Source organism: Topomyia yanbarensis, chromosome 3 (genome assembly GCF_030247195.1).
Source record: "Topomyia yanbarensis strain Yona2022 chromosome 3, ASM3024719v1, whole genome shotgun sequence".
NCBI lineage: Eukaryota > Metazoa > Arthropoda > Insecta > Diptera > Culicidae > Topomyia > Topomyia yanbarensis.
The window spans coordinates 255,386,015-255,448,678 of record NC_080672.1 but is presented as its reverse complement, the minus strand read 5'-3'; the positions used below and the strand labels follow the sequence as shown (position 1 = coordinate 255,448,678).

The 62,664-nt window shown below is 38.0% G+C and overlaps 2 protein-coding genes across 3 annotated transcripts; one reads left to right on the top strand and one right to left on the bottom strand.

The window, feature by feature from the left end:
• The first annotated feature begins 2,934 nt into the window (after nt 1–2,934).
• On the top strand, nt 2,935–19,764 carry LOC131687875 (uncharacterized). The gene is made up of 9 exons (XM_058971966.1): nt 2,935–3,578; nt 3,778–3,905; nt 3,966–4,102; nt 4,493–5,084; nt 5,143–5,421; nt 17,648–18,344; nt 18,400–18,527; nt 18,593–18,729; nt 18,807–19,764. Exons 1-9 carry the CDS (start codon nt 2,985–2,987, stop codon nt 19,679–19,681), a joined length of 3,567 nt encoding a protein of 1,188 aa, XP_058827949.1. The 5' UTR covers nt 2,935–2,984; the 3' UTR covers nt 19,682–19,764.
• A 7,328-nt stretch (nt 19,765–27,092) lies between these two features.
• On the bottom strand, nt 27,093–39,948 carry LOC131689887 (uncharacterized). Of its 2 annotated transcripts, none has more exons than XM_058975240.1 (4): nt 39,219–39,948; nt 28,658–28,778; nt 28,388–28,594; nt 27,093–28,329 (listed from the first exon to the last, which is right to left on the bottom strand). In XM_058975240.1, the coding sequence occupies exons 1-4, from the start codon at nt 39,250–39,252 to the stop codon at nt 27,375–27,377; spliced, it is 1,317 nt and encodes a 438-aa protein (XP_058831223.1). In that variant the 5' UTR covers nt 39,253–39,948; the 3' UTR covers nt 27,093–27,374. The 2 variants fall into 2 exon arrangements, with proteins under 2 accessions (XP_058831223.1, XP_058831224.1); XM_058975241.1 differs by lacking the exon at nt 39,219–39,948 and adding an exon at nt 38,914–39,167.
• Between the last annotated feature and the right edge of the window lie 22,716 nt (nt 39,949–62,664).

The following is a 62,664-nucleotide window of genomic DNA, read 5'->3' as shown; positions in this document are numbered from 1 at the left end:
TTGCTGTGATTTCTCATCACGTTACCGTGATATTTTATGCTTGATTTTGCTATCGCATTTTTCTGGCAGAGTAGCGTGATTTATGTTCATGATTACAGGCTCTTAGTCGCGATTTTAATAATTTCTGTTCACGTTATGGTTATATTTTAGTCATGAGTAGAGTGATTCATGTTCACGAATTCAGGACCTTAGTCACGATTTTTGATACTTTAATCACTAGTATTCTGATTTATATTCATGATTTCAGGATCTTCCTCATGATTTTTATAATTTCTATTCACGTTATCGTGATATGTTAGTCCCGTGTAGACCCAAGTAACCATAAGCATTAAGCCATTGCACTATATTGGCTATACATTTGCACTAATGTTGCATTGAAACTCTATTACAGCATTAACAACGCAATAAAACTCTATATTAGCATCAATAATGCATAGCTGCACAGCCAACATATAGCATTATAGCTTGCTCTATATGCGTATATAAAGCTGATATAACGCGTACATGCTTCAAGGATCTTTAAAGCATGTAAGTTTTACAAGTGCATTTAATGCCATTATAGAGCAAATAAAAAGCTGATATAATGCTATTGTAATGCTGTGGGTTTATTTGTTAAGCAACTCTTCTTGAAGATTATATTCGGCATATTTCATTTCAATTGAACATATGCAATATAGTCCAGGAAGCAAACGCAGCGCACTTACCGTGAAGGACGAGGCAAGGTACCTCAGTTCGAGACTTACTAAAGGTAATTTTCGTAAACATTCATATCATGTGAGAACGAAAACCCATTAAGGATATTCATTAAAATGTATTAGAACAGAGTCAATTACGGTTTTAAACAGAATATTTTATTTTAAAATTTTTCCTTTTTGCTCATCATACCGAAAGGAAACATAAGAAATGGTTTTAAAATCATGGCGGACAATGACAACCAACTGAAGCTTTTAATAGCATTAGTAGTGCCAATATAAGGCTTTCAAATTTGACATTTGTGCGCTTTTGCTATATAATAGCATTAGTACTGCAGAAACGAGCTGTCAATCTCTGCACAGTAATAGCACTATATTTCGCCTTTTCTGGCATAATATCAGCATTATATAAGTATTTAGGGCTTCACGGCTTTATAGGACAGCTTTATATGTGGATCTAAAGCAGATATTAGGCTACGTTATAATGCTTATTGGTTACTTGGGGAGTGCTTTATGTTAATGAATTCAGGATCATAGTCACGATTTAAATTCAAGATTGCAGGATCTTAGTTGCGATTTTCGTAATTTCTGTTCACGTTATTGAGATATTTAAATCACTAGTAGAGTGATCTATGTTCATGATTTAGTGATCTTGTGGTTAGTTGATTATGATACCCCTAATCTCCCTCCGCTTTATCGCGATGTTGTTTCTTGGTTATTACCGACTTTTTTATTCGGAGTAACTTAAGAATATGAACAGAAACAGAAACAGTATTTTTGGTGCTCAGCGCAGTGCTCTATTTCTATCACACTGAACCTTATCAAATGAATAACGATGTTCTAGGTCTTAATAGTTTGCTTATATCTGTTGCTCGTACTTCTCACTAGTCACTAGCAGCATGGCATTTCATAGAATAGTGCAAAGAACAAAAATAATTCTATGAATAATACTCCAAATATTCTGAAATATTTCGCCGTAGAATTTCCTGACAATGTTGCATGAAATAGAAAATGCTTCTAAATATAACAAGAACGCAAGATAGATCGTGAGTCATGTACTAGGAATCGTGAACTATTGTTCTAGGAATCATGAAGCAGTTCATAAATATATGAGTATCTTATGATTTCGTAAACTATTTCACAAGCATTAATGGTAAGTCATGACTATTATACTAGGGATCGTGAACCAGTTCACGAATACATGAATAATGTTCAATGATCTTGTGAACGATTGTTCGAGCACGGATATTGGATCGTGACTAAAATATTAGGGATCATGAATTAGTTTGTGAGGATTGGATGGATTAATTAATAAAATTCCGAGTTTCGTAATAAAGTTCGCGAGAAAGTATCCAGGGGTGGCATTGCGCATCTCGAAACGAAAGGCTTATTGTATGCAAGCTGGTATGAAAAAGTCGATTCGAATCGGTTCCGTATTGTCGCCCCAGACTGTTTTGATTTTGCGACTTAATATTCTCAAATCTACTAATAATATCTTGGTATTTTTTTGAGAATATAACAAGTGAATCGAAGAGGAAATTTTTTTTTGGTTCCATTATCCGGAGTAATTTTTTTCCAAACACTACGGATAAATTTTTTCCAAGCACTACGGATAGTCTGACTGATTATATTTATTCTCCGTTTTTGCTAAGGTGGTAATGCTAATATAACCGTGTTAAAATAATTACTCATGCGGGCCTGCAGTGCCTACAACCAACTCGATATCGCATCGAAGTCTCGTCCAAACATGATTATTAAACATTACGGGCAGTTTTATTATTGATTTATATATTTATGAGGAACTAACCGCCCTGATCGCACAAGTCAGGCCATTAAAGACGTGAGCTATATAAAAGATTCTCAACATTAAACGTGCGTTTTACTGACGTATACTAATAGTACCTATGTTCAAACTAGCTAAATCACTATTTATCTCGTTCGTCACATTCGTGGGAAAGTTTTGCATTTACTATCATAGTTCACAATGATCTAGAGCGGCGGTGTGCATTCAAATCGTTATTTTTGCCTGCTTATCTGAAAAAATATAAATAAACTAACACGTGTTCAACAGCACGAGTATCACTAAGAATAATATTTACAATTATTTTAAATGGTACAATCTGTAGTTTTACTACCACAATTGCACATTCCATGTAGCGGTTTCAATAATCGTTGACTAGAGCGCAGGGTTCATTTAATCGACCAATATAAAAAAAACTTAGAAACGATAGACAGTCATCACGTTTTGCACATCAGTGTAAGTCTAACTACCGGTAAACAAGGACTGCAAAGATGTTTATCGCAGCTGGAATTTTGATTACCGTGGCAAAAATTACATACGCATTTATCAAACATATTCTCGATAACTTTTTTATACGTTTTTGGCCAGGCATCGAAAGGCCGATCGTCGAAGTGCGCCAGGGTAAAGTGAAAGGTGTAACGGATAAACTTCCGAACGGAGGAAAATATCACTTCTTCAAAGGTATCCCCTATGCAAAGCCACCAGTTGGTGAGCTGCGCTTTCGATCACCTCAGGCACTGGAAAGATTTAATAAACCAGAGCTCAACTGTTGCTCAGATAAGGGTTTTATCAGGCAAAGTATGATCGTTACTGATTGGCCCGCCATCGGAACTGAAGATGGACTGTATCTCAACATTTATACACCTTCGCTGCCATCGGCTGAGCGAACCGTAAAATCCCCAGTTATGGTTTACATCCATGGTGGAGCTTTCCGATACGGTACCGCCAGTAGTGTGCTCTATGACCCGAAGCATCTTGTCCAGCAAGGCGTTGTCGTTGTGACAATGTTTTATCGCTTAGGCCCGCTAGGATTTCTTTGTTTGCCGAATGCCGGCATCAGTGGGAATGCTGGACTGAAAGATCAAGTAAGCTAAGAAAATTTTTTTTAATAAGCGATGTTTTCGTTTTTTCTGCGGTGCTACACTGCAGTGTAATAAGAGCTAGAAACACATTACATCTGAGATGAAATGTAGGCGGTGCTATATCGTTGTAGCTACTGTAGCTACTGAAAAAAAACGAAAACATCATAAGAAACATGTACATTACATTACAAACACCTTCCAGCGTCTAGCTCTGCAGTGGGTACACGAACAAATTCATCAATTTGGTGGAGACGCCGAAAACGTTACTCTCTTTGGCGAAAGCGCCGGCAGTTGGTCGACTTATCTGCATTATTTGTCGCCAAATTCAAGGTGCTTATCTGTCGATTGTTGTGAATTTCAAAGTGTTATCACAATTACTATGGCTTTCAGAAAATACTTCCACCGTGTGATTTGCCAAAGTGGGGATGCATGTACCGAGATGGCCTTCCAAGTCGATCCAGAAGAGAAAGCGAGAGGCCTTGCGCGAATCCTAGGATACAACGGCAACTCCGATCAAGAAGTGCTAGGTACAAGTTATACAGTTTTAATTCCACCTATAACTAGAAGTTTAAACTAAATTGGCAGCAATGTTCCAAAATATCAAATTCCGAATCGACTTTGATAATGAAAATAAGTCATCAAAAAGCTACGGAATAAGTTTGGATTCTTCCACGGCCCTGCTCATATATTGGTAAAGCATCAGCATTGTTACTGTTGTAGAGAGAGGCTCAAACAAAAGCGTTGCTTACCATATTGTAGCATGTTTTATTTGGAATCACCTCAATTCACTTGAAGTTAGAAGAAATTTGATTTACAATCATTCATATGTTTGCGTTCGTTGAATATTCCAGTAAATAATTATAGGCAGGAAAACGCCTGCCGAGTCAGTTAATTAAATATGTATTTTCTCATTACAGCCACTTTGATGAAAGCTACAGCTGGATCTTTATTAAACCATCAAAACGACGTCATCAGTCCCTCGGAACAGTCCTGTCCTCACCGATTTCTATTCAGACCGGTCATCGAGCGGCAGTTCTCTGAAGATAGTATCATAACGCAAACCCCGGAAGAGATACTAAAGAGGTATGACACGATTCGTATGCCCATTATATCCGGTTGTAACAGTGCAGAGGGTGCGTTGGCACTTTTTCTGAGCAAATGTCGCCTTAACGAATATAATCAACACCCGGAATGGCTTGTGCCACGCTTCATACGTACTCCCCAGGGTTGGGATCGTAGAAACCTAGGATTGCAAGTGAAACAATTTTATCTCGGAAAAAGAGATCTTGGTTGGGATACTACTAAAGAAACCTGTGACCTGATGTCCGATCTTACATATCTCACTAGTTCTAATTTGAGTTTGGAATGGATTGCGAAGTATCAACCGAATGCCCCTCACTATCATTACTTGTTTGATTACCGAGGCCGATTGAGCTACGTGGAGATGTCTCTGAAACTCGGTTTAGAAAATGGAGCCTATCATGGGGACGATGTTTTCTACATGTTCAGGTATCGTTTCAACGTATATTTTATTTTGTATGTTAACTAGAAAACTGTTTTTTTCCAGTCCCTCTTTGCTGCCCTTATTGCCTGCAAATAGTGATGAATGCAGAGTGCGAGATTTGTTTGTACGCTTTTTTACCAATTTCGCCAAATATGGCAACCCCACACCATACGAAAGTAGTCAAGGAGTAACATGGACTCCGGTACGACCGGTGGAGAGGAGTTCAGCTTCCTTCGATATAGACTGCCTGCACATTAACCAATCTCCTCAAATGATTCGAAATCATTACGGGGAAAGAAAGGAGTTTTGGAGAAGTTTAATAATAAACCATACAAACTTGTTGTAATTCTGAAAACACAACCAACTTCTTCACAGATGACATGTATTCTATCAGGTTCTCCGCTTAGCATCTCTTTGACTGATTTTTGTTTTGAGATACACGTTACATTTACATCACATTTCAATTTGTTGTTCTCAGTTTGTCTACTCATACACACTTGATACATTTGATGATCGAATATTGCATTCAGATTATCTCCGAGCTTTGCATGAGCCCAATATGCCAGAGATTCGCATTCAACGTGTTGTAATTCAAAGTGAGTCGGAATATTCTATGAATGAAATCATCTCCGAGAATTGGGGTATCGCCATTATTAGGATACAATAGAATGTAACCATCGTACAAACTTCCCGTAGCTCCATAAGTGGTCATTCGCTAATATCACTTTCTAATGCTCTGACCTCAGCTAACGAGTTGGCGCCTTTTCATTGCTTGGAATAGAGCAATACGCAGTTATTCAAACTAAGGTAATCTAGTAGGGTTTTAAGCTTTAAGAAAATGCTTTATCCATTCGACTATATGAGCTCGGGCTAAGTGTAAAACAAAAATCCGTGTCGCGAAATTATGGCATAATTTTAAATAATTGTTTTTGTAGGAGACAAACCACATAAGATCAGTACTTAGATCAATTATGGTATACCCCTTTCTTAATCTAAGTGGTCTACCTACTAAGACATAACACTATATGAATGAATAATTTCCTTTATTGGTATACACACACTGCATTAAGCTTAGACTATTTCAGAAAATGCAAATATTTGTATTACGGAATTTTCTATTCAGACATACGTACGTTAATTCTAGAAAACTCTGTCGGCCAGTGTCTTAATGGTATTTTTTATTAATCTTCTTTGCGTTAACTTACAGATGCCATTTTTGAATTTATTAAAACTAGGGGGCTACACATTAATTTTTTTTTGTTTTTATATAATGAAACTAAAGAAATTTTACAGCTAATTTATAAATATAATATTCTTAAGATTAGTGGGGCATTTTGTGTGTTTTTTGTATAATAATGCACTTTAGGATTTTTAGAAGGGAGATTATTGGAGCAAATAATTATTAACTAAGCGGAACATTTTACAAGCATATTAAAACTAGAAATAACGAGAGAGAGAGAGAGAGAGAGAGAGAGAGAGAGAGAGGTTCAATTTTATTATGATTAGGGGGGATTAATAAGGGCTATTTTTAAGTAGTGTTACTGTTGGTCTCGTCTTTGTTGGATCATTCGACAGAGATGTTTTGTGTCGTCTTGGAGTCGTATCAAACTATCGTTGGGGTACGGTAGGGGGAAGAGGGCACTTATGAGAATGATGAGAAAAATAATAGGACAATTAAATCTGAATATTGATGGTTTTTAAGATGTATCTGAGGGACATATAGAGGAGATCGTGACTTGCCAGAACATCTCGAACCGGAACATTGGGTGATCTTCCTCGGGCGCTAAGGGAATCCAATAGGTGAGATCTGGCAGAACAGTACTCTTCGCGTGCCCAGACAATATGTTCAATATCGTGATAACCGTTGCAACAGGTGCCGATACCGCTATTTGCGAGCCCAATACGTCGGAGATGAGTGTCCAGCGTGTAGTAATTGGAGATGAGCCGAGACATCACACGAATGAAATCCCGACCTACATCCATCCCTTTGAACCAAGCTTTCGTCAATACCTTAGGAATTATCGAATTTAGCCACCTTCCTAATTCATCATTGCTCCATGAAGTTTGCCAACTTTCGAGGGTTCTCTTATGAGTAATACTGAAAAATTCGCTGAAGCAAATTGGTCTTTTATATATATCACCTTCTAAAGCGCCCACCTTAGCTAAAGAGTTCGCTTTTTCATTACTTGGAATGAAGCAATGCGGGGGAACCCAAACTAAGGTAATCTTGTAGGATCTTACAGACAAACCATGCAGGCACTCCCAGATTTTCCCCAGAAAATATGGAATATGCTTTCTAGGTTTCATTGAACGGAGAGCTTCGGTTGAGCTGAGGCTATCCGAGACAATAAAGTAATGATCGGTGGGCAAAGTATCAATGATCCCAAGGGTATACTGAATAGCAGCAAGTTCTGCGACGTAAACTGAAGCAAGAACCTTGAGTTGAAATGAGGCGGTGAGGTTTTGATTGAATATACCGAAGCCAGTGGAGCCATTGAGGCTTGACCAGTCGGTGTAAAACATCTTGTTGCAATCGACTTCTCGAAATTTACTATGAAAGATGCTTGGGATCATTTGCGGACGTATGTGAATTTCGTCCTTCGTGGATATTCCGAAGAATACAGTTGAATCAGAAGCAGGGAGGAGATTGACACGGCTGGGATAATATGAAGAAGGATTGATATTTCGTGCCACGTAATCGAAGTACAAACACATAAATCGGGTATGAGAATTGAGCTCGATAAGCCTCGCGAAAAATTAACAATTACTAACGGGTTCAAGATATCGCATAGGATGAGTAATTGATATGAGAGGCCAAAAATCGATTTTTCAGCGGAAAAACACCCGTCAACACTTCTAGACTCATCGAATGTGTCGAGTGCATTCAACCCAAGGCAATATGCAAACAACAATATTGGATTCGCTCTAGTTTGATGAAATATATGTTTGCAACGGAGCGAAAACAGAAACTACCATACTCCATCACGGACAATATCGTTGTTTGGTACAGCTTGATCAGGTCTCTTGGGTGGGCACCCCTCCATGTTCCGGTTATTGTACGGAGAAAGTTGTTGGCACTTCTGTTTCAGATACCTAATGAGAGATCCCCAGGTTCCTTTAGAGTCGAACCAGACCCCGAGATATTTGAAAGTTGAAACCTGAGCATTAGTTTGACCCATTAAATGAAGCTGTAGTTGCGCTGGTTCACGCTTCCTTGAAAATACTACTAGCTCAGTTTTCTCCGTGGCGAATCCGATACCCAGCTGGAGGGCCCAAGCAGACAAATTGTCCAAGGTATCTTGCAATGGTCCTTGCAAATCGACGGGTTTGGGACCTGTAACAGAGATCACACCGTCATCTGCAAGCAGCCTTGGCGTGCAGGAATTGACAAGACATTCGTCAATGTCATTCACGTAAAAGTTATAGAGAAGGGGGCTTAGACGTGAACCCTGAAGAAGTCCCATGTAGCTAACTGGTGATGTCGATAAATCACCATGCGAAAAATGTATGTGTTTTTCAGACAGCAAGTTTAGCAAAAAGTTGTTTAGAGTCGGTGAAAGACCATGCTGGTGCAGCTTCTCAGAAATAATTTTGATAGAAACTGAATCAAAAGCCCCTTACTATCTAGGAAAACAAATGCCATCTGATCTTTTCTAGTATAAGCCTTTTGAATTTCTGTTGAGAGCAACGCAAGACAGTCGTTCGTTCCTTTGCCTTTGCGAAAACCAAATTGTGTATCTGACAGTAATCCATTTGCTTCAACCCAATTGTCGAGGTGAAACAAGATCATTTTCTCGAACAACAAGAAAGCCTGGAATCCGTACTCTTCCTCCAGAGGAAGCTCTTGAGTGGTCTCGATTTTGTCGGATATCGCGGACGCGTAACTCTACCAATCAATATTTCGTGTGAGGTCATTCGGATGACCTCACACGAAATATTGATTGGAAGATTGTATTCGGTGGCCCTGAACCGTTAGCAATATAAATTACAATTAGCAGATAGTTGCTACCGTGGGGATCAGAGACCACCTTCCACATGAAATGTAATCGCAGCGATATCAAGCAGAGGAACAGGTCTAAGGCGCTCGGACACGCTGGAGCGGCAGGAATCCGTGTCATTTCACCCGTGTTCAAAATGGTCATATTGAAGCTTGAGCTTTGCGACAGCTCATGGAGTAGATCGCTTATCGTTATGAAGGCAACCGCATGCCGTACCGTGCGAGTTGAAATCACCTTAAACTAGCCTCAGTGCGGGGAGGAGTTCCACAATATCCCCAAGCCGTCGGTTGCTAACTGAGACTCACGGGGGATGTAGGTGGAAGCAATTCAAAGGTTTAATTCTGGTTTGGCAAGCGACAACTTCAATTCCACAATGTCAGAGAAATTAATTAGACCAGTGCTGGTTTCTTTCTCTGGCTGAGATATGAGAACACTTGGGGTTTTTGATGTTCCTGGAAATGCTGGGAACTGCTTTTCTGAGCTCAGGTTTCTGAGGCCGGGACTTGCTTCGGTTTTGCACCAGTACTTCCTTGAGTAGTTATTTTAGGAGGGCCACGAAGAGACAGCTTCTGACCTGTACGACGAAGCTTGGGAGAGAAAATGTTCCTTCTTTTTCTATTGCTTCTAGGATCAGCAGAAGATGTTCCCGCTGGGGTTCATCACAGTGGCCTTCGTCAGTAGACAAGTTGGTATAGATGTTTGTAGAGACAGGTGGCGTAGCTGTCTTAAGCATTTCTGCAAAAAATCGCTTAGAGCGTCCCTGAAGGGAAGGCTTAAGATTCTCCTCGCGCTGTTTGTACGCGGGACATGCCGGGAGATCATGTGGGTTTCCCTCACAGTAAAGACACATTTCGACATCCCTTCTACAGGAATCATCCTCATTATTCCCTCCGCATTTCCCACAACTGGCCTTATTGATACAATGGGAGCCTGTGTGTCCCAATTGTTTGCAATTAGTACAGTTCATGACCCGTTGCACGAAGAGGCGAATAGGAAGACAAACCTTGTCAAAGAAGAGGTAGTTGAGTAGAGCAGAATCGGCGAAGGTCACCCGATAAAAGTCTGAGTTGATGCATGTTTTCTTCCCCCTCAGCTGCGACTGATGCTGAGTGCAAACGTTTGCACTCCAGTATCTTCACTGGCTTAACCATGGGGTCTTTGATACAGCCAGTCTCATATTTCAGCAGGTCCTCGCAACTCAGACTCAAATAGGACACGACCCAACAGACTGCAACCCTGTTAGATGGTACATACACCCTGTATTCCTTCGTGAAGGGCCCATAGCCAGCAATATCGTTTGCCTGAGTTCAACTGTTTACAACCACCCGAAGCTTATCAGGACGAATTTTCGATATTTCTGTCACGACCGAATACCGATCCGTCACAATTCGAGGACTCTGCAACAGATTGAAACACTTTTGTCTTTGGTCCGGAAGAAGATCACGCTGGACCCGGTGGCCGAGCTTGGCTATACTTTGAGCCGGGGAGCCAAGATGAACCGCCGTCAGAGGAAGTCATTTTTGCACGGGCCTATTGCCCAGTGCACGTTAGCAGGAGAACCAAGAAGGAGAAACGTAAAATAATACTTAACTTGTATATGTAACGGTATCCATACGGCTTACTAGAAGAACACTGCTTCACTGGTCACTGGCCGGCTAACGGTACTCAGAAACAGAAACACAAAAGAAGGGAAAAAATACTGAAACCTCGACGAGGCGGAGAGTGCGCAAGATAACCTTGAACGGATTAGCACTATTCTTTGTCGCTATACACTGCACGGACTGGCAACAAAACACTTGTGTCTCGACCTTGCGCTCGAAAACGAATGATCCCAATGGGATTTATTCCTGGTCCTGTAAGACCAGATACCGTCAAAGAGATCATTTTTGACCCATCTACGTAGAAAAATACTGAGCCTGGTAGAATAATGGCGCTAATTAGTAAGAACAGCAACTTTTAAAGTTTGAGATTAAATATCTTATTACTTATAAATGGTTGATACAATTCAGACAAAACAATTGATGCATCTATCTGTTGTGTATTAATCTTCCAAATATTACGAAGATCGGTTGACTGCATTGAGAGCTTTTACATTTGACATTTTTAGTAAACAAAAGTTGCACTCACACGTGTCATAGGTGTATTGATGACAAATGTTGTGTAACATGTCATAATTGTCTATGTAAAATTTTCGACACAAATAATCAATTATTAACTTTTATTCATATCTTCGGCCTAATTAAGTCCAGAAGCCGTCGGTAAAATACATTTTAAGTGAAATTGATCAAGCAATCTAGAAGAAATAGTATTTTTGGTTACAGTGTTGCTAAATACACAATATTTCCAGTTTAAAACAAAAACTGCACTTTGCTCACAATGCGTGTATTTTTCTTTTCATAACTATTATACCACTGCGTTTCTCAGACATTTTCACACAGAAAAAATGTTTTTAATCCACCTAACAGTGTGATGAGACATTTCTTATAACTCTTATCACTCTTCGGATATCATATCGTTTGAGAACATTTAGAACTTGATGCTTCGCGATGTTTTTGATAACACATACTACATGGGATAGTGGCAGGACTCAGAGAATAGCTCAAATCAGCATAGGACAACATCAGTGCTAGAAATCTCAAACCAAATCAATGGGAAAGCGAAAAAATTGCCCATAAAATAGACATACCAACGAATTATTGTTAATGCTGTGTTAATAAAATATCTAAATTGTGGTGGGAAAACTGAATTTTCCTAAAGGGGTAATATATTGTACTGAGCCAAAAAATGGAAATTTTTATTTTAATCAATTTGAAGTTTATACTTTACTCAAATTTCCAACGCGACTGAGAACTAAGAAATCAACGCATTCAAAGAAAATCAACAGTGAATATTTCCAGACTTGGTTTTATTTCCTATTCAAGAACTATTGTGTTTTTTTACATCCTAGATTGCATGATTCAGTGATCGAAACTCAAAACTTTGAAGTATTTGAAATTATTAAATTAAAATTTGTTTTTGCTATTGAAATTGACGAAATGATAGTATCGCCCCTTTGGCGATTGTTTACTTTTTCGGTCCCACCTATCAGCATTGAAGTATCGCCCTTACGTTTTTTACGTATTTACCGATTTCGTCCGTGTTTTTTCAATAGCGGTCATTGTTACTATTTACAGCTGGTATCAGCTTGATTATCCTAAAAAAAAATACGAAAATAACAGTTTCGCCTCTAAACTGCTAGCAAAAAAAAGTATCGCCCTGTTTGTTTGCATGGAGCGTGGAGGGCGAAACTTTAAATAAACAAACAAAAATACAGTTTCGCTCGTTGTATTTTTTGCTGTAGTTTAAGAAAGCAATATCGTAGAATCAGAATTTTTAGGTTAATTTGTTGCGTTTCAAAGCCCTTATTCGCATGTATGAAAAAACCCTATGTTTACATTTGTAAGTATCGCCCTTTTCACAAAAAAGGGTTGAAGTGAAATCGCAGCTCCTGATATCACACTATCTCTGAAGTGCATGCGTGCATAGTTTCAAATTTTACTTCGACATCGACTTTTTCTAAAGGCGACTTCCCAGTAGTATCCTTGATTTGAATTATTATCGCTAATCCTAATGCCAAAGAACAAATAAAAACCTCACGAAAACGAACCGTTTGGGAAAATCATCATCATTACTGGAATTTTCATTTTCACGAAACTTTTCGATAACCTTCCGTCACTTGCGTTAATGCACTGTGTGCACAGTGCTCTGAAAATCTAGCGAAATCGTCTTAGGGCACCAGCGGGTCTAATTCAGAGCTATCTGCGCGGCGAGTAAAGTAAAGAATACTAAAAATTAATTTCTATTCCATAATTTTCAGTTCAGCAATTCGAGAGATCGTGCTCACCGCAAGCCATGAAAAATAGACTACGTTGTGAAGCGATGGTCACTATTTATTAAAAAATCACGGTTAAATAAAAAAAATTATACTATTAAAAAATTTCAAATAGTTTATAATTTTCACAAACTTATTAAGAAAAATTGTTTAATAATCTTTAGTAATATTGTGTAAGAAAAAAGCTGAAAATTTCAGTATTTTCTCTATCTGTAACATATTAACCCTTAAGTATACCAATTAATTGGTATACGAATTGGAACAGGTTCGCCAAATTTTGGAAGAAGTCTATAAAAAAACCCCTTGAAAATAACCTAAAAATTGTTGTAGTTCGATACAATAAAAAATCCCCAAAAATGAAATGTACCTATTAATGTGAAACACAGTGAATAATACATACAATAAAGACCCATTTTTATCAGTCTCATGGCGTATTTTAGGCTGACAAAATGGGGACAATGACTAAATCGGGCAATTTTTTTTCTTTATAATAAACTGAAGCTGTTAAAATATTCTTCCCGTCCCCGATGAAGTCTGATAACTATTTCTGATTATGATGAACTTTTTATTTTTGCATATTTCCATCTTCATGATAAGGAAAACATGCTCAAGAAAAGATTTACTCGAATTCAGTCTTGTTCGTCTGCTAGAGCCCATCAAACATATGTTCATATTTGGCTGATAAAATCGGGGTTTCAATGTATTATAATAGATATTCAGCATTCGAAGAAGTTTCTTGTGAACGAGTGTAGAACGACTTTGTTTCTACTTACTTGAAATCAGCGGCGTAGCCAGAAATTCGGTTTGGTAGGGGTTTGGTGAAAATCGATCAAACTGTCCAAACGGCATAATTCCGAAACCGCAATTTATGCAGAATTAATTTTTCAGAAAATAGTAACAGAGTTCGTGTCTTTAGCGAATTTGTTGAGACTTTATTGTAGTCATGAATATTAACCTGAGAAAATTCACCATAAATACTTCTTGGACGATATGCCGTCAAAATTATTTTATCAAATGATGCGCTGTTTAACGTTTGTAAAACTCATCGAAGATACTAAACCTCCGAAATTGGCGGTTTCAAAATGATGTTATCTTGACCTTAAATTACTGTTTTTAAACATTTGACCTATACATATAATTGGTCATACGACAAAAATCAAATGCTCATCAAAATCGATCAGGACTTGCTAGAGTCGAATGGAAATCGTAATTTTTCATAAATTTCTCTCTACATTCGGAAAGTGTTATCCTCGTTATTAATCATATTACATTTTCGTCTCAACTCGACGCATTCCCAAAATAAAAACCTGTTTTAATCCACCTAGTACATTTTCGTCTCAACTCGACGCATTCCCAAAATAAAAACCTGTTTTAATCCACCTAGTGGTGCAATTGTGCTTGTCTCATTTGTCCAGACTACGATTCCATGGCTGGTTATATTCAATACAATGGTGGAAATGAATATTACATGTTCAGTACGATTTGCACATACATACAACGGATCGACAGCCACGATCTTGAGATACTATGTGATACTAAAACATCGCTTGAAACCAGCGGCGGATCATGGGGAAAGATCCGGGAGGTCCGCGTCCTGCCGAAAATTTTCAACTTGTTAAGAAATTTTTAATTAGTTTTAATTTTAAAGTAGCAACCCCTCACTGCATACTCCCTCCGGGCCGGTATGATTGACGATTTTTTGAGTGATTGCATAACCTTTCTATATGGGAAAGGCAAAAATGTACCAAAGTCCAAAGAAGTCAATTTTTGTCAAGCATCTCAATGTTTCATGCATTTTAAATTTTTCATTTGGCATCAAAAATACAAATTTGATTTTGAAAATTTTTCATTTCAGTTTATATGGGAATTTGCTGTGTGATTGCACTCTTCAACTCGTAACTCCGGAACCGGAAGTCCATAGCAGCCGATGGGAAGGTTGTACCTTTCATTTGAGACTAACTTTGTACAAATCGGTCCAGCCATCTCTGAGAAACAGAGGTCACATTTTTTCCACATACACACATACACACACATACATACACACAGACATTTTGCGATCTCGACGAACTCAGTCGATTGGCATATGACACTCGGCTCTCGGGTCGGGATTAGATTGACGAATTTGAGAGTGAATGAGAAAAGCAAAAACATTTTTAGCAAATGTTGCAAGTTATGCATTTTTTGGTGAGCAGTTCTATGTTTCATAGACATTAAATCAATTTTAACTTCGCTTCCTATTAAATAAAGACCCTTATTACAGTGCATTTCTACAAAAATGAGCTCAATTTGAAAATAAATCTGAGGATTATGATTGATTACAGAACTCTGGAATTTTCTATTGGAATGTTTTCAGGCAGGAATTTGATATTGATGCAATTAGACAACTGTGAAATCAAGACCAATAGATCAGTTACATATCAGGATCCCATTCCGACAATTTATCAAAAGTCCTCATGATGTTTACAACAACAGGTTATCAATCCACAGATCAGATAATTGTTATTGTAATATTGAATTAAATCAGTCTGCATCAATAAATTTTCAACTTCAATCCAATATTTTTTTTTGGGTGTGGTGATGAGGGGTTGTATGGTGTTAAACCCCAAAACCTTCTCTTAGCTACGCCGTTGCTTGGAGTTATTTATTTCGCTTTTCATTTTCCGATATGTTTCAGTTCGATCTGATGGTTATAAGTTAGAAAATTGCAGTCAGAAGGTTCGCACAAATGAACATTTTTGCACTGATAAGTTATCAAGTTTCTTCCAGACAACTTGGAAGTGTTCGGTGATTATTTCTAGCGGTTGTAGATAGTAAAATGAAATACAAAATTCGTTTTATCGAAATAATGTTTAGCTTATTTCAATGGATTATTACTATATTGAACAATAAATAGGCGACAAAGAGTAATCCACAAACAACAAGCCATAACTTTTAAAATATTCAAAATAGGTATTTAAAGCCTTCAGTAAAGTTATTCGCAAAAGTAAGAGCTACAAATTTGCTGAAGGCATCACTTCCAAGAAAATTTGTGAAAATATCTCACTGATAGGGGGATTAATGAGCAAAAGCACAATACCAAAAGAAAGGGCATATTGCCTCCATTAAATTCTCCAAAGATACTATTAACCTAAAATAAGCCGTTTTGGCGTTAATAATAGATTACATGTTTTTGGTCATATTTCTGGCAATGGGAAATGATAAAAATCTTTCGTCCGCATTTAATGTTAATTATCTCTTTTGATAATAGTCCGATTTCAACAATCTATAGCTTGTTCGAAAGGTATTCGTTAAAGCTGTCTAAAAACATATAAATTGTTAATCTATATTGTCAATTTCGGCAGATAATTTAAAAAAACTGCAAAAAACGCCATTTTTGCGCATTCAAACATTCATATCTTGAAAACTAAACATCAGAATCAAAAACAAATTAATAGCGTTCATACTGTTTTTTAGTTCTTTCATTTAAATATGGTTTGGATAAGATCGGTTCAGCCATTGCTGAGAAACACGAATGAGAATTTGTCCGTTACATACACACACACAGACATTGTCCCAAATCGTCGAGCTGAGCCGATTGGTATATAAGACTCGGCCCTCCGGGCCTCGGAAAAAATCTTGAAAGTTTGAGCGAATTCTATACATTTCTTTTATAAGAAATGTAAAACATCCTCAATAACCAAGCAGGATTCTCGAATTCTGGAAGCGCCATTTTGTAGAGAATTTTCAGTTAAGTAATTTGGCATATCAAACTCAGTTTACCCCAAATATGGCGTTTGTCATAAGTTAGCACTACAGCGACGAATTGTGTATTTTGCTAAGTGCCGATGCATCCTGTTTCTGTTCACTATGGTAATGAGGCGAATTAGGAGATGTTTCAAGAAAATCACCTTCTATTTTAATTAAAAGTTGTATTCAGGGGATTGTTCCAAATAAATATGTGCACAACAAATAAAGTGTATAACTTGAGCTTATTTATTTAAAACCGCCAGTTACTCCCTTCACTCTTTCATTAAAATGTAAACCATAAATAGTCATCTCAATTATTATTATTTTTCATAATGTTCAATCCCATTGCACTAGATGACTTTTTTATATTTGATAATACATAAAAATCATAAAATGCGTTTAAAACTGATTCTAATACACTAGAGACAAACAGAATTTTTTGACAATTTTGACAATTTTTCTTCTACTTTCTGAAAACAATATGCGGTCTCAGCACACTTAAGATATTTTTTGTCGAAAGGCGTTATGGACTACTCATAAATATTTGCCAATATTGTCCGATAGATTTGAATCATATCTCGCATATTCATTATATGACCTTTGGGTAGCCGTGCAAATGTAAAGTTTTGACAAGGTTCCTGAGCCCTTCGTGACCTTCAAGGCAGAACGTTGATACGAAAAAATAACATTGACAAGGCAGGCTATTAAAGCAGTTCAGTTTATCAACCTTGAGAACAAACCGGCTGATAATTAGTGTTGCATTCGGTGCAGTCTATTACATGTTACAACGTTTATCCTAAGTTAAGGTCAGACGAGTGTGTTCCCACGTGATCTCCGTAGTTAGAATTCAATCGAAACCAGTTCGTTCTTCGCCTATACCTCTACTCGCGCTATGACTAAAATCAGCTAATCTACCGCTCAGAGCTTGTAGCGGATACTAAAGTGCACGAGATTGATAACCCATTCGCTTTTTTCTGCTGATGTTGGAAATTAAATCGGACGCTTACGACGCTGATAAACACAACTCAGTCGAGAGCTACTGGTCGCAGTCGAAGGTCGCCTGCCGCCGCGCCGGTTCGAAAATTATGTTAAATTTAGTACTGCTACTTGTCAGGTTCGCCATTGCCTTGGTGCGAAAATATTTCGAAGATGTTTATATACAACATTGGCCTGGACTCGTGCGACCTATCGTTAAGGTCAGACAAGGAAAGCTACAAGGTGTTACTTCTAAACTGCCTAATGGAGCTCAATATCACTTCTTCAAAGGCATTCCATACGCCAAACCACCTACCGGTGAATTACGATTCTGCTCACCAGTGCCATTGGAGCGATTTACAAAGCCTGTGATAAAATGTCTAATTGATAAAAGTGAATTCATTCAACCGCACGAAATTTTTGGAAACTATTGGATTGTCGGGACCGAAGATGCGCTATATTTGAATGTCTACACACCAGAGCTACCGGCAGCAGAGATGAAAAAATACCCCGTCATGGTGTACATTCATGGCGGCGGATTGAAGCGTGGGACGGCAAGCAGTTTTATCTATGACCCACGATACTTTGTCCAGAAAGGAGTTATTGTAGTGGTAATGTCCTATAGGCTAGGACCCTTTGGATTCCTTAGCATACCAAGCGCGGGAGTTAGTGGAAACTTTGGACTGAAAGATCAAGTAAGTAAACGGACGACTTACTATAAATTTGTCTAATTTAGATTGAATCACTTAGCGGTTAGCGCTAAAATGGGTCCAAGAAAACATTGAATGCTTCGGAGGAAATCCAGAAAATGTTACACTTTTCGGCGAAAGTGCTGGTAGCTGGTCCACTTACTTACATTACCTTTCGGCAAACTCAAGGTAAGCAGTGATTTGGCATGCCTCCTGGCAATATTATTTCAATCAGGTTTCTTTATCAATCACAGGAAATACTTTCATCGTGTTATCTGCCAAAGTGGAGACTCCTGTACAGAGTCAGCTCTCCAGGTAGAACCGACTGAGAAAGCTCGTAGACTTGCACGTTACCTGGGATATAAAGGAGACTCCGATCAAGAAGCTTTGGGTGAGCGAACGATAAACGCATCAAAACTTCCTTATCAACTATGAAATCTTCTAAGAAACTATGCCCAACTATTTCAGACATTCTCAGAAGGGCACCAGCCCGACGATTGCTCAAATACCAGGACGCGGTTATCAGTGAACAAGAGAAGGGTCTACCTTTAAAATTTTTATTCCGACCAGTCATCGAACTGGAACTCGGCGAGGATACTATTCTGAGTCAATCGCCAGAGAGTACGTTGAAATCATTCGACACTATCCAGATGCCAATAATCCAGGGATACACAAGCGGCGAAGGAATCCTAGCGCTTTCTTTCAACAAATACAACTTAAAGCAATTCGACCTACATCCTGAGTGGCTTATCCCTCAGCACCTAGGTGACCCGGTTGACCTGAATAAAACTGCAACCGGCGAAAAAATCAAACAGTTCTACTGCAAAAGAAAACCAATAAGTTGGGAAGCAACCAATGAAATCAGGGATCTATTTTCAGATTTAACGTTCCTGACCACATCCAATTTAAGTGCGGAGTGGTTAGCTAAATTCCAACCGAATGCGACTCAGTATCACTATCTATTTTCGTACGATGGCAGATTAAGCCTGGTGAAGAGGCTTCTCAACATGAGCCACATCGAAGGAACTTCGCATGCTGACGATTGTTTGTACATGTTTAGTCCTCCATTTCTGCCAGCACTACCAGCGGACAGTGATGAGGTTCGAGTACGAGAAATCTTGGTGGAACTATGGACAAATTTTGCTAAGCACAATGACCCAACTCCTGAAACAAGTCGTTTAAGCTTCAAATGGTTACCTGTGACGAAGACAGATCCCAAAATGACGAGCTTCGATTTAGATTGTCTCGAAATAAACGTTAGACCTAGGATGGTGCGTAATCCATTCCCGGAACGAATTGAGTTCTGGAGAAATCTGATGAAGCGGTACACAAACTTAATCTAAATGTTAATAAGATAAACCAAAGATGATTCTATTGATGGTTGCTGTTGATGATTAATTGTTGAATACAGAACATATAATATGCACATGAGAAGTTTTTTTTGTTAATTCCAATCAAACCAAGGTAGGGTTGGACTAAGATCAAATTAAGGACATCCCGATCAAATCCATCCGGAACTTGAACCTGAATCAGTTGTGTCACATGAGATAGAATTCTGATAAAAACCAGTCGGAATTCCGGTTCATTTTCCAGGGGTTCGACTGGCACATTGAATCTCGATCAAGACAAGTTGGAATGGTGGAATGTTTAGTGCCAGTGCCGAACGAAGATGATCACTTTATGGTTAAACCTCATATTGAGCTATTCTAATAAATCAACTTTTGACTTCAAATAGTTCCATGGGAAAACGTGTAGAGGTGTGATATCTCACGATCTGGACGGCCAATTGACGAAACATGAAACGTTCACCGAATTTCTCACACAATAATTCAATTGTTACATTACTAGCGGTAAGCTTCAATCTAGTTGCCACCGTCACACGGTATTATCTTTGATTTTAGGACTAAGTTTTGTCCGGTTTAAGGCGTTAGTACCTATCATTGCAGAAATGGCTGCATCCTGAAGCCAAACGAAAACAGTGTAGAAGGCCGCCATGTTTATCTTACATACATCTCAATAATTTTAATCAACTTTTGGACCTTCATGTGCAACAATATGGCCCATATTGCACACAAACCATATGAGACCAAGTAAGCAAGTTTTATCCCGTACGAAAAATATATGTAATCGAGTTTTACGGCTTAAGTAACCTTTTTTAACCCTCCGGAAGTCGCGCAAATGGCCCACTGAATGAGCAGCCGCTGGTGCGCTAAGACGATTTCGCTAGATTTTCAGAGCAGCGTGTACTCAGTGCACTAGTGCGACTTCCGGAAGGTTAAGCATGTGTAAAAATTGAACGCTTGGTAGCATACGTAGGAAAAAATTATGTTCAGCTTTGATACCAGTTTATTCATATAAAATCTTTTCAAAACTCTGAAAGAAGAACATCAGTCGATTTATTAGATTATCACCTTCATATTTTTTACTGCCGAATCTCAGTTTTTCTCACATCTTTTGCCGAAATCTCAACAGCGGAGATCTCAGTAAGCAATTTTTTTGCTGAGATCTCAGTAAAAGTGACATTTATTAGCTGAGACTCGGAAAATACTTCACTCAAAATCAGCAAACAATTTTCACTTTACTGAGATATCAGTTTATAAATTGCTGACCACACAGGTGGTGGGAAATTGCCGAGCCGAATTAAGTGTGCATGATTCAAAGTATGCAAAATAGTTGGTGGAAAACAATAAACCAAGCGGAATGGTGCTTTTGAAAAAAAAAACTGTACCAACATCATCATGTCAAGTTACAGGTATTAAACAAATCTTTTTCGGGGATTGAAATATATTCGTAAAGAAAACGGCTTATTGCCGTTCAGATATTCTGTGCAGAAAAAATCAAAATGCGACTGAGTCTTACAAGGGTTTGCGGAAAATATTTCAAATCTGAAGAGTTATGTGCAACCGGCACGAAGTTACTTTTGGCGAAAGGATTGATATCAACGGGTTTTGAACGACTTAGTCTAGTGATTCATATGTTTATGCAGATAGAAAGCATGCAGATAGAAAGCATGGCGACTGTGCCTGACTAAATTTCATGTTTTTGCCTTTCTCAATAGAAAGGTATTGCAATTGCTCTGAAAACCGACTTTTTAACGGAGGCCCGGAGGGCCGAGTGACATATACCATTCGATTCAGTTCGTCGAGTTCGGCAAATGTCTGTTTGTGTATGTATGTGTGTGTGTATGTGTGTGTGTATGTGACCAAAAATGTCACTCATTTTTCTCAGAGATGGCTGAACCGATTTTGACAAACTTAGTCTCAAATGAAAGGTGCAACGTTCCCATAGGCTGTTATTGAATTTCTAATGGATCCGACTTCCGGTTCCGGAATTACAGGGTGATAAGTACGAACACGCAGAAAATGTCGATTTTAATAAATTCTGCAATGAATGTATAAAGGTGAAAAATTTTCCAAAATATGACCACAACTGCTTCGATTTGTAGTATTAGGTCACTAACATCCATTCAAAGTCTATTTGGCCACATTGGCCACCATCCTCGGTTCCGGAAGCCCCGGTGGAAGTATATAAATTCAGAATAACAGTCACATCGGTTTCTCGGAGATAGCTAGACCGATTCGACTAAACTTGGCCTCAAATGAAAGGTATTGCGTCCCCGTAAATGGCTATTTAATTTCATCCCGATCCGACTTCCGGTTCCGGAGTTACAGGTTGTGGCGTGCGATCACATAGCAAATTGTGATTCAAACCGATACTCCGATGAAAGCAAAAAAGGTAAAAATTTCGCTAAAATGTCTCTCAAACAACTTAAATTTGCTGTTCTAGGTCACCGACGGCCAACCAAACTTTCGTTGACTACATTGACCACCATAGACGGTTCCGGAGGTGCCCGGGAAAAGCGGCCATCTTTCAAAATTTACGAACTCACATCAGTTTCCCGGAAATGGTTGGGCCGATTTTCACAAACTTAGTCCCAAATGATAGCTATAATATCCCCATAGATGTCTATAAAATTTCGTACTGATCGCTTATATGGGTCCGGAAATATAGACTAAATCGTCCGGTCACATATGAAATTCCCATATAAGCCGGAACTCAATTTTTTTTTCAAATGGGGGACCTCATGAAATTTCAGAAATCGAATTCGTATTTTTGATGCCAAACATCTTTAAAATGCATGAAACGTCGAGATTTTATGTTATCTCGAAAAAAATTTTTTTATAAAAATCGACTTTTTGGGACTTTGCCGATTTCGCACCTTTTTTCAGTTCAATATTACCGTGGCTGTTTTTTCTTTTTCAAAATTTTAGAACTCGAATAATGATATTTTCCTGTATATAGTTGTCATGTCAGGGTTGTTAATGCGATACATTTTTCACGATAATTTATCGGCGTTACTCGTTAACGATAATGTATCGTCATCGGAAACTCCGTTAACGATAATGTATCGTCGCCTTCATCGTCATCGTCGATAATTGTATCGTCGTATTCATCGTCATCGTCGGTTCATCGGTTATCGCGATACATTTTGCGTTACTTTCCCGTTTATTGGAGTTGAAGTTGATGCGGTTAACTTTCAATTGTTTAGAAATAAATACCTATTGAAGGACATGTTGTTGGCAGTTGAAAATCAATAGTTTTGGACATTTTCTATGCACAGCGGGGGGGGGTCTGACGATGCGTCAAAATGAAAACTTTTCGGGAAAATGTATTATGTTGAAGGGAAAGTTGTTGGCAATTGAAAATCAATAATTTTGGACATCCGACGATGTGTCAAAATTGATTTTTTTCAACTTTTCGAGTAAGTTGGTGCACAGAAGAGTCCCAGGTGCACAGTGTTTCCAAGCGGCAAAAAGGTGATCAATATTGTTTTGACCATGAAGAAAACAAATTTTCAGCTATTGTGCAATTAGTAATTTTTAGCACGCAAAAACTTATATTCAAAAAACTACTAAACCACTATTATTAGGCCATTCACGAATTATACTACACATTTAAGTCGTGTGGTGATTAACAGATTTTATTATAATTTTAATTTAAACCAGAAGATTTCGGATTTTGAAAAGGAGAATATACATACATATTTCCAATGTTTGATTTCCTTTTCTAGTTAGGAAACTTTTAGCCCCCTCCTCCGTTTCTTCTCTCCACTATGTAACAAGATGCTTCATGCTTCCTTCTTTTACCCTTAAATATGTAGTGTAATTTATGTACGGCGTCATAATAGAGTTTTATTCGTTTTTTGAATTCAGTGAAGACCCATTTTTATCAGCCCCTTGGCGAATTATAGGCTGATAAAACGATGACATTGACAAAATCGGCACATATTTTTTCTGGTTCTGAAGAGACGAAGTCGAAACGCAAACACCTGCACTAACATATATTTTTTCTTTTTAATAAACCGGAGCGGTTTAAATGTTCTTCTTTAGTTCCTCGACAAAGCCGACAATAACCCGTTCTGATCATTTAGTAAAAAATTCCCTTAAGGAGGTCTTTCAGCACAGTATTATTATTTTTGTATATTTTGCATCTCTAAGATAAGAAAAATATGCTAAAGAAGGAATTTACTCGAATTTGACTTGAACGTAAGCTAGAACCCACCAAACGATTTTGATAGTGTTTGTTTTACAGATTCGTATTGGTAGTCGTCTGCGGAAATTTGCGGCTTCCGTACCAAAATATTGCTTTTTGGGCACTAAAACATTCGATAACTTCTAAGTTGTAAGAGATACAAATAAACTTACATTACAAAAATTCTGTATTTTCTTATGCTGAACAACATCTTGGAACATTTTGAAATTCTACAAAATTGCCAGGAAAAGTATTTTGAAAAAAGCAATTTTCAGGGGTATATCAAAAAAATCTCCACAAATGTAAATTAAAATCGACAGATAGACACATAGTCTCTTCAGCGAAGTTAATACTTAAGATATTCTCAACAACTTTGGCAAAGAATTTTTTTTTATTTTCATAAACATAAGGAAAAACTTTCTTCTCAGCTTTAGAGGGATTAATCACCCAACTAATACTTTTAAATGCAAAAAAATATAAATAAACTTTGCTGAAGACACTATAACTAAAAATGTTTTTCGTGGTTCAAAGAATTTCTTTCACCTTTTTGCCAATTTGGATCCTCGAGTGAATTGAAAATGTCCAAAACTATCGATTTTCAACTGCCAACAACCTACCCTTCAATATAAAAAGTTCGCGAAAAGTTGAAAAAGAAATTCTATTTTGATGCACCGACGGTACATTGAAAATGCCCAAAACTATTGACAAACCATTGACAAACCAATAACTTCTTCAATATAACAAACTTTCCTCAAAAGTTGAAAAAATCCATTTTGACACATCGTCGAACCCCCTGTGTATTGAAAATGTCCAAAACTATTGATTGTCAACTGCCAACAACTTTCCCTTCAATATAAAACTCTCCCGAAAAGTTGCCAAAAAATTCCATTTTGACACATCGTCGCCCCCCCCCCCCTGTGCATAGCAAATGTCCAAAACTATTGATTTTCAACTGCCAACAACATGTCCTTCAATAGTTATTTATTTCTAAACAATTGAAAGTTAACCGCATCAACTTCAACCCCAATAAACGGGAAAGTAACGCAAAATGTATCGCGATAACCGATGAACCGACGATGACGATGAAAACGACGATACAATTATCGACGATGACGATGAAGGCGACGATACATTATCGTTAATGGAGTTTCCGATGACGTTGACGGGTGGTTAACGTTATCGACGATGACGATTAATTATCGATTAACAACCCTGCATGTGATGTATAATAATAAAATGTAATATATGCATTTAAAAGTTTTTAATGAATATAAACAACGCACACATTCTCGTGATTCATGATTGAGAAAGGCACAATTGCACCGCTAGGTGGATTAAAATAGGTTTTTTTATGTTGGCCTAAAACGTCTTTCAAGGGGGTTTTCGGAGTCTGATTTTGATTCTGGAATTGTCAAATGAAAAATAGCGGGTCTAATATGGCGACTAGGTTAAGCTTCTGCAAATCTGATGATACAGATGTCAGGGGGTAAATTCTACTATCAATTCAGACGCCAGAAGTACTGTACAAAAGTGTTCGCTGCAATCTCTTATATAGGCGAAGAGACGGGGGCGCAACTGGTGGCAAATGTCGGAACTAAAGTACCGAGAGGCGCTGAAGTTCAAATTGTGCGATGTGTACCCCCGTGAATCGAGCTTTATACTGACTGTAACAAAATTTGCCAATTTCGTTAAAATTTAGTTGGCGCAATTTTGAATTTTCGAATTCTGACATCAAAATCATAATCAGCAACCCCAAAAACTCTCGTAATTCGAGATTTATTGTCATTGTAACAAAATGAGTAAATTTCGTGAAAACTGACTGCCACTGTGTAGCCGCCATTTTGAATTTTCAAATTCTGTTATCAGAATCGTAATCAGCGACCTCAAAAACCACATAATCTATTTTAATGCTAGTTGAGGAGTTATCCCGGTCTCTCAGAAACTTTTATAGACCAACATAATAATTAACTCCATTTTTGCATATTTTGATATATTTTTTTTTTTCAAAAAGACTTACCTACGATAAATTCTGCAAAAATCTATTATTGAGTTCAATGCTTGAGATACTTGCAAAAAATTAGATCTCTAGGATTCTAGTTCAGACACAGCTGCATTTATCGTAAAAAACCTGTTTTAATCCACTTTGCGGTGTAATTGTGCCGTTCTCATTTCTCTAAACTATGGCTCCATGGCTGGTAATGTTCAATATAATTGTGGAAATGTCTATTACATTCTTAGTACACTTTGCACTTACACACAATAGCTCGGCGGCCACGAACTTGATGAGCTATGTGTCGACAGTGAAACACTTGGAACAAAAAAAAATAATCTTGCAATAATTTGCACCCATTTTTGCATCATATTGATAGTGGTGATAGTGGTATGATAGTGGTACCAGTTTAAATGAGAGATAATATATATTAACTTTGTAGGTTTTCTTCGAAGAATTTTACAACATAAAACATTTAGTTCGAGACTTAATGTCTTCAATAAAGTTTTCGAGGGTGATATTACAAACAGCTTTGTTGAAGACATGAAAGCTCCATGTGTTCAGTATATCCAAATACATTACATTATTTGTGAAAGAAGAGGTTTAAAATGAGTTTTTCGGATATTACTGTATATGATAATTCTCTTCTGCTGTTTATAAACAATGAGATTCTCATTTTGTCCAAGCCATGAGTTGCTAAACAATAAAAGTTATTTTGAAACCAATTGCTTTAAGGAAATTTCGTGAATATTGTTTTATTACTCGATATGCTCCATACATGTAGCAGTCATACCTTCAATAAAGTTGTTTTAAATGACATTTGCATTAACTTTGTAAAAGACACGAAGTCTCTTATTGTTTTATTCTGAAGAGTTAATTCTCCATAATAACTTCTAAGAAAATGAACTACTAAAATTATTATAGCTATGTTAAAAAAAATCTTCGAAGCTTTTAAGGGGTCATAGAATGACAGATTAAGAAAATTTTTCGAATATTTATTTCATTTAAAAAGTGCATATTCTTTGACTTTATAGACATATTAAAAAAAGTCATCTAAAAGTTAAGAGATTTTTTGTCACTTACGCCGTCACCTATCAGAAATACATCGATGAACATATCTACCGCCACCTATTGCCGGGCTTCCCAACAATATTCTAGTTAAAGAGGTACTGGACTTAATATCTTTTCCTTCCGATCTGGGGCTTGTCAAATAGTAAGGACACACGATAGTGTAAAACTGTATCTTAATATTTATTTATTAATAAGCCGGTTCAACTTTTGAAATATTCACAGAATAGTCATTTCAATATCTAATTATCGCGGCTCACACCACGATTTAACAGTAGTTTCTCGAAGATATCATGAATATGAATCGTAACAATTAGACCTAAATATAAAGCCATTTATTATTGCTCTCCATCACAATTATATTGCTGTCATAAAATAGTTCATCACAATTTAGTTTGCTTGTAAAGCCTTCCATGTTGCAGATATTTTAAAGTTAACTACAATCATTAATATTTTGCGTGAGCCTTTCTAATACGATAAAGCATCAAACTAAGCATAGCTTCGTTGATAAAGTTTCCTATTTTTGAATAACAATTTTCCGACAGCCTACACTTAAATTTCAGGTATCCTAAATCCTGGTTCGATAAGTTCTTTAATTTTGAATCATTGAGGTGATTTTTCCATTCATCGTCGTTTTCGATTACCGTTATCACCACTTCTTCGTTGTGATTAAGTTGCAGCAGATTTGCTACAATCTGCTTCTTTTTTATGCCATCTTCATGCAGTTCACTGTAAACACCGGTGACAGTGCTAGAATCCAAGGTGTTTTGATTAACCTCACTAACTTCGGAAACCTTCTTCACCTCAAACAGTAATATTCTTTCGTCAAAAATAGCACCGTTCATGTATTCGTACCCTGCCTTACCAAGATTAAGCTGTTTCATCGACATCAACTCATCGTTGTTGTAGATTCTCCGACAAATAGTTTCTTTCTCCATATCGACACTGTACTGATACCCGGGAACACCGGCCACCCGTTTCACGAACCACATCATGCTGTCATAGGAATTGAACGGTGTAAATTCGCTCAGTCCTTCCACTACAGCCTTGACCATCGTTTTAAACAATGGTGGCTCGAACTGAAGCAGTGGCATAAAAATATACCTTAAGCACATCTGGCAAATCGTTTCCACAACCGCCAACTTGGGGAGACAAATGTTGTACTGATCCTGCACACCTAGCATTGCGCCAATGACAGCCCAAAAGTGCACCAATGCCTCACGATCCTCATCGTTATCGTACCTAATGCCAAGCAGATGGGGACGGATCAGCGCATAGCCCATGAATCCGAATGTGGTGAAAGCTATTTCCGTTTGCGTGATAAAACCGGTGCTATTCTGTTCGGACTTTTTCGAGGCATGCAGATGCATTTTGCGAACACGGTTCAACGATGACCACGATCTGGAAGTATAGAACGCGATTGCTACTAGTGGGCTAGCCTAATACAAAAATAGCCTACTTGGATCCCGGAGACAGGTCGATCTCGTACCAGGACATCATGTGTAGAATAGTGGAGATGTACCGCTTGCGAGCTGTTTCCGGCGTGCTCGACCGACCGGTATTGTTTAGAACAGTCAAGCCTTTGGGTTCGCAAAGCAGCGTAATCAAACCACAAAAGTTAGACTGCATCATACCGAAGCGGTTGTCGAAAAAGTACTTTTGCCCTCTGCAACATGGTCGACTGTTGTAGCTTTGAAAAATGCAATAGAAGTCGATGGTCCATATTTACCTTTTGAACTTGGCATCGTCGAACCACTGAGGTAATTTCAGTTCCAAATCGGCGCCACTGCCGATGTCGCATGGTTTTGTGCTGGCTTCGGTTACAAGCTTGGTAAAGAGAGATTTGGCGGCTGCAACGAGAAAAAAAATCGTATTATTTGTCTTGTGAAAGATTATTTTCAAACTAAACTAACTTTTGTCAAATGTTAATATCTATATAGTGGTAGATTCTGTCAGTATTTTTTGAACCTGTGTAGTTTCGGAATGGTTTATTGCCCACAGGTCCGTATATTTTTCTTTTAGAGTGTATTCAAATGTCAATTATGTACAAGGGAGAATCTTGAATGCGCGCTGATTAATTGCCATGTGATAATTGAGTTTGCAGTGGCCGGTTAAAGCCCTGGTCAGCGTGTCGCAGTGGAGTTTCAAAAAATGTAGGAGATCTTTCGAAATCGCTGGGCATAGTTGTTCTAGAAACGCTTTTGTTTGGCGACACGTTTGTAGATTTCTCCAATAATAACGATTCTATTAATTTTTGGATATGCGTATAATGGACCCGGGTCCATAATGCGTAAATTCGACCCTGTGTCCATAATAGGAAAATGGGTCCATTATAGGAATATGGATACCAGTTCGAATTATCGAATTTCACTAAGGAAATCAAGTTGAAATGCTTTAAATTGTCATTATTTTGTTTGAAAGACTTGGTATCATCAATTGATACAATATTACATTAAAAGTACTACTGGTTTAACCCAAATTCTTTGAAATTGTTAGCACCATCTACTGCGGGGTCCATTGCTAGCATATTAACCCTAATACATAACAAGAAAAAATAATGCGGGTGTTTCAGTTAGTTGAAAAACCCGCCGTGCCACCAAAACTCATCCTCCATACCGCGGATGACAATTCGCTTAAAACCATTCGCCCTGCTTCACAAGTTTCAAAGGCACTAGCATGCGAAACTTACCGGTAATAAAATAAATTTCACTACCACGCAAGAAATTGCATGCATATTCGCATAGATGATTATTGCCAACAATCGAGATGTTGCACGAAATATTGCATGCCATAATTGCGTTGGCACTCGAATCATGCGGGAACTTGATTCCATTTACTAATCTTAAATTCGTTAGTAATTTGAAAACGTTCTACGGTCTCTTATCAGTAAGATGGTTCTCCAGTATAATCAGTAATGATAACGCATTAACTAAATCTTCGATATGATACAATGATCTTTCATAGGAAACAACACAGCGATATGTATTTAGATACCAGGCACTCATACAGATGCGGTAATAGCGTGCATCGAAGCGGAAGTCCTAGAGTGTAGTTTGCTGTTATTGGAATAGCTAACCGCAACGCAAACCGTGTGCGGCCAAGTTCAAGGTGTGTAAATTCTAAGTCGGTTTAGTTGCGGTTAGCCTAGGCTACGGCAGGCATTTGGGATGCTGTGTAACTGAACCGGTTTTCATTCGTCTCCAGCGACACGACGTGACAAGGCGCGAAATTGTAGGTCAACGAAAGGGTAAATTACTGCACTAGAACGACGTTGCTGATAAGCGGGGGAAGCAGGAGGTGGGGAGCAGCACATTATACATATGTGGAAACACTTCCTGGTGCCATTAATAAAGGGTGTTTCTGAACGTTTTTTTTCAATTTGGATTATTTGACAACTGAGTTGAAATATGCTCGTGGTAAATTTTAATTATTTTCATTAGCTTTTCGCAATACCAAAATATACATACGCTTAAACAATGTCATTAAATTTGGGAAGTTTGCTGCCATGCTTTCGGTCACTTTTTTCGAGAGCGACTGGAGAAATGTCGTGAAAAAGGCATTCAGCGTTTACCTATAGGGTATCAGTTGTTTGCGGTGTTGTCGGCGTAAAGGACAGACTTAGGTAGCACCGTTAAAGAGTTTTTATATCTTTGGCTTTACCTGGCGAGCTCAGAAGCCTCTCAGGTGATAATGTGCCAGAGAAGCGCTAGCTAAGCTGGAATCAAAATTGTTGCGAGTACGCGAGGAAACTACAAGTGATTGACCTTCCCTACACGTGGTGCGGCTTCACTTTCTGCGAACACGCTGAGTCAGCATGAATAAACATATGTACAGTGGAAATAGAATTGAATACTATTTTTTATTCTATTTCTTCAGATTTATATCTCATTTCACTGATTTCGCTTTCTGCGTTCTTCTCTCTACCCTTTCAATAATGGTTATGTAATGATCCGTAAATCCGAGATAGTTAACATTGTATTCAAGAGGAGCACGGATGATCTCAGACGTTTCGCGCACAGGAATCATCTTAAGCAGATTATTATTTTCAAGAGAAAAGGCAATTTGAATTTAAACACTATCCTTCAAAATCATCATCTTCGGAATCCGGTTATTGGATTCAAATTTACTGCACCAAAGGCAAAATAATAACTGAAGGTCATTAAACATAAAGTTTTAGGTACATGCTTTACGTCACGTACGATCAGGTTATATGATAATCTATCCCATATATTATACATAGTAGAATATAAATTCTTTTTTAATAGCCGACCATATGTGCCGGTGCATAAAAAAATAACCGAATGAATTACACCCTTCCAGAAAATTTTTTCTTGGGAAGCCATTTCTCAAACCTCCACCACATCCATCACACGAATATCTTCCTTCAGTGAATTCGGTGATCGGTCACGAAGTCAACAGCCTCTAACAGGTAGTTTGCGGCATAGGGGTACTTCGGGTAAGATATATATATATATATATATATATATATATATATATATATATATATATATATATATATATATATATATATATATATATATATATATATATATATATATATATATATATATATATATATATATATATATATATATATATATATATATATATATATATATATATATATATATATATATATATATATATATATATATATATATATATATAAACAGGGTTGCTATGATTAATAATAAAATCCTTGTTTTGAAGTCATGCTGCTTCTTTAGTTAATAACTTTTCTCAGCGAATTTTCACAAACTTACAATGTTTCACAAATGTGTTCAGCGGAAGAATACCTTTAGAAATATATAGTGTTCTCATGAATTGATTGATGAGGTGATTTTTTAAGAATTTATTTTCAATTTTAACCGATTTTCCATACTAATTTCCATATAAACTTTGAAATTTTTGGAGGGTCCGTAGGCACAACCGATCGGTACCAAAATTTGCACAATTACTAAGGGCCATAAAAGGAATCCTGGAGCCTGGAGCCAATACAATTGAATTTTATATGATGAATGCCCAAAATAGCCAAGTGTCCGTCTTACCCCACCTGTCCGTCGTACCCACAGTTCTCCATCACCGTAGCTCGTTTGCTACTCAGCATTTGATCAAGCTAAGCTACAAATATGCATAGTCATCTGTAGTGTACTGTGTTTTCGCACTGATCCGATATTTGTGGAGGGACTGCGGCTTGGCCGGACACCCTATCACTTTTTCCAACAATCCAATTATGAATCAGGTAAAAATGACAGGATCATATTAGTAATATTATTTTGAGGATTTCGCGATGCATCAAGGTTATATGTATAGATACATCAAACGTCAAAAAATGAACAAAAAATGCAAAGGCAACATTAATATGTGATAGGATGTTATTATAGTAGGAATATTTTAACGCTTTCATGTCCATCTTTTTTCTAGTGTATATAGTGTTCCAAAACTATTTTTTCTTGAAAATAGTGGGATCAAGAAACACGATAAACCTTTTTCATAAAGATAGGAGCTTCCCTCGTAGTGCTAGAAGATACTCAAACCTTCCAAGTCTCAATTCAATTCTCCTAGAATACTTACAATAGTTCAATTACGTTGAAAACGTAGTTGAAGGCAATCTAAATCGATAGGTTTTATCAGATTTCAACAATATTGCAAATTAACGTAGATATATCAAAAGTAGATAGCACCCCTGAGTTCGATTCCCAACCCTGCACATACGGTTAAAGATTTTCTAAAAGTGATTTTTCTAACCGGAAAAGAGCCGAATTACCATAAGGTTAAAACCACTATAATAAAAAATTCTTCATCAATGTAAACTATCACTGAATTTCAACTCGAGATTAATTGTTATATTCAAATGAGAGATAATAGTCACATTTACTGGCCTTACTTGTTTTTGTGAACAAACCTTGTATAAACCACAGATAACAGATGTTTAGGCTCGATTTGAATCGTGTGTAAATACCCGCTACTGAGATTCCGAATAAATCAGACGTCTGAAACACGTTTGGCAAACGTTTGTAGATGGCGCAATGATCGATGCAATGCAGTTAGAGTGCAGCTGTCAAACACGTATAGCAAACAGTTGCGCAGATGGCAATAGTGAAACACGGATTTCCAATGTTTATCAATTTGAAAGTTTACACAGGTTTTTGAAGAAATTTGGTTCTAGCCTAAACGTCTGTTATCTGTGTATAAACCAAAAGTAACAGCTTTTTAAGAACGTTATTATTTATAAACAACATGGGCATTAAAGGGTTAAGATTTTCAAAGCACAAAAACTTTGAAAATCGCCAGTTTTTTGTTACACGTTCTCGTCTTCTCTCTAAATCATCGCTTGGGTGTGCTGAAGATAAGTTTGAGCAATTCGATATTACTTTATTTTTTTCCAAATGTCAGGTAATATCTAATTCAGTGGTTTTCAACCGGTGGTGAATTCACCGCCAGGGGTAAATTGGATGATTTGTGGGGGTGAATTATGCGGGACAAATTATAACTTGTTATCCAAACATTCCCGTCGGGTGTCTGTCTTTATATATTGTTTCAGTATGTCAAGAATTGAGATGCTTACTGAGAGTGCCCTGGAACAGGTTTCTTATTGTAAAATTGTGGCATTCATCCAATTGAAAATCTTTTTTTACAGGGTAAAGGGTAAGGTTTTCACCCAAAATTTTTTTACTGACCTGGGATAGTTTTTTATAGAATCACTTTGAACCTATCTGACCTATCTGCTGAGTTTAAATTAGACAAGTATAAACTCTTCCATTCTTTTTGTAACTCGGTCGAAGTATCAATCACCAAAATTGACTCACATTGACCGTTTGTTGTTTTGTTTTGGCAAAGCATGATGCACACCACTACTTTGAGCTTTTCTTATTAGCTGTAAATTTATCGCGTTTGTAAACCGTATTGTCCACATAGGTAGGTGTGAAATTTCACTTCCCTGGCTAACGACAAAAATCTAAAAGCACCGGCCAGTCACGCTGTGGAAAAGCAACCGAACAACCATTGCTCTCTGCCACAGCTACGCACCGTGAAGCAGCCATGAAATCGGTAGCATCTGTGCAGCATACTGTGGTGGCTTCCGAAATTTTTGCTGGACACAAAACATTCGGTTATTCATCATCACAATCGCTAGGAAACAAAGTAGCAAATCTTTTCTACCTGGCCAACAGTTAAGGTCCGCTTCTGGAGCAGTCAACATTATCACCGAAGGAACTCATTTGAACATATTGAGTTAAAATTATTCATCTTATCACTATACTCGGAGAAATAGATGCAAAACCCGGAGGCAATGAGATCATATCCGAAAACTGGAGTCTCCGGGTCAAACCCGGAGGGGTAGCAACCCTACAGGGTAATGATGGTAAACAATTTTCAGTAAGGGTACACCATATTCGGAAAGGGGTACATGGAACGAAAAAGGTTGAAAACCACTGATCTAATTGCTTAAACTACTCGCTGTTTAGATGGTAGGGTTCATCTTTGAATTAATACTAATGACTGGGAATGTTTGTGGTATTCAGTTGATTACTGTAACATAATATTGAAAATAGAAATACACGGAAACTCTTTTTTGGTATTTATTTCTTGTCAGTATTGTCCAAAACCATGAGTTGTCATAAGGGTTGCACATCGAAACGACAAACTGTCTCAAAAAAATCAAGTAAAACACGGGTGTGTACTTCATACTACCCTTTGAAGAATTTTGAACCGGAGCACTCAAATCTGAAATACGCGCACCGACACGCCAGCTATATGGATTTCGGTATAAATTAATGGCAAATAATTTGAATTAAATTAAGTTGGAACAGTTGCTCCATCTATGTGATGAGTTAGACATCATCCTGACTTCACATGTCAATCGTAAAAGAACACAAACATAAATCAGGTATCAGTAGGGACTGACTCAAATGGCACGTACCCCATGTTGATCGGAGATCTGTACCTTGCCGTGATTTGTCTTTTCATCAATTCCCTGGCGGGAAGGAACAGTGGTAAGGTTATGGAAAAGGAAAATAGCGACGCAGAGAACATAGACAATACTGAAATATTTTTCATTGTCAAGGGAATGAAGACACTTCTCGATGATCCGAGAGAATATTGAGATAACAGAACGAAAGCACCCCCAAAGAAATATTGTCATTCAAATACGGCTTAAGTTTGGAACAATAGCATATTATTGAGTTTCAGCTCTCCGTACTTTCATCTATGTACAGAGAAGAAAAGTCTAGATACGTAATAGCATTACTGCAAGGCAATTACATATCAAATGATTTGAAATTCTGCCATGTAATCGGATTCACAAAGATCACACGAATGATACTCAGCACGCCGAATAGTAGCCATGTGATAATTGAGTTTGCAATATCCAGTCAGTTTCCAGACTAGATTATTGCAATTATGCTTGGAAAAATGTAGCAAAATCTGCGACATTTTCGGACTCATATCCGGTAGAAAAGTCTTTGTTTGAACGTAAATTTGCAAATTTGGTTGGCATATTCGGATGCAGCTAATGGCGAATATTGTGCTTTACCCAACTTATCGACAGTGGTAGAACTGGTTCTGGACCAACGAAGTCAGTCGCAGTGCCCGCTCTAGCCAATTCGTCTGCCCATTCATTTCCAGTAATGCCGCAATGACTGGGTACCCATAGAAGGTAGATAGCCTTGAAAATGTTAAGTTCTTCGATTTGAGTTCGACATACGATTACTAATTTCGATCTCGAATCTGCCGAACCAAATGCTTTCAGGGCAGCCTGGCTGTCATAGTAAAAATAGACTGTTTTATCGCAAATTCTCAGTTGAAGTGCGTATTTTACGCCCCACACAGAATCGATTTCTGGTTAGAATACGGTACAATATCTACCAAGCGAATCAGATTGGTTTAATCTCATTTCAGGACAATAGATACAAGTTTATTTGTTTAAAGCATCAACAGGCATATCAAAGCCCCAATGATGCTGGCCTAAATACTAATCTTATTTCAGTACCGACTCGGCCCTCCAACAATTAACCGTTGATATAACAAACTACAAATTCTTTAAGTTGTCGCCCCATCCTGCCAGACAGTTATTCCTCACGAGGAGGAATTCTCACATTAAAAGTTTTTAAAGGAAAACTACATGTGAATGTAAGATCACTTGGAGCAAGTGTATACTAATGCCAAGTAACCATTTGTGGCCATGGTCTTGTGTGGCAAAAAAAGGCTGAGAAAAAGCATTTTTTGTTTTTTTCTAGCTGGAATGGTTTAAGGAATGACTCAAATGGTCGGGCGGAAATTGGAGCACTCGATTTAAGTTTTTACAATGCTCAATACTTATTATATTGGTTCTTAAGAACGAAGTAAAGATATTGCTATCAATTTGTAGGCATCCTATTGATAGAAGGCCGAGTAATTAACGAAATAGTGCGCCATCCTCCCTAATAGAGAAAAATAGGCATATTACCCTATCATTTTTATTCAGGCGAATGAGAGTAATAAAGCAACGTCAAACTGAGTAAATGACAATTAATTACTGTTTGATACTAGTATGACTGCAAAAACACTTCACACTCCACGTCACAGGTGAGGTTGAATATCTAATTTTAATTATTCGCTTGCAACAACGACGCGTCATCTAATAGGTAGGGGATCACGGGGCTAGTTGGCGGTTGCGGTAAGTTGGCGGAAAATTCAGTCATGTTGCCAACAGTATGCCCTTTCACGAAACGTGTTCTATCTTGCAAGATCTACTTAAATCAATGCGGTAAAATATAAAAATTGAAAACACCGCCAACTAACCCCTGCCTCCCCTACTGAAATTGGTTGGCAGGTACATGGTTTGCTTTTGATTACCTCTCATTATATACATATATCGAGTTTAATTCACAGTGAACTATTTCCTTCTCTGACAGCGCTGTTAATTGAATTATTAAATCTTAAGAAAATGCGAGTTATTCGCGGGAAAAAGACAATCTGACTGCTAAATATCAGATTTTTTTAAAAAACATCATAAGCTCAGCATAGCGATTATCGCTCACTAGCTCAACGTAGAAGTGATTGATTGTATTTATGTTTTGTAAATAAAAGAGTGGTTTTAAATATTGAATAGAAGGCCCACGAACAAAAGTGGAGGGGGGGGGGGAGTTGAAATTTGGGGTGGTACATAAGGTTCGTCTCTCCAGGCCTAGGAAAAAAAGTCTACAGTTTGAGGGTTTCTATAACTTGCTTTTATAAGACGAAAATTTTATTCGCACTGGCCTTTTCAATAGTTATTACTGCAGAGGTTAAAGCGTTCAAAAAATCCCCTTTGGTCGGAAGTCAGTAACTATAATCCCTTATATATGATTTATAAATAAACCTAAAGCAATTGAAGTGTTTGCTAACACCATGTAATTCGTGTAAATAAGAAAACTTCAATGATCGACTAGGAAGCACGTTTTGCCATTCAAGCGAACCCACGAGTATTCTTTTGCACAAATAAATGTATCAGCTGGATGCAGTGTGACTTTTTCACATAAAAAAACTTTTTCAAAACCACCATTCAACTATAGGCAAATTGTTTTCCAGCAACCTTTTCACACAATTTGAATCACGATTATCCCATAAACCGACTTATATTTTTCTACAAGAGTTTAATAGAGGAAATATGGTTGTCATTTCTTATAAAAGAAATGTATCGAATTTGCTCAAACTTTCAAAAAAGTCTCTTATATACCAATCGACTCAGCTCGACGATTTGGGACAATGCTTGCGTGTCTATTTGTGTGTGTATATTAGAGTGCCCAGAAAAATAAAGAATTTTTGAAAACTCACTCGGCCCACCACCGAGTCAATTCCTAGTCTCACCAGGAGTACTTGCTCCAAATTTGAAGCAAATCGGACAAGTCTAGCTACCGGACCAACGTGACTGAAGTTTGTATGGGATATTTCGACAATTTACATGGAGAAAACCCACTAGCTCGCATTTTCACCGCTAGGTGGCACTGTATGCATCGTATTATCACTGTAAGTGAAAATAAGAAAGATAATTTAATTGTCTACAACTTTGTCGAAGACTGCTAGTCAATCCGGCTTTGTTGAAAGAAGTTATTAAACTTTTAGCGAAGTGATGTCTGAGTCAGTTTTGCATGGGGCCTAGCACTAGGTTCTAACAAACTAAACATTTTTGTGGAATATGGTTAGATTTAGCTGAATAGTATGTGCTGAAGAATTGCAGTACATAATACGAATTATGTTTTGGTTAGAAAATTTTAGTTCCACCTGTGACCGCATAGATGGCGCCAACACTAACTTTTCAACGGAGAGAGATAAAATATCGAGATGTTTGGAAGAATTACTGCAAAAGGCTTGTTCTACAACTTTGTAGAAGACACCTAATTTCTATCTGAATGAAAATATGAATGAAAATGAAAATGAATGAAAATATGAATGAAAATCAGTATATATGGTCAAATTTGAATAGAAAATATTTTAAGTTTGAAACTAATATAAAATTCAAACTGATTTTAAATTTCTCAACAAGTTGAAAATTTTCGGGAGGGGTCCAGACCCCCAAGACCCTCCTCCTGGATCCGCCACTGGTGATGTTTAATTCTGCTATGAACTATTTCGTTCTCTAACTGCTCGGTTAATTGATTGTTTGAATTTCATCGAAAAATACTATTAAAAGTAAAACCAAGCTAGTCCAGCAAATGCATGTGTGTAAATTGTTCACAAAAAAGACAATCTAACAACCAACGCAAAATAAATTAAGTTAGAAGTACAATAAATAAGAACAGAAATCAGACAAAAATAATTAAAGAAAAATGGACAAGATTCAATAATCGAATAGAATAAATAAATCACCAAGCAGGACCTTTCAAATTAAATGTTCTTATTGATTATTTAAACTGAATTACAGCATTTCTGCTATCCAGAAAAAGTTTGTTCTTCGATTTAAAAACATGCAAATATCTCCGATACAGTCAACGCTTTGCAACACTAATAAATTATTACAGTACCTACATTAATTGTAAACGTCCTAGCCAAAATGCTATATAGATATAGGTTACATTTTAATACAAAACACATTTACACTAATTAAAACGTCGCCTATTTTGTACATTTGTAAATAATTTAGAAGGCCTTCGCTTGCTTTCATCCATCAGAAAAAAAACGCGGCAAGAACAGCTATCCAGTGCGCAGAATCCCGCTTTTGTTTTCTTATTTTTAGCACCGTATACATAACATGGAAAGAAAATTTTCCCAAATTTTCTTTGTTGTGAATTTCACCTACAAAATTAATTAATTTAATCCATTGTCTTAGATACCTTTCTCCACTTCCGTCAGTTGAATCGCCTCCATGGCGTACGTTGATCAGCAACCACACTTCACCATAAATTTTACTTTCTATAACTGCTTTGTTTTCAGTCCTTGCAACTATCAGCACTGCCCGGTTCGTGATAATTGCTCAGCCAAAACAAACGACGAGGCGCTTGCCCCCAGCACAGCTGCTAATGTTTATCAATAATCACCAACCAAATGAGCCTGAACGATGTAAATTCCGTGCTGTGCTTTCATCCGGAACTATCCGTACTGTGTTTTTGCAAACGCACCTCCGCCGCACTTGGAGGGTAAAGTCATTCTGAGTCGCTGATAGAACGCTCTGAAAACGGCAGGGAAAAAGCGCCGGCCGCCTCGAGCGAGAATGAAAAAGTAAACATGTGTATAAAAAACACAATCGTCTACGTCGCAGTTCTAACGAGAATCATCTCGCGAACGTACCGACTATCGACACATCTATCCAAGTACATACTCCTCAATTAAAACTCTTTTCGCTCGATGGATATCCACAGTGCACAAAAAAGGGTACACAGTATTAACCCTTTTATGCTGAATGTTTATCCATGAGAAGACGGAAATTCATAGTATAGAAGATGATGACAACAAAATTCATTTTTTCCATTCTCCTTTTTCGTTTTTCCTACTAACTTTTTAGATGTCTTTTAATCAGAAAGCCCTTTTCCTTACACTTCTTCCTCATTTAAAGTAGAACGTATTAGTTTCTCTTTTCTATTTCTATTTCCTCTTTTCCTTTTCTCTTTTCCTTTTCCCTTTTCCCTTTTCCCTTTCCCTTTTCCCTTTTCCCTTTTCCTTTTCCCTTTTCCTTTTCCCTTTTCCCTTTTCCCTTTTCCCTTTTCCCTTTTCCCTTTTCCCTTTTCCCTTTTCCCTTTTCCCTTTTCCCTTTTCCCTTTTCCCTTTTCCTTTTCCTTTTCCCTTTTCCCTTTTCCCTTTTCCTTTCCCTTTTCCCTTTTCCCTTTTCCCTTTTCCCTTTTCCCTTTTCCCTTTTCCCTTTTCCCTTTTCCCTTTTCCCTTTTCCCTTTTCCCTTTTCCCTTTTCCTTTCCCTTTTCCCTTTTCCCTTTTCCCTTTTCCCTTTCCCTTTTCCCTTTTCCCTTTTCCCTTTTCCCTTTTCCCTTTTCCCTTTTCCCTTTCCTTTTCCCTTTTCCCTTTTCCCTTTTCCCTTTTCCCTTTTCCCTTTTCCCTTTTCCCTTTTCCCTTTTCCCTTTTCCCTTTTCCCTTTTCCCTTTTCCCTTTTCCCTTTTCCCTTTTCCCTTTTTCCCTTTTCCTTTTCCCTTTTCCCTTTTCCCTTTTCCCTTTTCCCTTTTCCCTTTTCCCTTTTCCCTTTTCCCTTTTCCCTTTTCCTTTTCCCTTTCCCTTTTCCCTTTTCCCTTTTCCCTTTTCCCTTTTCCCTTTTCCCTTTTCCCTTTTCCCTTTTCCCTTTTCCCTTTTCTCCTTTTCCCTTTTCCCTTTTCCCTTTTCCCTTTTCCCTTTTCCCTTTTCCCTTTTCCCTTTTCCCTTTTCCCTTTTCCCTTTTCCCTTTTCCCTTTTCCCTTTTCCCTTTTCCCTTTTCCCTTTTCCCTTTTCCCTTTTCCCTTTTCCCTTTTCCCTTTTCCCTTTTCCCTTTTCCCTTTTCCCTTTTCCCCTTTTCCCTTTTCCCTTTTCCTTTTCCCTTTTCCCTTTTCCCTTTTCCTTTTCCCCTTTTCCCTTTTCCTTTTCCCTTTTCCCTTTTCCCTTTTCCCTTTCCCTTTTCCCTTTTCCCTTTTCCCTTTTCCCTTTTCCCTTTTCCCTTTTCCCTTTCCCTTTTCCCTTTTCCCTTTTCCCTTTTCCTTTTCCCTTTTCCCTTTTCCCTTTTCCCTTTTCCCTTTTCCCTTTTCCCTTTTCCCTTTTCCCTTTTCCCTTTTCCCTTTTCCCTTTTCCCTTTTCCCTTTTCCCTTTTCCCTTTTCCCTTTTCCCTTTCCCTTTCCCTTTTCCCTTTTCCCTTTTCCCTTTTCCCTTTCCCTTTTCCTTTTCCCTTTTCCCTTTTCCCTTTTCCCTTTTCCCTTTTCCCTTTTCCCTTTTCCTTTTCCCTTTTCCCTTTTCCCTTTTCCCTTTTCCCTTTTCCCTTTTCCCTTTTCCTTTTCCCTTTTCCCTTTTCCCTTTTCCCTTTTCCTTTTCCTTTCCCTTTTCCCTTTTCCTTTTCCCTTTCCCTTTCATTTTTCCCTTTTCCCCTTTCCCTTTTCCCTTTTCCCTTTTCCCTTTTCCTTTTTCCCTTTTCCCTTCTTCCTACTTTTTTCTTCCTTCCTAGTTCAATACATTGCAATTTCCAAATCGATTAACTGGAACGTAGAAAAAACTTTCACCGCGCAAAATTTTATTTTGCAAAGAGAATCAGTGGCGAAATCGGAATCTAGACAAAAGTTATTTTTCGTGCAGTTAGATTTGTCCAATTAATCGTCACTCTATACGTCTGAACCGTGCTAGCCTACGAGTTATATGAAATATAGATTTTTGAATCATTAAAATCTTACAAAATATGGTGTAACCACTCCTGCTTTGCCAGTAGGCTGGAGCCGCACATGGTTACATTTTCGGCCAGTTAAAGAACAATAAGATATTGGGCTATTATTTTTAGATATTATCTTTAAGTCTCTAAAGCATATTTCAGGCAAAAAATCGTTGTTTTTAAAAAAGCTACATTTCTGCGCAATGTTATTTTATGGACTTGTATTGACGGTATCTGAATTCATTAGGTCAGTAACTGAGCACAGAGAAATCATTTTAGTGAAAAAACAGTAGAGTAGAGTGGGGTCAAGTAGATTAGTTTTCTTTAGCGAGCTCGTGCTATGATATTTTTGCACTGATTTGGACAAATAAGCACACGTCTGGCAACGTTTTGGCGATATTTATGTACAGTAGGACTCCGTTTTTGGCAACAATATTTTTTTTTCAATTGCCAAAACTGGAACCGTGCCAAAAATGGAACCTTACCTTAAAAGCTTTTATTTTAAATTTGTGACATCATAAATGTTACAAGAACATTAATTATAAAAGAATATGTGAAATGGAATGAAATAATGGAAAAAATCAACAAATTTAACTTTATTCGCTATGCCCGCCCACATAAAATATAGCAAATATGACTCCTATGTTTGGAAATAAAGTCAAAAGCGATATCCATTATTGCAACAAAATGATTATTGAGTATTTTTCAAAAGATTTACTATGAACAAAGATAATGTTGCCAAAAACGGCACACATTTGTTGCCAAAACCGGAACTTTTTTGTTGCCAAAAATGGAGCATGCCAAAAACGGAACGTGCCAAAAACGGAATCTTACTGTATAGCCAAATATTTTTCAAGCTGAATGCAATAAGGCAAAAGTACTTTTTTTCGATGTTTTCATACGTACGATAGGTCACAATTTTCGAGGTTAAATATAACAATGTCAGAAGATCAATGGTTCAAGTTTTATTTGAATAGTATGAATACTGCAGATCATTTAAAAATAGTAGTACAAATAATAAATGCAATCCATTGACGTCATTCAGGTAGGAACATGAGGAAGTGGCAAATGGCAGTGGCATGAAACTGCGGAAAGAAATGTTGAAAAAACATGATTTTTCAGCAGCTGCGTCTGGTTTTGTACTTGTGAATGACTTGTTCGGTGTCCTCGTCGTCGCCACAGTGTGAAATTGAAATTGTGCATTCCGACTCACGTGGTTACATAGCTGTGTGTTGATCACGTTTGCGCTTCGGATTTTTTTTTGGATTCCTTTTCCTTCCCTTTTGCGATCATGTTTTTTTGCTTGTCTACTTCAACAACACCTTATATTATTATATTGTTAGCTCACGCGAAATATCTGACGCGCTTTCAATGATGACGAGCACTTTCCTTTCACACGAGCACGTCTTGCTTCAAAACCCCATACCAAAGGCGTTGTTTATGTTATAAAGGCTCGCATAGAGTGAAGCCAAATCTACCTATCGAACAGTCAGATGACTACCAATCGTGCAAAGTAAACAATCATTCTTCTTTCGGAGAACATGCAAGAAATGTATTAGTGTTCAGAAAAATAATATCATGGCGAAATATTTCAATCGCCTGAACATGATACTGCATTCGGTTTATTATACTTTTTTGTAACAATGTAAAATAAATTACATGGAAGAGTATTACGAATAAAACCACGAAATAGTAGGTTTTCAATTCACTCCACTGAACTCGGGTGACTTCAACCGTACTACGGGGCTCTATAATACCACAGACTCTACCCCATACCGTAATCAGCCCGGTTTACGGTATGGGGTAGAGTCTGTGGTATTATAGAGTCCCGTTGATCACTTTTTAAAGTAATCATTACATATTTTTAGACGCAACAATTTTTTCAAGTTTAATATTTTTAAACCATGTACTGATGTATGGAGAACAAGATTGGATGATTTTACCTAAAATTTTCCAGCTATTTTTCTAAAAATGATTTCAAGTTGAAGTCCATTTTCGTATTCCGGGGTGACTTTGATAACCTGCATGTTCACCCACATTAAGTAAATGTTTTTCATTCAAATGTTTGTTTAAACTAATTCTGGAAAGAAACTCATTGTTAAATAGATTTAAATTGGTATTATACAAAGTATTGCAATGTACTGTAAAATTCGAGTAACAAAAATTCGAATAATTTGTGTTCAACTAGAATAAAAGATTCTGAAAACCTTTAAAATTGCTAAAATTGGTTTATTTCATTGCTTTATGAATGTACAAAAAGTTTCATCCATTTTAACACGTTTGAATATTGAACAATAAAGAAAATGTTGCGAATTTTAGCTTAAAATAATTTGAAATAATTACCAACAAGTTTCACAAAAAATCATTTAAAATAAACAAACTCTTAAAACTAAATTTGGCACATCCCAATCTAAAGGTAAACTCGCTTGTAATTTATTACTCTTGTTCAAATCTGAGATTTATTTGTTTTATAAAAAATAAATTCTTTACGAAGCTTCGTAAAAATAAGGTTAAGTCAAATTTCAGTTTTTTGTAGTTATTGTACCCAAAAACCGAACAATATACTCAAAAAGTATAACAAATCAGTATTTTATAAGTTTAGAGAAAAAATCATTTCAAATTAAAATGATTCGATGATAGACTATTCTAGTTTAATATGCGATCTACGAAAAAGTTTCGAGTGATCAAGGTCACCGCGATGATCAAAGTCACCCCGGTTTACGGTATCTCTACTGTCAACATTTTCTTCGATCGGCGAATCACTTCATTTAACTAGCACTACAATGAAAAACAATGCAGTGAGTCATTCGTTCTATCAAATTAAAGCATGTTCTTGATGATTTGATGCCCACCAGCTGCTCTACGCTTTCACACTTCACCTTCGCCCTTGTTTCTGCTTCACTTCTGCACGAATCGCTCGGTGTTAATCGATGACAATAATTACATTAGTCACTCATTAGTCTCCATAGACAAAGAAAAAATTCTACGAATCAGATGTTTACTAGCTGATAGAAGCTAAACACAAAAACATATCAGCATTCGCAACAGTAGTGTAATTCCGGCAAATGTGTATCATGTTAGTATATAATAAACACTTATCATGATGCCGGTCCATCTCAATTCGAATTGGAATTGACGAATAAATGGTGTTATCCTGTATCGAATTTTGATCTGTTTATCCGTAACGATCACCATACGTAGAAGCTCCAAGCTCATTCACATTCTAGACCGCGACAAGTCCAAAGGTTTGTTGACTCTAATTTGTTTTGAATTTTTCGATTATTTCAACAGATAAAACCCGTTTTGAAGCGCCATTTCATTTTATTTACAATAACAGATGATTTACGCAGCATCGATATGGTTTCGAGCGACTGCTGATTGCGCACCATATCTAGTTTCATCAATGCAATAATATTCGAGAATGAGTGTCTAAACAGCTTTATCTTACGTTCTAACTTCGTATTTATCGAATTTGTGGCTCGTGATATTGAATTAGCGCATACTTGCTGAAATGCGTTCGAATCCCATTTAGTTTTGAGTCTCGGCCTATCTATCATTTCGTATTCGTCATTCAATTTTGTTTTTCGTGATAAGCCAGATTTTTTATTATTTCTGGATACGGAACACTATTGAGTAATATTATTTGGAAGGCGGCAGTATTACAATTTCCAGTTACTATCTGAATCGTGGGTTGAGTCATACGCATCTGACCGATCTGCGCATTTTGTTGTTTTGTACTGTGTAGTTCTATGCATTTCATTTTATCAGCAGAATATATTGGGAGAGCTAGACATATTCTATGCTCTGTGTATTGTGCGTGTATTTTAGTAGGAAAAACCTACTTAATCCACCTAGCAGTGAGATGAGACATTTCTTACACATGTCACTGTTGAAAAATTCATTAGTTTGCAGTTTCTCGTCCTGCACGAATAAAACCTCGAATAAACTGAATAAAATATAGAAAATCAATAAAACAAACAAAATAAAAAAATAAAGCAAAAAATGAAAAACATAACGTTTTTAAATTCAATAAATGAGTACAATGACTAATAAAATACATAAATCAAGTTAGCTCATTAAATAAAAATTAGACAATCTTTAAAAATAGTTATAAAATTAATTGAACAAATTAAATTGACAAACTAACAAATTGAATGAAATAAATAAGTGGAATGACTGATTATGAAATGAATAAAATTAAAGAAATGAACAAAATGATTAATCATATTAATCAAATTAATCAATTGAATCAAATGAATAAAATGAATCGATTGAGCCAAATAAATTCAAATGAATCAATTGAAACAAATGAATCAAATGGATAGAATGTATTTAATGAATCCAGTGAATACAATGAATCAAATGAATGGAATGGATTAAATGAATAAAATGAATAAAATGATTGGGATGAATGAAAAGAATAAATCTAATAAAAAATGAATTGAATAAAATGAATAATTAGAATAAACGAGTCAAATAAACAAAACGAGAAGATGCAAATTCCCAAGCGGGAAAATTTTGAACGATGCCAAATTTTTTTGTGCATAAGGACACAATACCTTGCATAGAGTATGGTTTTTGTTTCAGTGTTTTGGATTCTCCTCGTCAGTAACTAGCACCAACTGGGTGTCTAGTTGGACGATGTATCTAAACTAGTACCCAAATTAGCACTAGTTAGACACTAAAATCCAAAAAGTCACACGTCTTGCGTGAACACTAAACAACTGGCGTATATCGAGTGATGTCTCGATAGTAAGCACAGAAGTTCTGTTTGCCGACGAGGAATATGAACCGAAACTGTCTTTTGGTTTGAAGAACCAAACGCCTGTAACTATGCAAATTCCCAAGCGGGAAAATTTTGGACTATTCCAATTTTTTGTGTATAAGGACACAATACCTTACATAAGGTATGGTTTTTGTTTTAGTGTTTAGGATTCTGCTAGTCAGTAACTAGCACCAACTTGGTGTCGAATAGAATAGAATTGATAAAAGGAATAAAAACATGTATAAACTGGAAAAAACGAATAGAATGCATAGAAGGAAAACTATGAATAAAATAAGTTATATAAATAATATGAATAAATGTACGAGTGAATCCAAAGAATGATATAAAGAAAATAGATCAAATGAACCCAAATGAACAAAAAGAATGCTGAATGAAATAAATCATATACTCATCATATACTTAAAATTAGTCAAATATTCAAAATGAATAAAAATAAACAAGATGAATAAAATCCATGAAATGAAGAAGCTAAAAAAATTACTATTTAGAACGAAATTAAAAATCCTTCTTGAATAAAGTAAATGAATAAACTGGATTGTACGAATTTGAGAACTATTGTATCAGAAAGTTAAGAATTGATTTTGAAATTCTGAAAAATGGCGAATTAGTATGCAATAAACTTTCTAAAGTTTTCATTCTTTTTTGTTTTCACTTTTTCCTTTTCGTTGTTCTTTTCTTCGCGTTGTCGTTTAAGATTATCTGCTGTTTCTACTTTATTGATGGACCTTAATTAGTTATCAGAAACTTTGAACGTTCAATTTGTTTCGGAATTCAATATTGGATAGTAAAGTAAGACAAGATCACATGTGCTTTCATGCTCTTTAAACAGAGAGCGATAGACGGAGAATGCGATTTGTGAATGGGAAAGGTAGATATTTCAAAGTTTTCATTTGCATTGATGTAAATAGTGTGAAGCTATGCTATGTCGATAGCACAAAAGCCATTCAGTTGATTATAATGCAGTCATTCTTATAGCTTGTATATTGTTTCGTTCGGAATTTTCGTACAGGAAACATGGATAAATGAGTGCTATATAAACAAATACTACGAAAAAGAAATGGTTTAAATTGTCAGGATAAGTATTTAATTTGTTGGAAACGCAAGCGGCCAATGAAAATATCACTTGACATAATACTGCTCTTGATGGATAGACATGCTTGACATTACAAGTCTTAATTTCAGCGAATAAATATGTTTCTAGTTACATTGGTCATATAAAGGGTACCTTCGGGTTCATTTGTTGTTGCACAGTAATGTGTATGGCAAAAATGTAGTCCGATCAAACGTTTCCGTACACAGTACATCCAACGCTTCTCTACTAATTGTGACTGCCATTGAAACATCAATTAAATTGTACTTAGTATAGAGCAAAATGGACAACGATAAGTTAGAAGAAACATTGTACTTGGACCCCCATCGAGAATGGAGTCTTTGAGAAACTTATTTTCCCGGAGCCATTTCGTGGATATTTTTAGACATTGATCCGTTATTCTCCATAATAGTTCATACCAATACAATGAATATATATTTTCAATAATATCATCACAAAATAGATGTTCTTACGTTTCACATGACATATTTCAGCATATGATTCATTTAAAATTCAATTCAAATACGAAAAGTTTAAATAACGCATGTGGAATGTTTCTTCTCAAAATTTTCATCTTCAAACATCCATATTACCCAGTTAAGTTGAATATTTCTCTAGATAGCCATAAATTTCCTTAATTATAGTGTATAGTAGTTTTTGATTTTATGCCTGGCTTAGTATTTTTCAAGCTAAATCCAATAAAGCAAAGGTACATTGTTCGATGTTTTTAAAATCTGGGGGTACGATAGGTCACTATTCGAGGTAAAATAAAACAATGTACATGCCTAGAAAATCAGCGGTTCAACTTCTATTTGAAGAATATGAATACTGCAGAACTTAAAAATAATAATAACACAAACAATAAATGCAATCCATTGACGTCAATGAGGTAAGAAAATGAAGAAATGGCAAATGATGTGAAAAATCATGAGACCGCGGCAGGAAATGTTGAAAAATATGACTTTTCAGCAGCTGCCTCTGGCTTGGTACTTGCGAATGACTTCTTCAGTGTTCTCGTCGTCGCCAGAGTGTAGAATTGAAGTTGTGCATTCCGACTCATGTGGTTGCTTAGCTGTGCGACGATCACGTTTGCGTTTTGGAGCATTTTTTCGATTATCTACTATAACAATACCTTAAATTATTATATTTTTAACTCATGCTAAATATTCACATGAGCATGTAATGTTTTGAACGCTACCTTGAATTGTTTAGAAGCTGATCGAATGCTAATGCCATCTTTAACAAATGCAATTGTGTTCTTCATGGCCTCTTCATTCCGTTCTGGTGTTTTGCGCACCAAATTACGCACAATTTTCCTGTCAAAATAATTCAACTATAACTATTATTAAGAATATAGTAGTCCCCCCAAACAACTGACCTATCGTGCCCCTAAGCGTATCAGCTTCTGAAGCTTGCAGCGAAGTGACTATAATTCAAAATTAATTAAATGCTACCGGTTACGCAGTCTATTTTCAACCATCAAAGACAGCGGTCATGATACTCAGTGTGCTCCTGCTTCTGTCCGAGCCAGTGCAAACGAACGAAAAAAACGGTTACTTGTGTGCATTGTTTGGAGAACAAAGGATACCGTTATTTGTATTCATGGGTGATTTTTCAAGATGCCTGAGTCTCATCAACAAAACGTGATTATTCGGCCTAACACAGTGGCGATTGACTTCAGGTCTTTTCGCATAACACCAAGTATTCATGATGTGGAACATCTGCTGAAGGTGAAAATGCAGCTTCGGTTTTCGGAAGTCACCTCCATACAGCTTGAACACGTCAGGCATGCGGTGCTGATAACCTTCAACAAATTCGCCCAGGCGAAAAGATTTATTTCGCAGAACAACTTGAAACACGTGCTTGTTTGTGACAACGTTGAAATCAAGATCTTTATATACATGGATAATGGAAATATTGAAGTTGAATTACATGATTTATCTCCACTTACTTGCAAAGTGGCAAATAAAAAATTCATGTCGAATTTCGGAGCAGTGGAATTTATTACGGAGGACACACGGAGAAACTACTTTCCAGGTATTTCAAATGGTGTCTTTGTGTAGACCAACCCATTCCCTCCTACTTTACCCTGCAGTACAAAACAGAAGGGACAAGGACAAACGAATAAGTGCCAGTTCTGTAAACAAACGACACACTACGGACAACCCTGCCCAGAAACCGCTGAGGAAAGCTCACCTACAGAAAGAAATGCCAACACCCAAGCTCTAATATCTTCACCTGAACCGCAAACGGTTGCCAAATTTATCTTAGAGTGAACGAATAAAAATTACACAATTGACGAATTTCGCGCTAAATCGCATTCAGAGTTTGCAACACCTTCTCCGATTTTAATTAAACTTTGTCACAAAAAGCCACTTTGCATATTTTGTTTTCCAAAAATGATCTAGACTGTCTTTTGAAAAGGGCCAAACTTTTTTTACCAATATTTTTCAAATGGCGATAGTCTAAAAATGACAAATCCTACAAAAAAATTTGTAGGAGTGATTTTCACAAAACAAGTTAAATTTTTTAATAAAAATATTGAAAAAAAATCTTCGTCGACTCTTACACTGAAAAAAAAAACAATTTTGAAAAAAAGATGGGTGGGTAATGTCTAGGACAAAACCGAAGTGAAGTAGAATACACTTAGACTGTTAATTCGAATGCTGCAATTTTTTCTATCTTCTGCATGGTTGCATTAAAACCAGTTATTTTAGTATTTCTAGTAGAAATCCAAATATAATGGTACCCGTATATTGTTACTAGAAATATATCGCATGTTTGCATCACATTTTCATAAATCACATGCGATACGTGACAAATTTTAAATGTTAGGCTTGTTTCAAAGCTGCAACCCACTAGGTTATTTTCGAGTGGGTAGTACTATCTATGCTACCCACATTACCCATAGGCCCTGATTATTGAAATGAATGTGAAATTATAATATCAGCATCCAATAAGCCATCACCATCTCCTTCGCACAACGTAACCACAAAGGAATGGGCAAAGCCGATATTTTTTTCAAAATCGACCTTTTTGTCTCGAAACATCGATTTTTTTGCATCCGATCTTCTCGGCCCGATTGTTAATTTCAAAAAATCGATCTGGTAAAATCGATCTGGTAAAATCGATTTTTCTTTCAAAATTCCCATGGAAAAAGATAATTTTTTTTGCAATCGATGTTTTTGTCTCGAAACATCGATTTTTTTCATTCGATCTTTCCCAGTCCGATGTTTAACAGCACCGATTCTTATTATATAAAAAATCGATTTTATTTTTCGAAATGCCCATCACTAACCAGTGCTAATCAAATCGTCAACCGCACCCGCACTACACTTTGGAGCGCGGGTCATGGTGAATATATCTGAACACGCCACATATAATTTAAAGAGCAAGAGAGCGGGGTCTCTTACGCCCAACCGTCCCATCCCCAGCGTAAAGAAAAGAGTGTTCTGCTTTTTATGTGGTATGTGATCATTGTATGCATGAAACTGGCGCGCCTGTGCATCATTGGAATGATTGCTGGCGGTAGTCATGAAATACGCATGGTGCCCCGAAGAGATTGATCTGACATACAACATTTGCTTATTACGAGGTCAGAAAGCAAACCGACGATTTTTTATGTGTTCTGTCCCAGCAACGCTCACTGCTTGGTAGAATTGTACGGGCCAATCATGGAGTAGATTACTGAATTACTGCTTTCACAAAAGCCATTATTTCCATTCTTTCTAGTAATTGTGCATGCTACGGAACTAGATACAAAACTGTTGTACATATTTCCAATGAGATAGCGCAAAAATCTTATTTTTTCTTTCAGTACAACGGCTGATATTCACGTTCAAAAACTCGGGTAAAAATCCGGCCGAAATTTTTGAAATATTAGAAATATTCTACTTCGAAACAAAAAAAAAATGAAGCAACAACTATTAATTTTGCAGTTGAAGAGTAAGAATCAAAATCTCAACATGTATCTCTAAAATAAATAAAAAATGAACACGTTAGAATCAATTATTTATATAAGCATTTATTTTAACTATCGTTTAATCAATTTTATATTATATCTTCTTCTTTTATTTCTTTTTTTCTTGCTTCCGGCTTCGTTTTTTAATAGCGCTTCTAAACCGAAAAAATTACTTAGGACTAATACAAAATGTACAATATCGACATTGAAGAAACCCAAAGAAGTTTCATCGTTTTTTTATTTCTTTACTTGTCCACTATGATTATATCAGCATGTAATGTTTTTGGTTGGTGTGGGTGATATACCGCTTTGTTCCAATATACGCATTTTTCGCAGATTTTCTTTTTCTTAATATGTTTCGACAACTACCAACGATGGCACTGTTTCGAGTTAGCAACATGACCGACAATGGAAGATTCGATCGAACGAACGAAAGTGGCTTGCTTTGATGTGCAACCTATGGGCTTCCAATCCAGCAAGCCTGCTGCGTTTAAGTTCAAGCAAAACTGAATTACGAATTTGTTCGAACAACTAATGATTCTGTTTTTCGGCATTAATTCTATGAATAGTGCCGTTCCCTTACGTAGTGCGGCGATTGTTTCTTCCCAAACTGTATTTGATGATTAGTTGATTCTTTTTAAACTATCTGTTTTTTGTTGTAGTGATGAATCTAATCTCGATAGAGTTTTCTTGTTCGTTTTCCTATGATGATGTCTTGAATTTTGTAGAACGCTATGGTTCTTAGTTTACACAAATAAATCGTGGAACGAAAATATAAATAGTTTGTTTCCACTAGTGTGATCGACTACAAGGTGATTTGTTTCGGTTTTATACAAGCAATTTGTTGGTTGGTAATACTCTCATATACTGTGTCACCTATTTGTCATTACTCTTATTGTTTACAATAATTTTCGCTTTTCACGTTTGTCTCCTTTTCAATAAAAAGTTGATAAATACGCGTCGACTTAAAATTTTTCTGTGTGTAGTGTTCCTCCTATCGCTTCCCACTGTCAGAGTTTTGTTACTCGTCGAGCTTATTATGTATAACCTTGATAATAAATATATACTTTAATAAAGTATTTAATGTAATTTTTTTATATTTATTATATAGTTTCAGACTTTTTGTAACATTTTCTCATATTATTCTTATTTTTCTTTTTCTTGATTTTATCAGAATTTTGGTAGAACCAAGGAGCACTCAAATTTTATAAACTTGATCTCATTGCAGATGTTTGAATGAGTGTTTGCTTTTATTTCTGTATGATTTGCTTGTTTCTTGGGCTAGACATATGTTGAGATTTGCTACCAGTGTACGTTTGTTTGAGTCGGTTGTTGGGAAAATGTATCATTCATTATTTTCTACTCTGTTTTACTGTGTCCAGTGTGTTATAGTTTTCTACTTGCTTCTGAAAATCAACCAAAAGTAACAATTTCCAAGATTAGTCAGGTGAAGGATTCGATGCAAAATTATAAAAGTCGCGATATGGGTTTTGCTTTTGCTGGGGTAAACAGCTTCGTATCTATGTTAATATTACTGTTGCATTGTTTTTAATTTTAACGATCCTAATGGCTTTGTTTTGTTGTATTGAGACTATTCAGTAGATGTTTTATGTAAAATGTGCGTTATTTCACTTATCATCGTTTGTTTTATTTTTCTCTCTTTTGTGTTTTCTATTTGTCGATAAATTGTGGTTTGTCGCAGCGTGCAGTAATTTGGGTTCATCAGTATCTGGTTCTGATTATTAACTGATATGAAATCGCTAGTGAAACAACTTTCTCCATTTAGACATCGAAACCAAAGCCTAGAAACAATTTCACCGTTAAAATACAACGCAATCTAAATAATAACCGTGGTGTTAGTCAAATAAACTAGCGACTTGCGACATATTCCACTATATTCTGAATTTTCCACTTTAGTTTATGAAACACACAGGGCAGTGATCTTTAGATTTTGTTATTCATTCATTCTACGACTTGTGATTTTATAATTACGCTCTAGAGCAGTGGTTTGAAGGCGGATTTTTCACTCAACGAATAAGTTGATTGAAAACTATGCAATTGTAAATATGCTGAAAATGAAACAAAAGACTCAAGCTAATTGGTACCGGTGTTTTAAGTTCACTGTTCAACCACGTTTGATTAGCTCACGAAACTCACAGTACCGTACAGTACAAGACATCGAATCGTTAAGGTGTAAGGTAAGGTCCTTACTTGATTGAATGCTGGAATATTTTCAATTTCTGCATTACTCTGGGACGTCTACGGATTGGAGCATCACTTTCGACTCTGACCATTTCAGCGCTCAAAAACAAAAACGCTCAGGCCCATGCCCCTTTTCAAAGTAAGCATGGAACTTGAAGAATTTTCAGAAAATAGAAGCAAAACCATGCTCTTGTATTGGGTTGTTTTGATTTCAACAAAGGACGATGTTGATTTGAAAAAATGGCTGCGTAGCAGGGGGTTGGACAAAACACATAATGCAGCTGTATTGAACGGGTATAAGAAACAATTTGTTAAGTTTCAAAAAAGACGAAAGGAAAAAGCATAAACAGAACGCGACAACATTAGAACCGGATTAAAATCAGGTTCTTATCGTTTTACCCCAAAATTACTAACTCTAACATACTTAAAGACCTCTTGTATAACATCAAGGACAAGGTTTCGGTCGATTAAAAATCGGAGATCTACCGAATTTCTTATGTTGTGTTTAATGAAAAACGCACCCGCCATGCGCCATCTACATATTAGGGGTGGACATGAATACCCAATATCAACGTCTCTAATCGATCATCTCATAAATGCCCAAAACGTGGTAACCACGATGGACAACCCTTTGCGGAGATAATATGATAGAAACGACCGCCGTTCATAATAAGCCCTCTTAGTCGTCAACTGTTAATCAAGAAACGTCAACGAGTTAGTAGTCGGTTCAACTGTGCGAGTATGCTATTTTACTAGGATTAATGAACACGAATAGTTTAGTGAGTTCAATAAAGTAAACTAATAGTACATAGAACATATAAATGCGTGAATGAGGGATACCGTTCATTATTGTTGCCTAGGAATTACTTGCCAGTCATCACCGTTATTCAACGCTGTTTTGGATTACACCTGTAAGTCTACATTTTTCACCTGTGCTTTCTTCACTACTCGACATCTGGTCCTTCGAGCCGGGTAAACGTCGAACTCCGTTTGTCTGCCATCGTGACGCCCGCCTGACGCCGTCCGAATCGCTATTCTGGAAGCTGTCTGGAAGGCCGTCACGAATGATTTTCCCTTGTGAGCCACGCGATCTTCTGATTTCAGAAAAGGTTTAAAACCTTCTGCGATTGCTTGTGCCTGCTAGTGGTGACTGCAATGCATTCCTGTTGTACATTAGTCCCCAAAGTTTCCTGGTTGACCACCCACTCATGTCAGATGTGGTTCGAATCTCCCATACAATACATTGAAGAAAATAGGTTTCTGCTAAAAGGTGTCCCGTATCGAATTGCACACGGAAAAAAAAACTCTATAGAAAATAACGCATTGGGTATTTTCTTTTGATAATTTGGGTACAAAAAGTTTAGAATGTATTGTTTATACTGTATTTTTGTCGTTGTCAGTTTTTCGAAAATTTGAAAAAAAAAGTCGTCACCCGAAAATCAACGTCGCGAATTGTTTTTGCACGAGAACCTGGTAAATCCTTAACTCTCTCATCGGGGCATTGGAAAAGAACTCAAAATCGTGCAGTCAACGGTGAGTCGTGTGATTAAACGTTACTTCCAATTCTGAGCATCAAACGAAAAGAGAATTGCGGTCAGAATGAATGTTCTATTAGTGATCAGGATTACAAGCGTGTAGTGAAAGTGGTTAAGCGGAATTCAAGTGCGTTGGTCAGGGAAGTGGCCAAAAAGTTGAATCTGTCCAAGTAGCTTCCGGGGCTACTGTTCTTCACCGCCCAGCATAAACTTAATGTTTTGGAGGAAGTAAAAAAGTAAGTTGGAAGTAAAAAGTAAGTTGCCAATCAATACCTGATTTGGAAAGTGATCTGCTCATGTGGCAAACGTAGTGCGCCGTTTGTGACTACTGAGACTGTAAACGAGGAGATCTACCTCAAGAAGTGTCTACAGACGCGCCTCGCCTGCATCCTCTGTTGAACCAACGCGAGGGCCCTACGATTTTCTGGTCGGATCTAGCTTCGTACCACTATTCAAATGTCCTGGTACGAAGCCAACGGAGTTATTTTCGCAGCTAAGAATATGAACCGTCTCCCCCAAAGCACCGGAACTTAGGCACATTAAAAGTACTGGGCAATTATGAAGTAGGCACTACAGAAGCATCTCAAGGAGGTCAAATCTGAGAAAGACATGAGAAATAAATGAGTTTCCGCGCAGAACGAGATGCAGCTAGATATTGTACAGAACCTAATAAACGGAATTAAGCGTAAGGTGCGAGCGTACGGTTATGGTGTTAAAGTGGAATGAGATAAATATGTCAAAAACTTACTAATGGGGTAAATTTTATTGTCTAAAAGTTTGAAAGGGATCGGGCCACTAGAGAATTTTCTACACTGTTTTTCCGTGATGCAATTTGGTGTGGAAAACCCTTTATCAGCAATAATACAGGGCGATTTCGTTCGCTCGTTTCAGAACGCTTGCGTCAATGGTCACCGGATTCATCTACCCTCGGCGAAAGGAGGAAACTGCTAATTAAAAAGTACAAAGCATCTGCATTGCCTTTCGCAGGTAATTAGAGTTTCAAAACCTTTATTATCTGCATTTGTGCTATGCGGTCTTTGCATTGCAGATCCGTTTCGCCGCATGATGTCCACGCATCGACGCCTCAAGGGGGTACACTAGACTGCCGAGATAGCGATCCAACGAAAAAGGCGAGGCATTCGATACTGTGCGTTAGTGACACTTGACGTGAAGAACGCATTCAACAGCGCAAGCTGGGATGCCATCGCGCTCTCGTTACACCGGCTTAGCCTACCGGTGGGTCTGTACCGGATCCTGGAAAGCTACTTCCAGAACCGCGTACTGCTATACGAGACCGATGCCGGTCAGAAAAGGGTTCCGATTACCGCCGGAGTCCCGCAGGACTCGATTCTAGGCCCGGTGCTATGGAACCTCATGTACGACGGGGTTCTGAGACTGAAGTTCCATCCTGGGGTCAATATCGTCGGCAGGTAGTTATCGTCAACAACCGCAAGTTGGCACAACATGCATGTGGGAGAAGTCGTGATCACCTCACAGCGGAGTCTAAAGTCTCTTGGAGTCATTATAGACGACAAGCTAACCTTCGGCAGCCACGTCGACTATACATGCAAGAGAGCGTCGACTGCTGTTGCGGCACTATCGAGGATGATGTCCAACAGCTCAAAGGTGTACGCCAGCAGACGTAGGCTACTGGTAGGCGTTGCCGTATCTATCCTCAGGAACGGCGGCCCGTCATGGTTAAGAGCACTCAGGGTAACCAGTTACCTACAGATACTGGAGAGCACCTACCGCGTGATGCGCCTCAGAGTGATATCTGCCTACCGCACGGTATCACATGATGCATTCTGCATGATAGCGAGCATGATGCCAGTCGTGCTAGTCATCCGGGAAGATGAGGAGTGCTTCGAGCTACGTGGAAATAGAGTCGCCAGATGGCAGCGTGAGTGGGATAATTCCTCAAAAGGTAGGTGACACAATTTCTGTCAGGCCATGGCTGCTTGCGACAGTACCTCCACAGGTTCGGGCACGCGGAGGTCCCCGCCTGCCCTGACTGCCCCGGTGTAGACGAAACTGCCGAACACATACTGTTCGTATGTCCTCGTTTCGACGTCGAAAGAAGAGTAATGCTTGACGTCTCGACTGCAACCTGTAGGCTACAGTATTTGGCGCACCGAGCAACAGACGACAGGCACGACTAACTAGTGATTGGTTAGTTTGAGCGAAAAAGGCCGAGCGTAGAAAAGTGAGTGAATGGTCTGAATGGCATGAGCTGAGGCAGGTTTGGCGCAGCGACTGGCAACCGCGTAAGGGGTAAACCCAGCCACCCCGAAACAAGGCTAAAGAGCGAGTGTATAGGCGTATATGTGGACTGCCTCATGCCAAGATGGGAGGGTCGTAGCGTAGTATGTTGGGACAAAAGTAAGCCTCATGTGGAGTGTTAGAGAGTGAATCAAGGTGTGACAGAGAGAGCACCCAAGTAAGCCTCATACAGGACGTACGAACGCGTGGGCGAGAGTGAGTGAGTACATCAAGCACAGCCACCCCCCCCCCCCCAAAAAAGTAATACCGAGAGGTAATCCGTGGGGGGAACAATGGCGGCACCCAATGGAGTTTAGTTGGTATTACCTAATCATGGCGACGTCACACCCCAGTACACCCCGTGTGGTAGCTTGGCATCTACTAATAGCACGTGTACTGGGTAAGTACGAAAATTGTATTCTCCATTGTAAAAAAGGGGGTCAAGCATAGACGACGGAGCTTGGTGGTGTCATTCAACTCGAATGCAAAATTCGTCGACGACTTCGATGAAGAACGCGGCACCATTGAAATGCCGCCTGGACAGCATTATGCGGCTCTGGGTGGACCTCAACACAATTCAGTCGGAACTAGAATCGCGAGATGGCGAGCATTTGGGTGTGCAGTTAAAATTACGGATGTTTAGTCTGCCCACAACCGAGGGCGAAAAATAAAAATGTTGTTCCGAGCGTCTTTAGTTCTCCTACAATAAGTCGTGACCCTTCGTCGTCATCGCAGGTGCATTTGCCCGACGTAAAACTTCTTGTATTTAGCGTAAATTTGTTGTTTGTTTGTTTGTTTATATACACCTTTGGGTGGTGCATTCGTTCGGCGGTGGTCAGCTATTTTCGTCCGCGTCCCTTATCACCTATTTTTATAAAGTGATTCATCAGCAGTGCTATCTTTGAAAATGAACCACCTTGGTTATGCAACTAATTTTTCCGGTCTTTTTTAAATGCAAATCATTAAGCAATCTTCATTTCGTTATATTCTGAATTGCACGTATTTTGTCGTATGTAATTTTAAATGTACTTTCATTTGATGGCATTGTAAGGGAACACGTATCCGCCGGTTGATGCTAATCGAGCTGACATTTCTTTAGACTGAGCAAACTAAGTTATTTGTTTGTTTAGTGTTTATTTGACCAACTAGGTAACGAATCCACTGGGTCTTTAATGCGTGTAGGAAATACGCATGGTCTTGTCTGAGTGTATGACTTTTGAATTATGTTGAGGATGGAGAATTGACAATTCGCAAGATCAATTCAAATCCAATTACCAATTTGCGGCAATCATTTCAACATAAAAAACAAATTTTTATAGTCATATATAATGGTTTACTTTTAGTCCATTAACTCATCAGTTAATTATACTGAGCTGAGAATAAGTACGTACTATTTGGAAACGGGGGGTGTTTGATTCGTGCATCATTAATATCGTTTAGGAACGCAGCATTTACTCGAACGAGGTGGAAAATTTCAAGTTACGGGATCACAATATGCTTAAGGACGATTTATAAATTCTGCCACGCTATTAGGAGGAAGAGATATGACTAATTGTGACATGAATGGGAGGGAAGCACGTCATGTGCTTTGACGCAATCGGCCGTTTTACGCACGATTGCGCCATGTATATAGGAAATTCCATGGAACATGAACACTTTTGCAAGTAGCGGCATTAATGTGCTACTACAAAATGAAGGAAAAACTAAAATCATTTGATTCGTATTAGACCAAGGATAAAAATAACGTGGTAATATGACAGAGACTTAGTTAGTGTTGGGTAATCTTTGCGTGACATAATTTATGAATGTTCCACAATACCACTTTTAAACTCATTGTTTGCGGTCCATTTTACATTGTCGACAACACTCCCGACAGCCGGCTGTTCGGAGTTCAAGTTGTTTTCGATGAAAAAATTTCGATAGACGATTACCCAGAGTTTAAACGCCTAGAACATTTACGTATCCTTCAGTCAATAAACTATTCAAACATCTTATGCACGAAAGTATGTTCTCAGTCGCATCGCTTGCTTGAAGCGAATCCTGACTAACAACCCACCCACTACCCAATCCGTGGTACTTATGGGAGTGTCACTGAGTCGGGGCCTTCCGTTAAGTAAGTACCACATCAACACTTCCTTTCTCATCCCAAGTTACGGTAAAGATGGTCGTGGCCCGCAATGGTGGCTCTCAGGCGAAATTCTCGCTTGGACTGGATCAATTGTTATTCCCAAACAATGCTCCTCAAGTAGTCTGGCTGGAAATGAGAGTCATCAGTCTGCAATCTACGAAGTATACCGTGCTTACGCAACGCAACGCAACGCAACCTTTGGGTGGTGCATTCGTTCCAAAGCGGAAATTTGGACAGCTGGCTAAATTTCCACGATTTATTCGTTTCGGTGGTCCACTCGCCGGTAGGACTTTTTATCATCCACAAGTTTACTTGCATTCGTCATTGTCGAGTGACCTTTTGAAGCTGATTCAAACCATTCCACTTGGCGCAAACAATAACGTGGGGGCTTCAAATTTGATATTCTAACATTTTCAAAACCCTGCGCATTTAAAACAGTTATATGTAGATGCGTTTTTTGAGTTCCCTTCGCTGCAAAGAGTCTGCTTCGAAGTTGCTGTCACCAGTGGAAAAATTCGAGTCCAACGTCAAGGTTCTTCAGCAGTTAGAGGAGATGGTCATGTGTTGGAACATTTTGCTGATTCGGATGCTGAGTATTTGCCTCGACCTGACGACGAGAACAAACTGGGAGAAATTTTCGACGACGAACGATGCCATCAAATTCAAGAATCTGACGCCATTCAACCAACGTAGTGTCACCGTACTGCAGAACGTCCTGAGCACTACGGTCCGGTCAAGTGAAGAAGTCTTCTCAACCACCACTTGCAAGTAACAATGCTGCATTGTTCAATGCAATGAAGTGCACAGTCTGCAACAATCATCATCCACTCTACCAGTGCGCGAAGTTCTCCAAAGTGAGCACAGAGGATAAAAAGAAGGAAGTTCGTCGTAATCATCTCTGTCGGAACTGTGCGCGTAAGGGGCATTAAGCGAAGGACTGTTCGTCAACGAGTACCTACTGGAAATGTCCAGTTCCAGTCAACAACCAACCAGCTCAGGTCAGAAGATAACAAACTATACAGATGAGAACCAACTACAAATGTATCAGCCACCGTCGAGGAAGCATGCTTCTCTTCCTTTAGTCAAGGACGGAATGCGATTCTACTAGATACTACTGTAGTCATCGTTATCGACGACAGTGGAACCGAGTACACAGCTTGTGCGCTGTCTGATGCCGGTAGCGAAAGCTGTTTTGTTACCATTATCCCCACCATTTTCCCAGCGAAAGCGCAGAGAAAGAAAGTCCATCTTACAATCGCTGGCATCGGTAAATCGTCGACACATGTACGGCACAAAATGTTATCCAAGACTATTATAGTCGAGTATTCGACTAGCTTGGAATTACTAGTTCTTTCCAGAATAACCATCGATTTACCGTCGACTTCTGTTGATACTTCGGCCTGGGAGATTCGACCGAGTATACAACCAGCGGATCCGCCATCCTGCAGTACAAACTCGTTCGATGTCATCTTGGGAGCTTAAAATTTTTTCGACTTGTTCGAGGTCTCTGGCCGAATTCCGCTCGACGATAACCTTCCGGTGCTCGCGAATTCCGTTCTTGGCTGAGTAGTGTTGGGAAGGCCGATTGTTCTAATCGTTGCAAATGTTGCCACTGTCAACGGCGTGCATCGTCTAATTGATAGAATTTCGTCCCTCGAAGAAGGCAAGGCCTCTCTGTGTTATTCCATCTAGAAGCTGCCTGCGAGAAACACTTTCGTGGCACGGTAACCCGCAACGCTGAGATTCAACTACCGCTGAAGCAGGACGTGTTGTCTAGCCTCGTAGATAACCATCGCACCACTCTGCGTCGTGTTCACCAGCCAGAAGGTCGTCTAGTCCGCAATCCTGTCTTGCATCAACAGTATCGAGTATTCGTCGGGGAATACCACGCACATGCACGGGCACATGTAGTAAGTAACGGACTACGAAAATCCTTCGACTCAATGCTACCATCTTCCGCATTAACTGTTGAAATGTACCCGGATAATTTGAAGGTAATCATGGGAAGTCTTTTCCCGAAGCACGAACCAACGAAGAGACAGCCAACACCGTAAGGCGAGGCAGAGGCAGGAATGTCCGGCGATATCTATGACGACGATGGCGAATGGCCCGGAAGAAGGCTACCTCCCAGACAGATGGGAGATCCAGATGCTGGATATCACCACATTCATTGGCCCATATGCCTGCTGGACACTAGGGAAACTCTTGGAGAGGATAACGAAATTACGAGGTACGAAAGAAACAGAGCGGGATTCCGGGAAAGAAGATCGACGGTTGAAGCAAAATAAAAAAGATGTTCAAAAGAAAAGAAGAAGAAAATAGTTGCTTCGAAGGAAGATAAAGAAAAATGGGTACTACACTATGGTAGCGATAGTCGTCAAACACGTGTTTAACCCTCCGGCACTCGCGCCATTGTATTTTTGTGCAACACCTTCAGAAACTCTAGCGAAATCTTCTTTCAGCACCAACGGCTGCTCATCCGGGGAGCCTTTCGCGCGAGTGCCAGTGGGTTAACAGCACCGGCTATGAATAGTAATTGTACAATATTCTGAAAGACTATTTTCAGAACCGAACACTGGTCCACGAAATGACTCGGTGCAAACGTGTACCGAAACAGCTGGAAGTAATGATCGACGATGAGTTAAACTCCAATAATAACGTAGTCAACATAGTGTTTCGAATCATGTCAAACGCTGGTGGCTCATGCACCAGTAAAAGACGTCTTCTAGCAGGTGTCACGTATTCGATACTGAGATACGGTGTTCCATCCTGGGGCTCTGCACCGAAGAACCAGGGATAAGCTAAACATCACGTTCGGGCTCATGGCCATGCGAGTCACGATCGCGTATAAAATCATATCGTGGTAGGCAGTATGCATCATCACCGGGATGATCTCTATCGGCATTACCCTAGCTGAGGATATCAAGTATTATCAACGGAGGAAAACGAGAGGATTGGAATAACGCAGAGAACGGACGATGGACCCAGTAGT

Excerpts from the sequence above, each read along its gene's own strand:
- LOC131687875 (XM_058971966.1), top strand. The coding sequence starts at position 2,985 with ATGTTTATCGCAGCTGGAATTTTGATTACCGTGGCAAAAATTACATAC. Across the intron at positions 5,085-5,142 it reads GATGTTTTCTACATGTTCAG|TCCCTCTTTGCTGCCCTTAT; the intron begins GTATCGTTTCAA and ends GTTTTTTTCCAG. Across the intron at positions 18,528-18,592 it reads TACCTTTCGGCAAACTCAAG|GAAATACTTTCATCGTGTTA; the intron begins GTAAGCAGTGAT and ends TATCAATCACAG.
- LOC131689887 (XM_058975240.1), bottom strand. The coding sequence starts at position 39,252 with ATGGAGGCGATTCAACTGACGGAAGTGGAGAAAG. Across the intron at positions 28,595-28,657 it reads GACGATGCCAAGTTCAAAAG|AGGGCAAAAGTACTTTTTCG; the intron begins GTAAATATGGAC and ends ACCATGTTGCAG. Across the intron at positions 28,330-28,387 it reads GACCTGTCTCCGGGATCCAA|ATCGTGGTCATCGTTGAACC; the intron begins GTAGGCTATTTT and ends CTATACTTCCAG.